This window comes from Suncus etruscus, chromosome X (genome assembly GCF_024139225.1).
Source record: "Suncus etruscus isolate mSunEtr1 chromosome X, mSunEtr1.pri.cur, whole genome shotgun sequence".
NCBI classification, from domain to species: Eukaryota; Metazoa; Chordata; class Mammalia; order Eulipotyphla; family Soricidae; genus Suncus; species Suncus etruscus.
The window spans coordinates 18,133,823-18,205,911 of NC_064868.1; the positions used below are offsets into that span (position 1 = coordinate 18,133,823).

General features: G+C 40.4%; 1 protein-coding gene, 1 non-coding gene and 1 pseudogene across 2 annotated transcripts; 2 read left to right on the forward strand and 1 right to left on the reverse strand.

Annotated features, from left to right (window-relative positions):
* The first annotated feature begins 4,611 nt into the window (after nt 1-4,611).
* On the forward strand, nt 4,612-33,768 carry LOC125998753 (anosmin-1-like; annotated as a pseudogene).
* A 4,515-nt stretch (nt 33,769-38,283) lies between these two features.
* LOC125998683 (la-related protein 4B-like) lies at nt 38,284-40,313 on the forward strand. The gene is given in 3 exon segments (XM_049766744.1): nt 38,284-38,965; nt 38,968-39,846; nt 39,849-40,313. Coding segments are annotated over 3 exon segments (1,866 nt in total). The 3' UTR covers nt 40,154-40,313.
* An 18,739-nt stretch (nt 40,314-59,052) lies between these two features.
* LOC126000377 (U1 spliceosomal RNA) lies at nt 59,053-59,216 on the reverse strand. The gene has a single exon (XR_007492716.1). It is a non-coding gene; the product is annotated as a U1 spliceosomal RNA (small nuclear RNA).
* Between the last annotated feature and the right edge of the window lie 12,873 nt (nt 59,217-72,089).

Sequence of the window (72,089 nt, forward strand, 5' to 3'; positions counted from 1 at the left end):
GTCTTCTCTGCTGTGTCTCTGTGGTCATCCCTACTGTGTCTCTGGGGCTGTCTCTGCTGGTGTCTCTGTGACCACCTCTTCTGTGTCTCTGCATCCATCTCTGCTGTGTCTCTGGGGCCATCTCTGTGACCATTTCTTGCTGTGTCTCTGCAACTGTCTCTGTGACCGTCTCTACGACCATCTGAGCTGAGTGTGTGTAGCCGTCTCTGCTGTGTTTCTGCTGTGCCTCTGTGGCCATCTCTGTGACTTGTCTCTGCAGTTGTCTGTGCTGTGTCTCTGCAGCTGTCTCTGTGTCTCTGCACCCATCGGTGCTGTGTCTTTGTTGTATCTCTGCACTGTCTTTTATGTCTCTGCTGTGTCTCTGCAGCCACCTCTGCGTCTTTCCATTTCCTTGCTCCTCCAACAGGCTTCTGGGGGTGTTCGCTTTGTGGCCACATACAGGGTCAGCTCGGGGAAGCTCAGACCGAGACGATCCTTTAATTTCAGGGTGTGAACCTCACTTTCTGGGGGAAGCTCTCCCAGGCAGTGCTCAGAAGCCGGATCTCAGGGAGACATGGGGTTCCCTGATGATTCTTGACCAATCGGGCCTTGGTGGATTCCTGGCATGAAAGAAAAGTGCTGTGGGATTGTGGGCTCCTTGTTTTCTCTGTCGGCCTGCAGAGACACCCCAAGAATGTCTTTCTGGGGTGTCTTTTCTGGAGGGAGAAGCCCCACATGGCACGTAGCTGAATCTGGAACGTTTCACAAACTGCAGGACTGGGAGGGTGTGAGTGCCGGCGGTGTGTCTGTCATTTGAGAGATGACCCCTGGTCTCTGTGTGTCTCTGTGAGTCGGAGAGAAAGTCTGGCCAAGGAGTGGGCATTCTGGACCATTTTTTGGGGACCAGAATATGCATCTTGGGGGTATGGGGACAAATTATGGAGCTGGCCAGGCGAGGTGAGGGCTGTGTTCAGCCTATGCCTATGCTTATTTATTATTAATTAATTGATCAGTAGTTATTTATTGATTATTAATAAATATACAATATCGGATGTCACATATATATTACATGATACTGTCATCTATTGTACAGTATATTATACATAATAAATATATAATGTATATGATATAGAATTATATAATACATAATTATAATATATTATCATATTTATATATAATATAACTTATATAATTAATGATATGTGATATATAATCATAAAACATATGTAAATGTAGTATAAAATATTGTATTATATAATAATATAATAGTTAATATTATGATTTGTTATTATTTTTATTATTACTACTATTATTATTAGGTTTTGGACCATACCTGCAGTTTCAGGGCTTAGTCCTGGTGGTGCTCAGTGACCAAACCTGGGTGGGTCTTTTGCAAGGCAAAACCCTACCCATTGTGCTATCTCTCTGGCCCCTAAGCCTTGAGGTTTTTCTTTTTCACTATTCAGGACACCCTCTCTCTCCAACTTCTCTCTCTGTTTCTGTCTTTTTCTGTGTCTCTGTGCACATTTTAGGAACTCTTCGCCTCTCTCTGTCTCTGTCTGTCTTTCTCTCCTGTCTCTGTCTCCCTCCCTCTTTCTGCATCTCTGTCTTTCTATGGATCTATGTAAATTTAGGAACTCTTCGTCTCTGTAGCTCTCCCTTTCTCTGCATCTTCTGTCTCTGTGTCTCTGTGTACATTTTAGGAGCTCTTTCTCTCTCTCTCTCTGTCTCTCTCTGTCTCTGACCACGTTTCCAAGGACACCCAAGGCTCTGAAAACATGTTATTCTTTATTACCCCGTCTTTATTAGCAGCCCAAAATCCAATTAATTAATTAATAAACAGCTTTTTAAAAAAATCTGGGTCAGCAGCATGCAAAGCTCTACAATTGCTCCTGCCTCAATTAGAGAACTTCTTAAAAAATGTTAAAAAAAATCAGTGATTTGGGTCATATTCAGCTATCTAGCTTTTTTTCTTTCTTTCTTTCTTTTTTTTGGGGGGGGCACACCCGTTTGATATTCAGGGGTTACTCCTGGCTCAGAAATTGCCCCTGGCTTGGGAAGACCATATAGGACGCCAGGGGATCAAACCACGGTCCTTCCTTGGCTAGCACTTGCAAGGCAGACACCTTACCTCTAGCGCCACCTCACCGGCGCCAGCTATCTAGCTTTTTAACAGAATATTTTAGGGGTTTTTGTGTGTGTGTGTGTGTTTTAGTTTTTTTTTTAAAACGTGTTTCTCTCCTTTGCTTTCTTTCTGCAGTCAAGGTTCTTTCTCTGGCCTGTCCGACTAGAATCTGGCCCCTTGATCAAATGCCTTCCTGGTTGGGGATCACAGGAGTGACCTTTGGGATCCCCGAGGCCCAGGCCCCGAGCTGCCCCAAACATGCCATGTATGACACTCACCCGCCATGTATGTCACTGCAGGTTTGAGAATTTCAAAGCTGCCTTTATTGCTTTCTGCAGCCTAAAGGACTGAACTTTGCCAAAAAGAGACACAGCCAGTCTCTGTCTCTCTCTGTGTGTGTTTCTCCTGCCCTCCCTCCTCTTTGTGCTCCCCCTGGAGCCCCAGTCTCCAACCTCTCCTCTTCCCATGATGACAAACAGCTACCTGCTGCCAGAATTCAGGCCTTAACCTGACCCTGAGCTCATCACAAAGCAGGGCTTTCAGATCCCCGGGGATCCAGGCCCTTCGTTTCATGCCACTGTGAAAATCCCCCTCAAAAGGCTCAGCCCGGGGCTGTTCAGCCATGCGGGAGACACTGTAAAAAAAAGAGGGGAGCCCTGGTATGGGAAGACAAAGTCCCAGAGGCATCCCCACTGCCCTGACTGTTAGGTGGTCTCCAGAAGTCTTCCCAAGACAAGAGCATTCTGTTGGGCCCCCTGAGGGCTGCACCTCCTTGCTGGGTGGTATGGGGAGGAGGTGGATGTTGGGTGAGGATGGAGTGGGAGTACAGGGCAAAGGGGGTAGAGGGATCTTTGGGGGGTCAGCACCCTCTGCTTGTTAGCATAGGAGGTAGCTGTCTCAGCTGCTTTTTGCCTGATAAACTGGAGAGGCAAGGAGGGAAGAGCTGAATCCTTCAGGAGCACTCCTGGCTCCATATTCAAGTCTTACTTCTGGAGCAGAAGTGTGGAGGGCAGTGATGTCCAATGATGGGTCAGGAATAAGCATGCAGGGCTCAGGCCTTGTTCTAGGGAGCCAGGAGATGGGGAACAGATGCGATCCTGGATCTGAACTGAGGAGTGATTTTTGGGGAGCAGCAGCGCATGAGGGAAGAACTATCCAGGGCCCAACTCATGTGTCGTTTCCTGGGCTGGGTCTTTCCCATGATCTAGAGACTCTTGCCCCCCAAAAGACAAGAAACTACAGAGGTGGTGGTCACAGAGACGTGTTCTAACACCTTCCTGCTGAAAAATGTCACACAAAGTCATACAGCTGACCTCCAGTCAATGCAGCCATTGGTCAGTCATTGGGAGCCATTCAGCCAAGTGGGAGATATTGGTCCTACATCTACATTGCTGTTAACCTGTTAAAAGCAAGGTCTTTTGGGAAGTGTGACTCTTGCCGCAAGGCCTTCTGGGAAGTGTGGCCCTTGATGCAAGGCCTGCTGGGAAGTGTGACTCTCTTCTCAAGGCCTTCTGGGAAGTGTGCTCCTTGGGCAAATTTTGGGAAAGATCTTCTGGGAAGTGTGGCTGAGTGATTTTGGGGGTAGAAGGAGGTCATGTGGAAAGAACTATATGGGCCCCAACTTGTGTGTTTTCTCCTTTCTGGACCAGTTATAGTCTAGAGATGTTTCCCCTGAACTCCAGAAAACCACAGAGAGGGAGGCCACAGAGACTTGTTCTGCTTTCGTCCTGCTGGGAAATGTTACACAAAGTCACTTCAGCCAAATGGGAGCCATTGGTCCTATATAACTTGTCAACCATTAAAAGCAAGGCCTACTTGGAATGCGGCACATCTTGTGGCAAAGCCTTGTGGGATGTGTGGCTCTTGTGGCAATGTACTGAAAAGGGAGTTCAAGATAAAGTCTCTGGGAAGTGTGGCTTTTGTGAATAAAATGAAGTCTTCTGAGAAGTGTGGCTACCGAGGTCAATTTTGTGAAAGGTCTTCTGGGAAGTGTGGCTTTCATGCAAGGTCTTCTCCCCAAAACCTGTGTCTGCAAAGGGCACCCCCAAGAGGGCACCCTAAGACACCTAGTCAGAATCATCAATTCAGCTTCATTTTCTCATGGAGCTGGGGTTTGGGAAGGAGCAAGTCAAATAATCTCATTGGCCCAAGAGTGTCTCTGTCCCTCTTTGTTTTTATTGGGGGGGGGTTGGGTCACACCCGGCAGTGCTCAGGGGTTACTCCTGGCTCTATGCTCAGAAATCACTCCTGGCAGGCTCGGGGGACCATATGGGGTGCTGGGATTCGAACCACTGACCTTCTGCATGAAAGGCAAAAGCCTTACCTCCATGCTATCTCTCAGGTCCCCCTGTCCCTCTTTGAAGGTGCCTGAAGACGTGACATCCCTGTCCTGGTGACCTGTGTTTGTGTCCAAAATGGAGTATCTGAGAACCGCCTTGCCTGGTCTCCAGGCCCAGAGGCCCTCTGGCTCCTGGAACATGGGGTCTGTCCTCACTGTCCTAGGAAACATGGTGGAACCATTTTTTGGGAGTGTGGCCATCTATGGCCATAAGACTTGGGACCCACTAGACTCTAGCATCATGGCTGTTGTCATGTCATGTGGCAGAAGCAGCATCCTGCGGGCCAGATTGGGGCAGCAGCCTGTATAGGTCTTTATACTATGAGGCCTGCAATCCACCGGCTCTGACATGCATAGGTTTCTGCTGGGAGAAAATGGCCCAGTCTCTCTCTGTCTCTCTCTGTATATGTGTGTCTCTGTGTTTCTGTCTGTCTCTGTCTTTCACACATGCACATACACACACATTTCCTGCCATCAATGTCCCCAGTTTCAACATTTTCAACAGTTTCATCTTGTCTGTCTCTCTGTCTCTGTCTCTGTTTCTCTCTCTCTCACTCTCTCACACTCCTTTTAGATGACACTGTGGTTTGCACTCTTGTTCCTGAAGGGGCTTCCTGCCTCTTTCTTTTCCTCCTTCCATCACCCAGTTCTTGTCCAGAGGGATTTCTCCCAATGTTCCTCGTCACAGTGCTCCCTCCTCTGCCCTCCCTGCCCTCCCCGCTGCCCTACCCTTAACCTGCCCTCCTGACCCTCATCTCTATTAATATTTCTGGATACTATTATCATACTTTAAAAAAACATAGTTAGGGGAGGGGGCAGAGAGATAGCATGGAGGTAAGGTGTTTGTCTTGCATGCAGAAAGACGGTGGTTCAAATCCTTGCATCCCATATGGTCCCCTGAGCCTGCCAGGAGCGATTTCTGAGCATAGATTTCTGAGTAACTCCTGAGTGCTGCCAGGTGTGACCCAAAAACATAAATAAATAAATAAATAAATAAATAAATAATAAAACCATAGTCCAGCCCTCCAATGGTCTGACAAATGGTGACTTGTACCCTTCCCCCCGTTTAAAAAGTTTGAGGACCCCTCAGCTAGGAGGTAGATAAGACTTGGCATTTCAACATTTCTTTGGTCCAGCACCGCTGAAATTTTGGGAGTCAAATCTGCCTAAATATCATCAGAGTGGGGCCAGAGCGGTGGTGCAAGTGGTAGAGCATTTGCCTTGCACACAGCTGACCCTGGATGGACTGCCGTTCGATCTCTCGGTGTCCCATAGGGTCCCCAAGTCAGGATCGATTTTGAGTGCAGAGCCAGGAGGAACCTCTGAGAGTCACCGAGTGTGGCCCCAAAATAAAAACAAACAAATTAAATCATCAGAGTGGAGGAGTGGGATGACATTCCACACAGCCTGGAGGACACAGCTCTCACATCTGTTTCTGCCATTGGGAACTGCTGGCCACTTAAACATAATTAAAAGTGGATAAGAGAGAGGGAGAGAGAGAGGTGAGAGAGAGAAAGAGAGAGAAGGAACGCTGCAGTCACCCCTGTGCCCTAATGCAAAACAGGCCCTTTGCCAACCCTGCAAGTTGCAGGATTCGTGTCTTCATCCTTCAGCGACTCCTAAATCCAGAGCCCGGGGCTGTTCTGGGGACCCTAGAGAGTGCCAGAGCTGGAATATTCTAGAAGAGCTCAAGCTGAGTGGCGGGGACCCAGATAACTTCTCCACCTGGCTCCCCCAAATCGCATTCTCCCTTGTGAGCTGTCATGGCTCATGCTGGGCTTGCAGAAATCTCTGAGGCATCAGAAATGCAGACTGGGGCAGAGACTGTCTCTGCCTCTACTGAGGACAGCCAGAGCCTGTCTGGATATTTTTTAGCAGTTTATTTATTTATTTATTGATTGATTGATTGATTTTCAGGTCACACCCAGTGGCATTCGGGGGTTACTCCTGGCTCTATGCTCAGAAATCGTTCCTGGCAAGTTCAGGGGACATATGGGATGCTGGGGATGGAAGCTGGGTCAGCCACTTGCAAGGTTGGGGGCTTCCTGATTTTTTATCTTCTGTCTGTCTTGTTTTCATTTTTTCTTTGTTTATTTTTTGGGGGTTTCCCACCCACAGTGCTCCAGGACCCCTTCAAGAGAGTTTTTCCTAAATGTGGGAAGAGTTGCAACCCTTAGTCATGAAGGGTCCATCATCATTTTGTCATTCCCTCTCCTCAGACAATCATGTGTCAAGCTAAGCTAAGCGAACTTATGATGTGGGCGTCCAGGTACTCAACACATCTGTGATACCACACACAGGACCCTGGTCAGGAATAAGTGGACTTTCTTGGTGGTCTTTTCTTTTCTCTTTTTTGGTTTTTGGGTCACACCCGGCGGCACTCAGGGGCTACTCCTGGCTCAGCGCTCAGAAATCACTCCTGATAGGCTCAGAGGACCATATGGAATGTTGGGGTTCGAACCACCAACCTTCTGCATGAAAGACAAACACACTACCTCCATGCTATCTCTCTGGCCCCTCTTGGTGGTCTTTTTAAGTGGTCCTTCTGGGCTGGGGACACCTGAGGATGTGACAGGACATTTAGCCTGACGACTGGCACTGGTGGCGGCAGCAAAATCCCCACCACGGAGCCCCGTGGCACAGCTCTTCTCTTCTGTGACTTGCTTAATGCACAGAACGGCTCTGTGGAAGGGTAACAATTGGCGAGAGGCTTAAGGCTGTGTGAGCTCTAACCCTGACCTGTCCACATGGTGTGTGTGAATTCTGTCTGCACAGCAGTCAGACCAGTTGTGTCCCGTGGTTCTGTGGCTCCTGGTGCCAGCCTTAGATCTTTCCATCACCCAGTAAACACAGACAAGCAGGTCCGTCCATCTGTCCACCCTTGGCCTGAAGGAAGGCTACTTGTGGGTTTGATTACTGACCATCTGGATATTGGGGGCACCAAGGGATGGTGACTAGGGGTTACTGGTGCCTCCCAGCTCTCTGTCACCCCCTTGCTCGCTCACTGGTCCTCTTGCCCTCTAGGAAAACTATCTCATTCTTCAAGACCTGGCCTTTTCCTGCAAGTATAAAGTGACTGTACATCCCGCATGGCCCACAGGCTGCTGGAAGGCCAAGACTGTGTTCTTCACCACCCCGGCCTGCTCTGCACCCAAGACTAAGAGCCACAAACTGAGCCACTTCCCCAGAGAAGCAGGTAGGTGGACCAGGCTTGGTGGCATTTGAGGGGGACCAAGACACCCCAGTGGGCAGTGGGGGGCCAGCACCTGCCCTGAGAATTCTGCCCTGGCTCTGCTGTCTGTGGCTTCCACGTGGTGGCACGGAGATGGTGCTGTGAGCAGGAGTCACAGTTACAAGGCCACTGATCCACGCGGTTCACAGCTACACACACCACTAAGCCACATGACCACAGCCACACACACTATTTGGCCACACAGCCACTAATTCGCACTGTTGAAACCCCATATGCACGGATACACACACGTACACATACACAGTATGTCCCAGTGACCCTGCACCCCCAAAACCCCCAACTCTCTCCTTGCATTGTGACACCACTTATTGCTGCCCCATTTTCAGGGTAACCTGAAAACTGCACCCTTATCTCCTGGGGACATCCTGGAGGAAGTGAGGGTCAGGAACTGGAAAACTTATTACAAGGGACACTCAGCCCTGAGTCTGAACCCCATTTTCCGCCTGTTCCCACCCCCCCCGCATACAACCCATGAGGCCCAGTGATCACCAAGGTGCTCGCCAAGCCTGAGAACTTGTCCGCATCCTTCATGCTCCATGATGCCAACGTCATGGGCCACTTCTCCTGGCAGGTGGCCCAGCCCAGCCCAGCCACTCACGGGGTTCCAGGTGACGTGGGCAGAGGCCACTCTGGAAAGCTGTCACTCCAGCCTCCCCAACAGCCCCATCTCGCAGTCACACATCCTGCCCGTGGTGTGTGGCATCCTCGGTAATCTGGAACATGCCTCCTTTAGTGGGACACCCTCTTTGAGACCTGGGACATCCCCAATGCCACCAGGACACCCATCTGTCTCCTGGGACATTCCCTCCATGAGTTAGGACAACACTTCTGTCACCTGGGACACCCTCCTCATTATATAAATTGTCCCTCTGTCACTCAGGGCACCCCTTCATGACCTGGGGCACCCCCATTATCCAGTACACCCCCTCTATGTTCTGGGACATCCCCTCCATAACCAGTGGCATCCCCTCTGTGACCCAGAACACCCACTCTGTCACCTGGAATACTCCCCATTATCCAGGTCACCTACTCAGTGACCTGGATCACTTCCTCCATGACTTGGGACACCCCCTCTGTCTCCTGGGTTGCCCTGTTTTCCTGGACACCCTTTCCACAATCTGGGGTGCTTTCTCTGTAACCTGGGACAACACCCTCTTTATCTAGAATACCCTTCGGTGACTCAGGACATCCCCTCCATGACCTGGGACACCCCTTTGTCCCCTGGAACACTACCTTCATGACCAATGACAGCCCCTCAGTGACCCAGGACACCATTCTGTCACTTGGGACACCTTAATTATTCAGGAAACTCCCTCTGTTACCTGGGAGACCCTCTTCATGACCTGGGTCAATCCTTCAGTGACCCTGGACCCCCCTCTGTCACCTGGGTTACCCCCTATGTCACCTGGGACACCCCCTTTATGTTCTTGGACACCCCCATCATGACCTGGGACAACCCCTCTGTAACCCAGGAAGCCCACTTTGTCACCCCCCATTATCCAGGATACTCCTTCATGACCTGAACACCTTTCTGTGACCTGGGTCACTCTCTGTGACCTGGGACACCCCTTCTGTTACCTGAGACAACCCCTGTTATCTGGGACACCCTCTTCATGACCTGGGTTAATCCTATGCACCAGGGTCACCCACTCTGTCACCTGGGTCATCCCCCTGTTATCAGGGACACTCTCTTATTAACCTAGATCAATCCTTCTGTGACCTGTGACTCCCCACCAACTGGGACACCCCCCATGATCTGGAACAACACTTCTGGGACCCAAAAACCCACTCTGTCACCTAGGACAACCCTCATTATTCAGGATATCCCCTCTGTGACCTGGGTTGTCCCCTTCATTACCTGGGACACTCCCCCTGTTATCTGGGGACAGCCAGTCAAGGGTACTGCCCATGGCAAGCTGAGAAAGGTGGTGACTTTTTCCTTAACTAGGACATTGGGGGGTGCTTACCTTGCATGTGGGCAATAGGGGTTCCATCCCTGGCACAGCACACAGTGTCCTGAGCCCACCAAGTATGATCCTTGAGCACAGAAAGAGGAGCCAGCCTTGAGAACTGCCTGGCATGTCTGAGAAATTATCAAACTAAAATAATTCACCTTTTATGGAACACCCCAGTCCCATGGCTGGGGCAGTAGTCAGTGGCAGGTAATACAGGGGTGATGCCTAGGGGGACCTCTTCCCTGGATGGCCCTCCAAGAAGTGGCTACTTGTCACAAGATGTTACTCCTCCTTTCCCGGCCTCCCCAGGATCACTCGGTACTCACTGTGTCCAATCTGAGGCTGGCCACCCTCATCGCCTGTAGGTACAGACTCTGTCCACGGGGGCTGAGGGCCCAGCCACCGTGCATACCTTCTGGACACCAGAGCCTCACAGTGAGTGACGCCTGCTACAGGGAGCCTGGAAGGCTTGCCAGGGAGCTAGGCCTGGCCCAATTCTGTTCATGGAAAGGGTTGGTTCCTTCTTCACCTGCGTGTTTGTTGGTGTAAGAGAAGGGAGAGGAGAAAGGACAGACAGACGGAGGATGGAGGCTAGTCAGTGGAACACGGTGCAAATGGTTGTGGGAGAATGGATGGGTGGGCGGGTGGAGGAGAGAATGAAGTTGAGTGAATGGATGGATGGAGGAGAGAATTGATATGAATGGATGGATGGAGGAGAGAATGTTATTGGAAGCATAAGACAATGAATGAATGGGTGGATGAGGGAATGAATGAATGGATGAATGAGAGAATGGATGGATGGATGAGAAAATGGATGGGTGGATGGATGAAAAGAATAAGTGGATGGATGGATGAGAGTGAATGAAAGGATGGATGAGAGAATGGATGGGTGAAAGAATAAATGGATGGATAGATGACAGTGAATGAAAGGATGGATGAAAGAATGGATGTATGGATGGACGAGAATGAATGGATGGATGAGAGAGTAGTGAATGGATAGCGAAGAGAATAAATGAATGAATAAGAAAGTGAATGAATGGATGAGACAATGGATGGATGGATGAGAGAGTAAATGGATGGATGAGAGAATGAATGAATGGGTGGATGAGAGTGAATGGATGGATGGATGAGAGAATGAGTGAATAGATAGATGAGAGAATGAATGGATGAATGAGAAACAAATGAATGGAGAAGAGCCGAATAGATGGATAAGAGAATGAATGGATGAATGAAAGAATGAATCAATAGATGGATGAGAAAATGTATGGGTGGATGAGAGAATGGATAGATGAATGAGAATGGATGAATAGATGAGAGAATGAATGTGATTTAATAGCTAAGATGATGAATATGAACGAATGGATGATGGGAGAATGAATAAAAATAGATGGATAAAAATAGGAATGGATAGATGGGTGAGAGAATGAATGAATGAAAAAAATGAATGGAGGTGAGTGAATGAATGGAAAGTTGAACAAGATATGAATGGAGGAGAGAATGGATGGATAGATGGTTGAGATGAATAACTGGATGGAAGAAAGAATAAATGTGATTAAATGAAAGACTAAGAGAATGAATATGAATGAATGAATGATAGGTGAATGAATAAAATGAATGAATGAATGAGTGATAATGGATGGGTGAAAGAATGAATGGATGGATGGACAAGTGAGAAGGAATGGATGAAACAATGAAGGTCAGTGAATTACTGGACAGTTGCATGAGAGAATGAATGTATGGAGGAGAGAATGAAGATGAGTGAAAGGATGGAGAAGAGATTTGATGTGAATGCATGGAGGAGATGATGGATGGATGGATTGAGTGAATGAATGGATGAGAGGATGAAGGTGAATGGACGGGAGAAAGAATGAATGAGAATGAGAGTGTGAGGCTGGGAAAATCCACAAAACTACACCTGCCCAGAGGGGCCCGACTGTGAAAAACTGTGAGTGCTGCCTGTGTGTGTCTGTCTACTGTCCTCTTGCGTGAACCTCTTGGGAGTGGGCCGAAAACAGGCTCCAGAAAACTCGCTCTTCCAGAGGCCAATTCCAGGGCGGGACTCCATAACATGAAAACTGGCTAGGCTTTGCAGAAGCAGGGTCCCGTGTTTGTGACCTCAGGCTGAGAAAATCCATGAAACTACGCCTGCTGAGTGGGACCCATCTGTGGAAAACTGTGAGTGCTGCCTGTGTGTGTCTGTCTACTGTCCTCTTGTGTAAACTTCTTGGGAGTGGCCCAAAAATAGGCTCCAGCAGAGCATTTTGGCTCCGCTTAGCTACGCGGCCATGTGCTCTTTCTAAGAATAGAACACCATCTCAACAAGAAGAAAAAATCACACTAAGAACTGTGCTGGATCACAGAAGCAAGCATTTCTCTCTGGATTGTCTTCTCTGCTGCGTGCTCGGGCCTAAGATTTGATCCTGTATGATCCACGGAGGACTCCCCTCCCTTGGAGGCCATTCGGCCCATCCAAAAAGGGTGGAGCCAGAGGAGTGTGGCTGCCTGCATCATATAGCCAATGAATACCACCACAACACGTAGAAAAACCCACAATACAAGTGTGACAATGGGGAAACAACGCAGGCCAGCATCAGACATAGAGAATGAAGATGACAATTCTGATGAACAGATAATGAACAACCAACTAATCAAACTCTCAGATAAGGACTTTAGACTAGCAATATGGAAGATACTCAACAAAATCAAAGAAACCATGGATCGAGTTGAATAGAACACTAATAAGAACCAATAAAATATGAAAACAGAAATCAAAAAACTCCAAACTGAAATAACATGTCAACTAACAGGCCTGAAAAACTCAGTAAACGAAGTGAATGACAAAATGGATAAGCTCTGGGACAGGGTATCAGAAGTTAAGAATAGACTTGGTGCTGTGTAATATGAGATACATAACAATTCCATACAGCAGGAGAGATTGGAAAAAAACTTAAAGCAAGTGAACAGACAATGGAAAAATTAGTCAAAGAATGGGAACAGATGAAAATACAAGTCTATGATAAGCTCAACAGAAATAACTTAAGAATCATTGGAGTCCCAGAGACCAGGAGGAAAATTTCCAGGAAGAATCAACGGTCAAGAACATCATTAAAGAGAAACTTCCAGAGCTAAAGAATATATGTGATCAAATCCTGCATGCTCGAAGAGTACCAACCAAAAGAGACCCCAGAAAAACCACCCCAAGAAACATCCTAGTCACAATTACAAATCCCACAGATAGAGACAGAATGCTGAAAACAGCAAGAACAAAAGGGGAAATTACATTCAAGCAAGCAATCTTGAGATTTACAGCAGACCTGTCACCAGAAACACCCAAGGCCAGAAAGCAGTGGTGGTATATTGTGACAAGACTGAATGAAATGTACAGTACCCAGCAAAACTCACTTTCCGGTTTGACGGAAGAATACATAGTTTCACAGACAAAAAACAGCTCAGAAACTTTACAGACTCAAAGCCAGTCTTAAGAGAAAAACTGAAAGACCTAATTTAAGACAAGACTAACCGAAAGACACACCAAATTTCTATATAAAGATGGCATTAAATCCCAGGACAATTCTTTCTCTCAAAGTCAATGGAATAAATGCACCAGTTAAGAGACACAGAGTGGCTAAATGGATCAAAAAACTCAATCCAACCTTCTGCTGCCTAAAAGAAATGCACCTGAATAGTCAGAACAAACATAGACTCAAAGTAAAAGGCTGGAGAAAAATTATCCAAGCAAACAACATCCATAAAAATGCTGGAGTGGCCATACTAATCTCAGATAATGCAAACTTTATACTCAGGAAGGTTGTAAGGGACAAAGATGGATATTTTATATTAATCAAGGGGTATGTAGAGCAGGAAGAAATAACTCTCCTAAACATATATGCACCGAATGACGGGCCAGCAAAATATTTAATACAACTGTTGACAAATCTGAAAAATAATATCAATAACAACACAGTAATTGTGGGAGACCTCAACACGGCTTTGTCAACACTGGATAGGTCAACCAGACTGAAACCCAACAAGAATATAATAGACCTGAGGAGAGAAATGGAAGAAAGAGGCCTAGTGGATATATATGGGACACTCCATCCCCAGAAACCTGGATACATATTCTTCTCCAATGTACATGGGACATTCTCCAGGATAGACTACATGCTGGCACATAAAACATACCTGCATAATATCAAGAGAATAGAAATTTTGCAGACTACCTTCGCTGACCACAAGTCTCTGAAATTATTTGTGAATTCCAAAGGGACTCAGAGAAAAACTTGAACACCTGGAAGTTAAAAGCCTCATACTGAATAACCAGTGGGTCCAAGATGAAATCAAGGAGGAAATCAGAAGGTTCCTGGAAACAAATGACAATAAAGACAAAAAACTATCAGTACTTATGGGACACAGCAAAAGCAGTACTGAGAGGAAAATTTATAGCTTTGCAAGCACACAGCAGGAAGGAAGAAGGAGCTTACCTGAGTAGCTTAATGACACAGCTATTAGAACTAGAAAGTGCTCAACAAAAGGATCCAAAAATAGGGAGACAGAAGAAAATAACAAGGCTGAAAGCAGAAATCAATGAAGTGAAAACCCAAAAAACAATCCGAAAGACCAACGAAAGCAGAAGTTGATTCTTTGAAAAAATAAACAAGATTGATAGACCACTGGCAATCCTAACAAAGAAAGAGAGAAACTTGATAACTCATATTAGGAATGAAAAAGGAGAGATCACTACTGATATGAAAGAGATTCAAAGGGCAATCAGAAACTACTTAGAGAAACTCTATGCCACTAAAAAAGAGAACCTGGAAGAAATGGATAAATTCTTGGACTCTTATAATCTTCCACGGTTGAAGAAAGAGGATGTAGCATATCTAAACACCCCCATGACTATTGATGAAATTAAAATGGTAATTAAATGTCTGCCCAAAAACAAAAGCCCAGGCCCAGATAGATTCACTAATGAATTCTTTCAAACTTTCCAAGAGGAACTATTATCAATCCTGGCAAGACTTGTTCATAAAATTGAACAAACGGAAACACTTCTAAATAGATTTTATGCAGCCAACATCGCCCTGATACCTAAACCAGACAGAGATGCTACGAAAAAAGAAAATTACAAACCAATATCGCTGATGAATACAGATGCAAAGATCCTCAACAAAATCCTGGCATATAGGAGTCAATGACTCATTAAAAGATCATCCACTATGATCAAGTAGGTTTCATTCCAGGAATGCAAGGATGGTTTAACATCCGTAAATCTGTCAACATCATACACAACATCAACAAGAAAAATAAAAACCACATGATCATATCAATAGATGCAGAGAAAGCATTTGATAAGGTCCAACACCCATTCTTGATCAAAACTCTCAGAAGATGGGAATGGAAGGAACCTTTCTCAGTATAGTTAAGGCCATCTGCCACAAGCCAGTGGCAAATATTATCCTCAATGGAGAAAAACTAAAAGCCTTCCCTCTAAATTCTGGCACAAGACAAGGCTGTCCTCTCTCACCACTCCTATTCAACATAGCACGGGATGTACTTGCTATAGCGATTAGGCAAGAAAAAGATATCAAGGGAATCCAGATAGGAAAGGAAGAAGTCAAGCTCTCACTGTTTGCAGATGACATGATACTCTACTTAGAAAACCCTAAAGACTCGACCAAAAAGCTTCTAGAAACAATAGACTCATATAGCAAGGTGGCAGGCTACAAAATTAACACACAAAAATAAATGGCCTTTCTATACACCAATAGTAATAAGGAAGAAATGGACATTAAGAAAACAACCTCATTCACAATCGTGCCACACAAACTCAAGTATCTTGGAATCAACTTGACTAAAAATGTGAAGGACCTATACAAAGAAAACTATAAAACTCTGCTCCAAGAAATAAGAGAGGACACGTGGAAATGGAAGCACATACCCTGCTCATGGATTGGCAGGATTAACATCATCATCAAATGGCAATACTCCCCAAGGCATTGTACAGACATAATGCAATCCCTCTAAAGATACCCATGACATTCTTCAAAGAAGTGGATCAGGCACTTTTTAAATTCGTTTGGAACAATAAACACCCTAGAAAAGCTAAAGCAATCATTGGGGAAAAGAATATGGGAGGAATTACTTTCCCTAACTTTAAAATGTACTACAAAGCAATAGTTATCAAAACAGCATGGTATTGGAATAAAGACAGGCCCTCAGATCAGTAGAATAGGCTTGAATACTCAGAAAATATTCCCCAGGCATACAATCACCTAATGTTTGGTAAAGGAGCAAAAAATCCTAAATGGAGAAAAGAAAGCCTCTTCAACAAGTGTTGTTTTCACAACTGGCTAGCCACCTGAAAAAAATTGAAATTTGACCCCTAGCTAACATCATGTACGAAGGTAAAATCCAAATGTATTAAAGACCTCGATATCAGACCCCAAACCATAAGATATATATAACAGCACATAGGCAAAACACTCCAGGGCATTGAGACTACAGGCATCTTCAAGGAGGAAACTGCACTCTCCAAGCAAGTGAAACCAGAGATTAACAGATAGGAATATATTAAGCTGAGAAGCTTCTGCCCCTCAAAGGAAATAGTGCCCAGGATACAAGAGTCACCCACAAATAATCTTGGAATCAATTTGACTAAAAATGTGAAGGACCTATTCAAAGAAAACTATAAAACACTGCTCAAAGAAATAAGAGAGGACACGCATAAATGGAAACACATATCCTGCTCATGGATTGGTAGGGTCAACATCGTTTAAATGGCAATACTCCGCAAAGCATTATAGAGATTTAATGCGATCCCTCTAAAGTTACCCATGACATTCTTCAAAAAAGTGGATCAAACACTTCTGAAATTCATTTGGAGCAATAAACAACCTTGAATAGCTAAAGCACTCCTTGGAAAAAGGAAAATGAGAGTCATTTCTTTTCCCAATTTTAAGCTATTATAAAGCAATATTTATAAAAACAGCATGGTATTGGAATAAAGAGAGACCCTCAGATCAGTGGAATAGGCTTGAGTTCTCACAGAATGTTCCTCAGACATATAACCACCTGGTTTTTGATAAAGGAGCAAGAAATCCTAAATGGAGCAAGGAAAGCATATTCAACAAGTGGTGTTGGTACAACTGGTTAGCAACTTGCAAAACAGCGAACTCAGACCCCTAGCTAACACCTTGTACAAAGGTAAAATCCAAATGGATTAAAGACCTTGATATCAGATCTGAAACTATAAGGTATATAGAACAATATGTAGGTGAAACACTCCAGGACATTGAGACTAAAGGCATCTTTAAGGAGGAGACAGCACTCTCCAAACAAGTGGAAGCAGAGATATACCGATGGGACTATATTAAGCTGAGAAGCTTCTGCATCTCAAAGGAGATAGTGCGCAGAATACAAAGGCCACCCACTGAATGGGAGAAATTATTCACCCAGTACTCATCAGATAAAGGACTAATATCCAAAATTTACAAGGTACTGACAGAACTATACAAGAAAAAGAAAAAAACAACTAACCCCATCAAAAATGGGGAGAAGAAACGAACAGACACTTCGAAAAAGAAGAAAGGCAAATGGCCAAAAGGCACATGAAATGATGCTCAACATCACTAATCGTCAGGGAGATGCAAATCGAAACTACTATGAGGTACCACCTCACACCACTGAGATTGGCACACATCACAAAAAAAGAAAACAAGCAGTGCTGGCGGGGATGTGGAGAGAAAGGAACTCTTTTTCACTGCTGGTGGGAATGCCGTCTACTACAACCTTTATGGAAATCGATATGGAGATTTCTTCACAAACTTGAAATTGAGCTTCCATACGATCCAGCTATACCATTCCTAGGAATATACCCTAGAAACACAAAAATAAAATACAAAATCCCTTCCTTACACCTATATTCATTGCAGTGCTATTTACAATAGCCAGACTCTGGAAACAATCAAGATGCCCTTCAACAGATGAGTGGCTAAAGAAACTGTGGTACATATACACAATGGCATACTATGCAGCCATCAGGAGAGATGAAGTCATGAAATGTTCCTATACATGGATATACATGGAATCTATTATGCTGAGTGAAGTAAGTCAGAGGGAGAGAGAAAGACGCAGAATGCTTTCACTCATCTATGGGTTTTAAGAAAAATGAGAGACATTTTTAACAGTATCTCAGAGACAAGAGAGAAGAGGGCTGGTAGGTGCAGCTCATGACATGAAGCTCATCACATAGAGTGATGAGTGCAGTTGGATGATGACTACACTGAAAACTATCATAACAATGTGAATGAATGAGGGAAGTAGAAAGCCTGTCTTGAGTACAGGTGTGGAGGAGTGGGGAGGAGGGAGATCTGAGAAATTGGTGGTGGGAATGTTGCACTGGTAAAGGGGGGTGTTCTTTACATGAATGTAATAATATTTGTAGTCACGGTGTTTAACTAAAGATAATTATAAAAAAAGAAGACAATTCCATTTACATTAGTGTAACACAAACTCAAATATCTTGGAGTTAATTTGACCAAATATGTGAAGAACATATACAAAGAGAACTTCTCCAGGAAGTAAGAGAGGAAACACGGAAATGCAAACATATACCATGCTCATGGATTGGCAGGATTCACATCATTAAAATGGCAACAATCCCCAAAGCATTGTACAGATTTAATGTGATCCCTTTAAAGATACCCATGACATTCTTCAAAAAAGTGGATCAAACACTTTCAAAATTCATTTGGAACAATAAATATCCTCGAATAGCTATAGCACTCCTAAGGAAAATGAATATGGGAACCATTACTTTCCCCAGCTTTAAACTATATTACAAAGCAATATTTATCAAAGCAGCATGGTTTTAGAATAAAGACAGACCCTCATATCAGTGGAATAGGTTTGAGTTCTCAGAGAATGTTCCCCAGACATACAATCACCTAATTTTTGACAAAGGACCAAGAAATCCTAAGTGGAGCAGAGAAAGCCTCTTTAACAAGTGGTTTGGGCAGAACTGGTTAGCCACTTGCAGAAAAGCAGGTATCAGACCTGATACCATTAGGTATATGGAACAACACGTAGGTAAAAATCCTCCATGACATCGAACTAAAGGCATCTTCAAGGAGGAACTGCACCTTTCCAAACAAGTGGAAGCAGAGGTAATCAGATGGTAATACATTAAGCTGAGAAGCTTCTACACCTCAAAGGAAATAGTGCCCAGGATACAAGAGCCACCCACTGAGTGGGTGAAACTATTCACCCAATACCCATCAGATAAGTGGCTAACATCGAAAATATACAGGGCACTGATAGAACATTACAAGACAAAGCATCTAATCCCATCAAAAATTGGGGAGAAGAAATGAACAGACACTTTGATAAAAAAAAGAAATACAAATGGCCAAAAGGCACATGAAAAAAATGCTCCTCATCACTAATCATCAGGGAGATGCAAATCAAAACAAATATGAGATACCATCTCACACCACCTAGATTGGTACACATCACAAATAATGAGAACAGGCAATGTTGGTGGGGATGTGGAGAGAAAGGAACTCTTATCCACTGCTGGTGGGAATGCCGTCTAGTCCAACCTTTATGGAAAGCGATTTGGAGATTCTCCAGAAACTGAAAATTGAGCTGCACCACTCCTAACCCTAGGAACACAAGAATACAATACAAAAATCCCTTCCTCACACCTATATTTATTGCAGCACTATTTACCATAGCAAGACTCTGGAAACAACCAAGATTACCTTCAACTGATGCATGGCTAAAGAAACTGTGGTACATATACACAATGGACTATTATGCAGCCGTGAGGAGAGATGAAATCATGAAATTCTCCTATACATGGATGTACATGGTATTTATCATGCTGAATGAAATAAGTCAGAGGGAGAGAGATAGATGCAGAATAGTCTCACTCATCTATAGGTTTTAAGAAAAATGGAAGACATTTTTTGCAACAATCCTCAGAGACAAAGAGAGTAGGGCTGACACTTCTAGCTCACTTCATGAAGCTCACCACAAATAGTGGTAAGTGCAGTTAGAGAAATAACTACAATTAGAACTATCATATCATATCTTAACTATCATGTGAATATATGAGGGAAGTAGAAATCCTGTCTCGAGTGCAGGTGGGGTGGAGTGATGAAAAGGTAGATTTGGGACATCGGTGATGGGAATGCTGCACTGGTGAAGAGTGAGTGTTCTTTACATGACTGAAAACTAACTACAGTAAAATTTGTGATTGTATTTGTATTCTAATCATATTTATAATCAAGGTGTTTAAATAAAAATATTACTAAAGATAAGCAAGAAATTTTTGCTAAATATTTGAGCACATTAATCAATTTTCATGTCAGAATCTATGATTCATGGTCACACAAGTTCAGAAAAAATGTTCATTCTGAATTCATGATGTCACAGTCGTGGGCTAAGATTGACATTTCTGACATTAGTATTATGAAATATGGCCTAAGAAGCAAGAAATTAATTATTAAGATTTTTACCACATTAAGACAATTGTGATGTCAAAATCATGACTCATGGTCACACAGGATATGAAAAAATGTCCATTCTGAATTCAGCATCATGAATTATGATGTCATAGTCATGGCATCAAATTGATATTTCTGACTTCAGCACATCAAATTATGACCTAAGAAGCATGAAATTTGTTGTCTTAAATTTTGACCAAATTAAAACAATTGTGATGTCTGAATAATGACTCAGTTTCACACAATTTCCAAAAATTGTTCATTCTGAATTCAACATCATAAATTATGATGTCACAGTCATGGCATAGAATTGACATTTCTGACTCAGAACATATAAATATGACCTAACAACAAAAAAGTTGTTGTCTAAATTTTTGACCACATAAGGACAATTTTGGTGTCAGAATAATGACTCATAGTCACACAGGTTCAAACAAATATGTGCATTCTGAATTCAGCATCAAGAATTATATCACATTGACATTTCTAACTTCAGAAACATGAAATATGACTTAAGAAGCAAGAAATTCTTATAAATATTTTCACTACATCAAGACAATTATGATGTCAGAATCATAACTCATGGTCCCACAGTTTCGGGAAAAACTGTCCATTTTGAATTCAGAATCGTGAATTATGATATCACAGTCATGGCCTCGATTTGACATTTCTGACTTCAGAACATTGGATTATGACCTAAAAAGCAAGAAGTCTGTTGTCTAAATATTTGACTACATTAAGTCAATTAGATGTCAGAATCATGACTCAAGGTCACACAGGTTCGGGGAAAAATGTCCATTGTGAATTAAGCATAATGAATTATGATGTCACAATCTTGGGCTAACATTGACATATTTGACATTAGAACCAAGAAACATGACCTAAGATGCAAGAAATCACCTATCAAAATTTCTGACCACATTAAGACAATTGTGTAGTCAGATTCATGACTCATGGTCACACAGAATCGGAAAATATGTTCATTCTGTATTCAGCATAATGAATTATGATGTCAAAGTCATAGCCTAGAATTCTCATTTTTGAATTCAGAACATTTAATTATGAGCTAAGAAGCAAAATTTTGACCACATAAAGACAATTGTAATGTCGGTATCATGACTCATGGTCACATTGTTTCGGAAAAAATGTCCATACTGAACTCAGCATCATGAATTATGATGTTAAAGTCATGGTCTAGGATTGACATTTCTGACATTAAAACCACGAAATCTGACCTAAGAAGCAATAAATTTGTCTAAATTTTCAACCACATTAAGACAATTGGGCTGTCAGAATCATGATTTATGGTCACACAGGATCAAGAAATAAATATCCATTTTGAATTCAGAATCATGAATTGTCACAGTCATGGCCTAAATTTGACCTATTTGACTTCAGATCATCGAATTATGACCTAAGAAGCAAGATATTTGCTGTCTTAATTTTTAACCACATTAAGAATGAAATATGACCTAAGAAGCTAGAAATTACTTATCAAAAAGTTTCACCATATTAACACAATTGTGCTGTCAGAATCATGACTCAAGGTCACACAGGATCAGAAAAATGTCCATTCTCAGTTCTGCATCATAAATTATGATGTTACAGTCGTGGGCTAACATTGAAATTGTAGACATTAGAACCATGAAATATGACATAAAAGCAAGAAATACTTATCAAAAAATTTTTTTGGTTTTTGGGCCACACTCAGCGTTGCTCAGGGGTTACTCCTGGCTGTCTGCTCAGAAATAGCTCCTGGCAGGCACAGGGGACCATATGGGACACCGGGATTCGAACCAACCACCTTTGGTCCTGGATCGGCTGCTTGCAAGGCAAACGCCACTGTGCTATCTCTCCGGGCCCACTTATCAAAATTTTTGACCACTTAAAGACAATAGTGATGTCAGAATCATGACTTATGGTCACACAGGTTAGGGAAAAATATTTCCGAATTCAGCATCATAAATTATGATGTAAGAGTTATGGCCTAGAATTGAGATTTCTGATTTGAGAACATCTAATTATGAAGTAAAGAACAAAAAATTTGTTTTCTAAATTTTTTTTGTTTTTTTGGGCCACACCCGTTTGATGCTCAGGGGTTACTCCTGGCTAAGCACTCAGAAATTGCCCCTGGCTTGAGGGGACCATATGGGATGCTGGGGGATTGAACTGCTGTCCTTTCTTGGCTAGCACTTGCAAGGCAGACACCTTACCTCTACCCCCACCTCACCGGCCCCTGTTTTCTAAATTTTTCTTTTTTTTTTTGTATTTTTTTTCGGGGTCACACCCGGCGGTGCTCAGGAGTTATTCCTGGCTGTCTGCTCAGAAATAGCTCCTGGCAGGCACGGGGGACTATATGGGACACCGGGATTTGAACCAACCACCTTTGGTCCTGGATTGGCTGCTTGCAAGGCAAACACCGCTGTGCTATCTCTCCGGGCCCTGTTTTCTAAATTTTTTTTTTTTTTTTTTTTGTGGTTTTTGGGTCACACCCGGCAGTGCTCAGGGGTTATTCCTGGCTCCATGCTCAGAAATTGCTCCTGGCAGGCACGGGAGACCATATGGGACGCCGGGATTCGAACCGATGACCTTCTGCATGAAAGGCAAATGCCTTACCTCCATGCTATCTCTCCGGCCCCTGTTTTCTAAATTTTTAACCACATTAATACAATATGAAATATGACCTAAGAAGCAAGAATTACTAAAGAAAAATTTTCACCACATTAAGACAATTGTGATGTCAGAAACATGACTCATGGTCACAGGTGATCGAAAATAATATCTGTTCTGAATTCAGCAGAATGAATCATGATGCCATAGTCATGGGCTAACATTGTCATTTAAGACATTAGAACAGGGGCCGGAGAGGTGGCGCTAGAGGTATGGTGTCTGCCTTGCAAGCACTAGCCAAGGATCAGGACCACGGTTCAATCCCCCAGCATCCCATATGGTCCCCCCAAGCCAGGGGCAATTTCTGAGTGCTTAGCCAGGAGTAACCCCTGAGCATCAAATGGGTGTGGCCCGAAAAATTAAAAAAAAAAAGACATTAGAACAAAGAAATATATACTTACCTGGCAGGGGAGATACCATGATCACGAAGGTGGTTTTCCCAGAGTGAGGCTTGAAAAAGAAAAAAAAAAGAACAATGAAATATGACCTAAGAAGCAAGAAATTACTTATTAAAATTTTTCACCATATTAGCACAATTGTGATGTCAGAATCATGACTCATGATGATACAGTTTTGGAAAAAATGTCCATTCTGAATTCAGCATCATGATTTATGGTGTCAAAGTCATGACCTAGAATTGATCTTTCTGACTTCAGAACATCGAATTATAACCTAAAGAGCACAAAATTTATTTTCTTATTGTGGTAAAAAAATTTAGGCAATTGTGATGTCAGAAACATGACTCATGGTCACACAGGTTTGGAAAAAAATGTCCGTTCTGAATAGTGAATTCTAATTTTTTTTATCACATTAATGATATTGTAACAGGTTCGAAGTAAAATGTCCATTCTAAATTCAGCATCCTGAATTATGATGTCACAGTCGTGGGCTAACATTGACTTTTCTGACATTACAACCATGAAATATGACCTAAGAATCAAGAAATTATTTGTCAACATTTTTGACCACGTTAAGACAATTGTGATGTCAGAATCATGACTCATGGTTACACAGGTTCAGAAAAAATGTACATTCTGAATTCAGAATCATGAATTATGATGTCACAATCATGAGCTAGAATTGACATTTCTGATTTCAGAACAACGAATTATGACCTAAGAAGCAAGGAATTTGTCTAAATTTTTGACCATATTAAGTCAATTGTGATGTCAGAATCATAACTCATGGTCACAAAAGTTTGAAAAAAATCTATTCTGAATTCAGCATCATGTATTATGACCTAGAATTGACATTAGTAACTTCAGAATATCTTATTTTGACCTAAGAGGCAAGAAATTTGTTGTCTAAATTTTGGTCCATATTAAGGCAATTGTGATGTCCTAATCATGGATTATGGTCACACAGTTTTGGATAAAAAAATCCATTCTGAACTCCACATCATGAGTTAATGATGTCACAGTCATAGCCTAGAATAGACATTTCTGACTTCAGAACATCAAAATATGACCTAAAGAACAAGAAATTTCCAGTAAAAAAATTCACAGTCATCGCCTAGAATAGACATTTCTGACTTAAGAACATCTAATCATGACCTAAGAAGCAAGAAATGGGTTGTTTAAATTATTTACCAGATTAAGACAATTGTGATGTCAGAATCATGACTCATGGTCTAACACATCAGAAAAAAGTCCATTCTGAATTCAACATCATGAAATATAATATCACAGTAGAGGGATAAAATTGACATGTCTGACATTAGAACTAAGAAATATGACCTAAAAACAAGGAAATTTGTGGACTAAATTTTTGACCACATTAAGACAATTGTGATGTCAGAATCATGACTCATATTCACAGGTTCCAAAAAAAATTCCATTCTGAATTCAGCATCATGAATTGTGATTTCACTGTCATGGCCTAGAATCAACATTTCTGATGACAGAAGAACTAATTTTTTTTGTTTTTTTGGGCCACACCCGTTTGATGCTCAGGGGTTACTCCTGGATATGCCCTCAGAAATCACCCCTGGCTTGGGGGGACCATATGGGACACCGGGGGATCAAACCGCAGTCTGTCCTATGCTAGCGCTTGCAAGGCAGACACCTTGCCTCTAATGCCACCTTCCCGGCCCCAGAACAACTAAGTTTGATGTAAGAAGCAAGAAATTTGTTTTCTAAATTTTTGTCCCCATTAGGGCAATTGTGATGTCAGAATCATGACTCATGGTCAAACATGTATTCTGCATCATAAATTATGTCACAGTTGCAGCCTAAAATTGAAATTTCTGACATGAGAACCATAAAATATGACCTAAGAACCAGAAGTTTGTTGTCTAAATTGTTTAATACATTATGGCATTTGGGATGTCAGTATAATGGCATTAGATCTAACAGGTACGGAAAAAATGTCCATTCTGAATTCAATATCATGAAATATGATGTCACAACCATGTGCTTCAAATAAAAAATTCTGACATTATAATTATAAAATATAGGGCCAGTGAGGTGGCACTAGAGGTAAGGTGTCTGCCTTGCAGGCGCTAGCCAAGGAAGGACCGTGGTTTAATCCCCTGGCATCCCATATGGTCCCCCCAAGCCAGGGGCAATTTCTGAGTGCTTAGCCAGGAGTAACCCCTGAGCATCAAGCAGGTGTGGCTCAAAAAACCAAAAAAAAATTTACGAAATATGACCTAAGAAGAAAAAAAATTTGTGGTCAAAATTTTTGACCACATTAAGACAATTGTGATGTCAGAATCATGACTGTTAGTGACACAGGTTCTCAAAAAATTGTCCTTTCTGAATTCAGCATCATGAACTATGATGTCACAGTCATGGACTAGAATTGAAATTTCTGACTTCAGAACATCGAATTATGATCTAAGAAGCAAGAAATTTGTTGTCTAAAATTTTTATCACATTAAGGATATTGTAATGTCAGCATCATGACTCATTAACACACAGGTTTGAAGTAAAATGTCCATTCTAAATTCAGCATCCTGAATTATGATGTCACAGTCATGGGCTAACATTGACTTTTCTGACAGTAGAACAATTAAATATAACCTAAGTAGCAAGAAATTTCTTGTCAAAATATTTGAACATATTAAACAATTGTGATGTCAGAAATATGACTCTTGGTCACACAAAATCAGAAAAAATGTCCATTCTAAAATTCAGCATCATGAATTATGATGTCACGGTCATGGCCTCAAATAGACATTTCTGACCTCAGGACATCGAATTATGACCTAGAGAAGCAAGAAATTTGTTATCTAATTTTAGACCACAATAAACGATTGTGATGTTAAAGTCAAGATTCATGGTCATACAGGTTTAGAAATAAAATATCCGTTTTGAATTTAGCATCATGAATTATGATGTCACAGTCATGGCCTCAAATAGACATTTTTGACCTCAGGACATCGAATTATGACCTGGAGAAGCAAGAAATTTGTTATCTAATTTTAGACCACAATAAACAATTGTGATGTTAAAGTCAAGACTCACGGTCATACAGGTTTAGAAATAAAATATCCATTTTGAATTCAGCATCATGAATTATGATGTCACAGTCAGGGAGTAGAATGGACATTTATAACTTCAGAATATCAAATTATATCCTAAGAAGCAAAATATTTGTAGTCTAAATTTTGGACCACATTAAACAATTGTGATTCTGAGTCATGACTCTTGGTCACACATGGTCGGAAAAAATGTGATTTCTGAATTCAACATAATGAATTATTATGTAACAGTCATGTCCTAGAATTAACATACCTGACCTTTGAACATCGAATTATGACCTAAGCAAGACTTTTTTTTTTTGGTTTTGGGGCCACACCCAGTGACTCTCAGGGGTTATTCCTGGCTATGCGCTCAGAAGTTGCTCCTGGCTTGGAGGATCATATGAGATGCCGGGGAATTGAACCACAGTCCACCCTAGGCTAGTGCTGGCAAGGCAGACACCTTACCTCTAGTGCAACCACGCCGGGCCCAGAAGCAAGAAATTTTGGGTCCAAAGTTTGGACAACATTAAACAATTCTGATGTCAGACTCATGACTCATGGTCACAAAGGTTGTCAAAATGTTGTCCATTCTGAATTCAGCATCATAAATTATGATGACACAGTCATGGACTAGTATTAACATTTATAACCACAGAACATTAAATTATGAACTAATAAGCAAAAAATTTGTGGTCAAATTTTTGGACCACATTAAACAATTGTGATGTCAGAATCATGACACATGGTCACATGACAATATTATGACACGTGGTCACACTGGTGGAAAAATGTACTTTCAGAATTCAGCATTATGAATGATGATGTCAGAGTCATGGCCTAGTATAAATATATATTGTTAAATCAGAACATCAAATAATGACCTAACAATCAAGAAATTTGTTGTCTAAATTATGGACCACATTAAATAATTTTGATATCAGAAACATGACTCAAGGTCACACAGGTTTAGAACAAATTGTCCATTCTAAATTTAGCATCATGAATTATGATGTCACAGTCAAGGACTAGAATTGACATTTCTGACCTCATAACATCAAATTATGAGCTAGAGAAGCAAGAAATTTTTTGTCTAATTTTGGACGACAATAAACAGTTGTGATGTTAAAGTCATGACTCATCGTCACACAGGTTTGGAAATAAAATGTCCATTCTGAATTCAGCATGATGAATTATGATGTTATAGTCATATCCTACAATTGACATTTCTCTCCACAGGACATTAAACAACTAATTAAACATTGACCACATTAAACAATTGTGATTTAAGAATCATGACTCGTGGTCACAAATAGTCAGAAATAAATGTTCATTCTGTATTCAGCTTCCTGAATTATGATGTCACAGTCATGGCAAATAATAGACATTTCTGATATCAGAACATCGAATTATGACCTATTAAGAAAGAAATTAGTAGTCTAAAGTTTGGACCATATTAAACAATTGTGATGTCAGAATCATTACATGAATTAGTGAGCTGGAAGATGTGATACATAACAACTCCATAGAGCAGAAGAGACTGGAAAAAAGCCTTAAAGAAAATGATGAGAAAATGGAAAAATTAGTCAAAGAATGTGAACAGATAAAAATAGAAGTCTATGATAAGCTCCACAGAAAAAACTTAAGAATCATTGGAGTCCCAGAGACCCAGGAAGAAAATCTCCAGGAAGAATCAATGGTCAAGAACATCATTAAAGAGAGACTACCAGAGCTAAATAATGCATGTGATCAAGGCCAGGAGAGATAGCACAGCGGCGTTTGCCTTGCAAGCAGCCGATCCAGGACCAAAGGTAGTTGGTTCGAATCCCAGTGTCCCATATGGTCCCTCGTGCCTGCCAGGAGCTATTTCTGAGCAGACATCCAGGAGTATCCCCTGAGCACCACCGGGTGTGGCCCAAAAACCAAAAAAAAAAAAAAAAAAAAAAAAAGAATGCATGTGATCAAATCCTGCATGCCTGAAGAGTAACAACAAATTGAGACCCCAGAAAACACCACAAGACACATCCTAGTCAAAATGACAAATCCCACAGAAAGAGACAGAATCCTGAAAGCAGCAAGATAAAAAGGGGGAATTACATTCAAGGGAGTATCTTTGAGATTTACAGCAGACCTGTCACAAGAAACACTCAAGGCCAGAAGGCAGTGGTGGAAAAAACACAATGAAATAAATGCTTTGCCTAGAATACTGCACCCAGCAAAAATCACTTTCAGGTTCGAAGGAACAATACATGGCTTCACAGATAAACAACAGCTTAGAAACTATACAGACTCAAGGCCAGCCTTAAAAGAAAAACTGAAAGATCTACTTTAAGACAAGACAGACCAACAGACGCAGCAAACCTCGACATAAAGATGGCACTAAATCCCATGACAATTATTTCTCTCAATTTCAATGGACTAAATGCACTAGTTAAGAGACACAGAGTGGCTAAATGGATCAAAAAACTCAATCCAACCTTCTGCTGCCTACAAGAAGTGCACCTGAATAGTCACAACAAATATAGACTCAAAATAAAAGGCTGAAGGAAAATTATCCAAGCAAAGAACACCCATAAAAAAGCTGGAATGGCCATACTAAAAATCAGATGATGCAAACATTATACTCAGAAAAGTTGTAAAGGAAAAGATGGACATTTTGCATTAATCAAGGGATATGTACAACAGGAAGTAATCAATCTCCTAAACATATATACACCAAATGAGGGGCCAGCAAAATATTTAATACAATTGTAGGCAAATATGAAAAAGAATATCAATAACAACACAATAATTGTGGGACACCTCAATAAGGCCCTGTCAACACTTGATAGGTCAGAAACTCCCACTCCCAGAAACCCGGATACACATTTTTCTCCAATATACATGGGGCATTCTCCAGGATAGACTACATGCTGGCACAAAAAACATACCTCCATAATATGAAGAGGATAGAAATTATGCAGGCTACCTTCACTTACCACAATTATATATGAACCCCAAAGGGACACAGAAGGAAAACCTTAACACGTGGAAGCCACATATTAAGTAACCAGTGAGTCCAAGATGAAATAAAAGAGAAAAATCAAAACTTTCCTGGAAACAAATGAGAATAAAGACACAAACTATCAGAACCCATGGGACACAGCAAAAGCAGTACTGAGAGAAAAATTTATAGCTTTGCAAGCACACACAGGAAGAAAGAGGGCCTGCCTGAATATCTTAGTGACCAGCTCCTAGAATTAGAAAGTGCTCAACAAAGGAACCAAAAATAGGGAGACAGAGAAAAATAACAAAGCTGAGAGCAGAAATCAACGAAGTGGAAATCCCCCCCCCAAAAAAAACAATCCTAAAGATCAACAAAAGCAGAAGTTAGTTCTTCAAAAAAATAAAGATTGATAGACCATTATCAAAACTAACAAAGAAAGAGAGAAACTTGATAACTCGTATTATAAATGAAAAAGGTGTATTTGCTCCTTCCCTCCCTCTCCCCTCCTCCTTCTATTCAATTTTCCTTTCCTTTCCTCTTTCCACTTTCCCCTTGCTTCATTTCCCATAACCTTCCTTCCTTTTCTTTTCTTTCTTTTCCTTTCCCCTTTCCCCCTTTTTCATTTCATTCCCTTGTCCCTTTTCCCCCTTCCCCTCCCCTGCAATGCTAAGGGGTTACTCCTGGAAGAAAATAAAAAGAAAAAAAGAAATGAAAAAGGGGAGATCACTATCGATACTGCAGAGATCAGAGGGTAATCAGAAACTACTTTGTGAAACTCTATGCCACTAAAAATGAGAACCTGGAAGAGATGGATAAACTTTTGGACTCCTACAACCTTAAACAGTTGAATAAAGAGAATGTAGCATATATAAACACCCCCATCACTATTGATAAATTGAAACAGTAATCAAATGTCTGCCGAAAAACAAAAGCCCAGGCCCAGATGGATTCACTAATGAATTCTTACAACATTTCAAGAGGAACTACTACCAATCCTGTCAAGACTCTTTCATAAAATTGAAAAAACAGGAACACTTCCAAATAGCTTTTATGAATCTAAAAATCACCTTGATACCTAAACCAGACAGAGATGCTACCAAAAAAACAAAATTACAGACCAATATCCCTGATGAACACAGATGCAAAGATTCTCAACAAAATACTGGCAAATAGAATTCAATGCCTCATTAAGAAGATCATTCACTACGATCAAGTAGGTTTCATCCCAGGAATGCAAGGATGGTTTAACATCCATAAAGCTATCAACATAATACACAACTTCAACAACAAGAAAAATAAAAATCACATGATCATATCAATAGATGCAGAGTAAGCATTTGATAAGGTCCAACACCCATTCTTGATCAAAACACTCAGCAAGATACAAATGAAAGGAACCTTTCTCAATATAGTTAAGGCCATCTACCACAAGCTAGTGGCAAATATTATCCTCAATGCAGAAAAACTAAAAGTTTCCTTCTAAAATCTGGCAGAAGGAAAGGCTGCCCTCTCCCACCACTCCTATTCAATATATCACTGGAATTACTTGCTATAGAGATTAGGCAAGAAAAAGATATCAAGGGAATCCATATAGGAAAGGAAGAAATCAAGCTCTCCCTGTTTGCAGATGACAAAATACTCTACTTAGAAAACCCTAAAGACTCTACCAAATTGCTTCTAGGAACAATAGACTCAAATATCTTGGAGTCAACTTGACTAAATATTTGAAGGACCAATACAAAGAAAACTATAAAACTCTGCTCTAAGAAATAAGAGAGGACATGTGGAAATGGAAACACATTCCCAGCTCATGGATTGGCAGGACTAACATAATTAAAATGGCAATACTCCCCAAAGCATTGTACAGATTTCATGTGATCCCTCTACATATACCCATGCCATTCTTCAAAGAAGTGGATCAAACACTTTAGAAATTCATTTGGAACAATAAATACCCTCGAATAGCTAAAGCAATCATTTGGAAATATATGAGAGATAATACCTTTCTCAACTTTAAACTGTATTACAAAGCAATAGTTATCAAAACAACATGGTGTTGTATAAAGACAGGCCCTCAGATCAGTGGAATAGGCTTGAGTACTCAGAGAATGTTCCCTAGACATACAATCACGTAATCTTTGATAAAGGAGCAAGGAATTCTTAATGGAGCAAGGAAAGCCTCTTCAACTAGTAGTGTTGGCACAACTGGCTAGCCACTTTCAAAAAAGCGAATTTAGGCCCCCAGCTAACATCATGTCCAAAGTTAAAATCCAAATGGATGAAAGACCTCAATATCAGACTTGATACCATAAGGTATATAGAACAACATGTAGGTAAAACACTCCATGACATTGAGACTAAAGTCATCTTCAAGGAGGAAACTGCACTCTCTGAGCAAGTGAAAGCAGAGATTAACAGATGAGACTATATTAAGCTGAGAAGCTTCTGCACCTCATAGTTCCCAGGATATAAGAGCCCCCCCACTGAGTGGGAGAAACTATTTACCCAATACCCATCAGATAAGGGGCTAATATCCAAAATATGCAAGGCACTGACAGAACTTTACAAGAAAAAATATAATCCCATCATAAAATGGGAAGAAGAAATGGACAGACACTTTGATAAAGAAGAAATACAAATGGCCAAAAGGCACATGAAAAATGCTCCACTTCACTAATCATCAGGGAGATACAAAATCAAACAAATATGACATACCACCTCAAACCACAGAGAATGGTACACATCACAAAGAATGAGAACAGGGGCCGGCGTGGTGGCGCTACCTTGCCAGTGCTAGCCTAGGACGTACTGCGGTTTGATCCCCTGGCATCCCATATGGTCCCCCAAGCCAGGAGCGACTTCTGAGTGCATAGCCAGGAGTAACCCCTGAGCGTCACTGGATGTGGCCCCAAAACAAAAAATCAAAAACAAAAATAAAAACAAAACCCAAAGAATGAGAACAAGCAGTGTTAGTGGGGGTGTGGAGAGAAAGAAACTCTTCTCCACTGCTGGTGGGAATGCCATCTAGTTCTACCTTTCTGGAAAGTGATATGGAGATTCCTCCAAAAACTGGAAATTGAGCTTCCATTCGATCCAGGAATACCACTCCTAGGAATATACCCTAGGAACACAAAAAATACAAAACAAAAATCCCTTACACCTATATTTATTTCAGCACTATTCACCATAGCAAGACTGTGGAAATAACCAAGATGCCCTTTCAACATATGAATAGGTAAAGAAACTGTGGTACGTATACTCTATGAAGTATTATGCAGCCATTAGGATAGATGAAGTCATGAAACTTTTCTATACATGAATGCACATGGAATCTATTATTCTGAGTAAAATAAGTCAGAGAGAGAGGAAGGTGCAGAATTATCTCACTCATCTCTGGGTTTTAAGAAAAATGAAAGACATTTTTGCAATAATTTTCAGAGACAAAAGAGAGGACGGCTGGAATTTACAGCACACTTCATGAACCTCACCACAAAGAGTGATGAGTTTTGTTAGAGAAATAACTACATTATTGTCAAATTTTTTGACCACATTAAACAATTGTGATATCAGAATCATGACAATTGGTCACATAAAATTGGAAAAAATTGTCCATTCGGAAATTGGAAAAAAGTCATCCATTCTGAATTCAGCATCATGAACTATGATGTAACAGTCATGGCCTCGAATAGAAATTTCTGACTTCAGGACATCGAATTATGACCTAAGAAACAAGAAATGTGATGTCTACATTTTGAACAGGTTCAGAAAAAATTGTCCATTCTGAATTCAGGATCATGAATTATGATGTCACAATCATGGCCTAGAATTAACATTTCTGACCTCAGAACAACTAATTATGACCTAGAGAAGCAAGAATTTTGTTGTCTAAATATTTCGTGGTCTAAGTTTTGAATTATATTAAACAATTGTGATGTCAGAATTATGACTCATAGTTACACGTGGTCAGAAAAAAATGTGCTTTTAGAATTCAGCATTATGAATTGTTGGGGGCCGGTTGCCTCCTTTGGAACCTTGACATTAGCACAGCCATTTTAGATCTTTCGGCCATCTTGCTTCAAGCCTGCCTCCTGGTTAAACTGTAACTTGAGTATGTACCAGTTGGGTCTAAAATGACGCAGACCACTAGACCACATTCTTCTGATACAGGAAGCTAAGATCGATAGATAGACCATGGTATGTGGTAACAGAATGTTCTGCTAGAAGATTGTAACAGTTTTATGAGCACACACAAAACCTCCCTGTCTGGAATGTATGCTAAGCTAATGGTTTGTGCTGTAACCTCCCCCCATTGTGTAAAGCCTATATAAGCTTTGGCTACCTGAAAATGAATGCCTTTATCAGAAACCTTGTCTTGGCATTTCTCTTATCTCCCTCCCATTCTTTTTGCAGGTGAAGACCCTTTCCACAGCCACGAATAAACTGAGGCCGCAGGCTGGCACAATGAATTATGATGTCAGAGTCATGGCCTAGAATTTATATTTGTTAATTCAGGACGTCGAATTATGACCTAAGAATCAAGAAATGTGTTGTCTAACTTTTGGACGACATTAAATAATTTTGATATCAGAATCACGACTCAAGGTCACACAGGTTCAGTAAAAATTATCCATTCTGAATTCAGCATCATGAATTATGATGTCAGAGTCATGACCTAGAATTGACATTTATGACCACAGAACTTCGAATTATGACTTAAGAAGCAAGAAAGTTGTCAAAATATTTGAACACATTAAGACAATTTTGATGTCAAAATCATGACTCATGGTCACACAAAATTGGGAAAATATTTCCATTCTGAATTCAGCATCATGAATTATGATGTCACACTAATGGCCTTGAATTTATATTTCTGACCTCAGAACATCGAATTATGACCTATTAAGCAAGAAATTAGTAGTCTCAATTTTGGACCACATTAAAAAATTGTGATGTCAGAATCATGGGTCATTGTCACAAAACCTAGGAAAAATCTGTCCATTCTGAATTCAGCATCATAAATTATGATGTCACAGTCATGGCCTAAAATTGACATTTCTAACCTCAGAACATCGAATTATGACCTAAGAAGCAAAAAATGTGTTGTATAAATTTTGAACCAGATCAAACAATTGTGATGTCAGAATCATGATGCATGGTCACACAGGTTCAGAAAAAATATCCATTGTAAATTCAGCATAATGAATTATGGTGTCATAATCATGGCCTAGAATTAAGAATTCTGACCTCAGAATACCGAATAATCACCTAAGAAGCAATAAATTTGTGGTCTAATTCTTGGACCACATTAAGCAATTGTGATGTCAGAATCATGACTCATGGTCACACAGGTTTGGAAAAATATATCCATTCTGAATTGTGTATGATGAATTATGGAGTCACAGTCATGGCCCAGAATTAACATTTTTGACCACAGAACTACAAAATATCACCTAAGAAGAAAGAAATATTTGTATAAATTTTGAACAACATTAAACAATTCTAATGTCAGAAGCATGACTCATGGTCACACAGGTTGTCAAAAAGTTGTTCATTCTGAATTCAGCATCATGAATTATGATGTCACAGTCATGGACTAGAATGAAAATTTATAACCTCAGAACTTCGATTTATGACCTATTAAGCAAGAAATTAGTAGTCTAAATTTTGGACCACATTAAAAAATTGTGATGTCTGAATCATGACTCCAACCAAGCTCAGGGTCACAGAAGCTGCAACAGTGTGTTCAGATCCTGAACCCTCTTCTCTATCTTCAATGTTATAACTCACAAAACACAAAACAATGAATGTCCCAGGACATTAGCTACTAAGACACAAGGAGACACACGTCTAAAGGTATCCTCAGCTCATAAAAAACCCTGACACCATTCAAAAAGAAACTCAAAACAAGTCTTCTAGATGGTAGTGTAAATGATGGAACTCTTGAGAAATTCAATAAACTTAAAGAAAAAATTATGCAAAATGCTAAAGAATGCATTGGAAAAAGAAAAATAAAAGAAGAAAAAAGGAAAGAATTATTGAATGAATTTAAAAAATATAAAGAATACTGTAGTAAGTCAAAAAAAAAAGAATTTGGAATGTTAAACACCATATCAGCAGTTTTGAAAACAAAACATATAAACTAGCATTAAAGAAGAAGCAATATACAGCCTTCTGCGACCTTCCTTGGTTAGTTCTTTCATCCAGTCCACTGCCAGTCGCCAGCCATTCACCCTGTATGCTCCAAGATGCAACTAGTAGCAAGCAACTCTGAAGAGACTTGAGACGTGTGACTCAGCAGAGAAGTTCGGCTTATAATAATTACCTGGGTGCCTTTCATCTGAAAGTTATGGCACACAGGTCATGGGTCTTGCTGCAGCATTATTGTAAGCAATGACTGTCATCTAGAAGAAATTGGTGATTGTTGGTGATGGGGCCTGTGTTAAGCCTTGCTTGCAAATTGTCTTTAGCAAGACCAGTTCCCAGACATGTGTGACATGTTCTCACATGTTCTCACACTGTCTGTTCTCACACTGTGTGTTCTCACACTGTGTGAGAACTATGTGGCAGATATTAGAAAAGTCCCTATAAATATGGACTCCAGAAGTTAAGTAATTCTGTTTCAACATACCCATAATCCTAGTTAGGAACAAGAAGGATCTTTAGATGATGAGCATACAAGGTGGGAAGGAGAAACTGGTCAAATCAAAAGAGGGCAGAAATATGGCAAACACGGTCAGAGATTTGGGGTACCAGGAATGTTTAACAAAGGCCAAATATGGGTGAGGATTGTTTTGAGCATGACTAGCAGAGTTGCTGGGCAAGTCAAAGCTGGGAAGAAATCTAGGCATCTTGCCTTGTTAAACCCTGCCTATAAGCACTGCCTTCATAGCTTTCATAATTTTGAAGTGCTTTTTATTAATCTAAGTGTATGATTTCTGGTCTTTTAAGTTTGTCTATAATTTGCCGAAGATTACAATTCAAAAGTCATCTTGGTCCAGTATTTATCAGCCAACTATGATTATTCATAATATCCAACCTGACTTACCCACAAGGGTCCTTTGGACACTTCTTTAAGAGCCCTTCTTTGCACTCCCACCTGACACAACAGGAGTTATTTAGAAGAATTTAACTATTTGCTTTGTTCTAGAAAGGTAAACAGCTTTTGTGAATTAAAAACTATACTATAGCTATCATGTCCCATCTGTCATCTTTTAGCTGCAAGGTATATTCTGGCAAGACACAACTTCAGAGATTTACTCCTAAATGCACTGCACTGGCATAACTCTGGGTTAGGCATGATGTTTATGGGGAGAGTGGATGGGGGAATGTGTTTGGCCAGAAAGATACAAGTCCAAGAAGCTACAGCAAAGTTAAATTTCAGTGGTTTCATGTAAGTTACCTTATAGATGGTGTGTAAATAGTGCCACATAGTGCATATAAATAAATAAATAAATATGTACTCCTGCAAAAACTAAATGTCTATTCTAGTCTATATTTTTCTAAAAAAAACATACTTTTTCTAAGATTTATATTTGTCAATTTCAGAAAGTGTAATATTTTCAAGACAGCGTATTTTGAAATCAAGTCAGGCATAAAATTAAAAAATAGAAAAGCAATTTTAAAAGTAAAATAATATCCCCACACTTGAAAACTGCTATAGCATGAGTTCCAGCTCCACAACTCCTCAATTTTTGCATGTTGTCACACACTTCCAGTAGGATAACATCAAACGGATGGGGAAGAAGTGTAGAAACCAATAAAGTACAATGAGCAAAAACAAGACTACAGAAGGCTCAAATAGCACCAACCAGCTCAGAAAATTCTCAATGGATAATGACACCAGTGTAAGAATGTTTAATGAGATCAAAGAAACAATAAACAGATAGGTATCAAAGTCACCAGTGCAGAAGAAATACCGTATTTGCCAGCATATAAGATGACTGGGTGTATAACACGACCCTGTAATTTTGCAGTTAAAACATAGGTTTAGGCCTATATTCACTGTATCAGACAGAATGTTCCTGTACAGCAACTGTATGTACCACAGTGAGCCAATCACAACAAGCAAAGGTTCAAAGGTTATACTGTAATAGACTTCCTCTCTGACTCTGGCCAACCTGAGCAGGCTTTTTACAGTGTAGATTCGGGTCCAGAACATTGTCTAATTTGCATGCATAAAAAGCCTGCTTGAATTGGCTGAGTTAGAGAGGTGGTCCGAGCAGCCTTGCAGTGATTGTTGCAGGATCGAGTTGGAAAATTCGTTTTGTGGCAATATTCAGACAATTTTCATTTAGCAGCATATTGAAACATTTTTCGGTATATACTCTGTGTATAAGACGGCCCCCGATTTTCAGTTGACTTTTTTGTTTCAAAAAAGTCGTCTTATATGCCAGAAAATACGGTAATGAATGTTGAAATGACAAGACAACAAGCAGAAATGAAGAGTATGGTAAGTGATTTTAAAAACTCAATAGAAGCTATGAAGAGTAGATTAATATCAAGGAACTCCAAGAAAACACATAAGAAGCTATTAGAAAACAACAGGAGGAGGAAAGTGGTATGAAAAAATATAAACAGCATTGTGACTGAAGTGCAGTGGGTAAGGAACTTGCTTTACACATGGCACCAACTAATGTTCAATACCTGGCATCCCATATGGCCTCCTAATAACTTCCAGCAGTTGTAATTCCTCAATGTAGAACTAGGAGTAATCCCCAAACACCAATGTGTGGCTCCAAAACAGAAAATAAATGACAGCACATCAGAAAACTACCAGATGAGCTTAAGATGAACAATATGGGGATGGGGTGGGGCACTGCGCTGGGTGGGCGCCTGTGGGGAAGGACTTTCACAGGGCCCCGGAAGTGGGAGCTATGTGTTCTCATGCCAACGGGAAGGAGCGTTGGAGCACCGGAGGCTCGAGGCTGAGGCATTTTTGGGCCGAAGGGGGAAGGAAGTGCTGCTACCACCCCCGTCGGCCCAGTGGAGTCACAGAGTAAGCAGCCCATGACTTCTGATCAGGACGCTAAACTGCAGGGCCAACACGTCCAGGAAGGGAAAGGCGGGGTTCATCTGATGAATGGTCCTACATCTCAAACCACTCCTCAGACAAGTCCCATCCCAGCTTTGGGTCAGGTACCAACTGCCAAGGTTTCAGAGCTAAACCCAAATGCAAAAGTATGGGGAACACACATGTTCCATTTGGAGGCGAGTAGTGCAGCGGATGGTGGTGTGAATGCAGTGTGGGAGGACTCAGCCCACCATGCAGACCCTGGCCAGGATGGCTTGGATGCCAATGGTAATGGGGGCAAGAGCTGTGAGTATGCAGCATTACCAGATTTACAGGATGCGGACCAAGCGGTGATGAGCACTGTGGCCGTGGATCACTGAGAGCATGGATCTGCAATTGAAGACAGTGAGACAGGAGGAAATGAATCACAAACAGAAAACCAGGAAGACCCCTGAGAAGTATTTAAGAAGACATTGGAATTCTGCTTATTTAGGGAGAACCTGGCTAGTGACATGTACCTCATATCACAGATGGACATTGACCAGTACGTGCCAATCACAACAGTGGCTAACCTGGACCACATCAAGAAGCTCAGTACTGATCTGGACTTAATTGTCGAGGTGCTGAGATCTTTACCTTTAGTTCAAGTAGACGAGAAAGGAGAAAAAGTCAGGCCAAATCAAATCATTGCATAGTGATATTACATGAAATATCTGAATCCACCCCAGTAGAAGTAGAAGCATTATTTAAAGAAGATAATTTACCAAAATTTATAAACTGTGAATTTGCCTATAATGATAATTGGTTCATCACATTTGAAACGGAAGATGATGCACAGCAGTCTTACAAATATCTTCAAGAAGAAGTCAAGACTTTTCAAGGAAAACCAATTAAGGCTCAGATAAAGGCAAAGGCAATAGCTATAAACACATTTTTGCCAAAGAATGGATTCAGACCGCTAGACATGAGCCTTTATGCACATCAGTGCTACATGGCCTCCTTCTACTTACCTCCAGTGTACAGCCCCCAGCAGCATTTTCCTCTCTACAGCCTAATTGCCTCTCTCACCTGGTCTGCCACACACAGTTATCTCGACCCCCTACTGGTGACTCCATTTCCAAGTACTGGGTTTATAAAGGGGTTTACGTCTCCAACCTTCAAACCTGCAGCATCTCCTCTGACTTCACTCAGACAGTACCCTCCAAGAAGCATAAAAAGGGAGGAGAAGTTTACAAGGGGTCAGGCTCAGTCTCCAACGCCACCAAAGCCTCCATCCCCGAGCTTCAAATTAGGACTGTCCAACTCCCCCGCCCTGCCAGGGGCAGCAGGTCATTTGAAGATGGAGGACTTGTTTGAAAACAGGCTGTCTGGCTTGCTAATAGGATCGTCAAAAGAAAGGAGCTTGAGTGCAGAGGCAGGCGCAAGCACGATTTCCACAGCGACACCTGGAGAGCCCCTGGTGCCAACTTCCTGTGCCATGTCTGCAACCTACGAGCATGCCCCTTCTCCAGCATGTTCCCCCGAGGACCCCAACGTGCTGGAGAAGCCGAGAAAGCCCCAAGTGTGGATAGACTTTCCTCTGCACTCATGACCACCGTGAGCAAGTCAGTGCAGGTGAATGGCACTGCCACGGAACTGCAGAAGCCCAGCTGCACTGAGATCTGCCAGAGGACAAGCAGAGAGCCTTCGTCTCCATTGCCAGACCCTAAAGAGCAGAAGCCCCCCTCTGCTGGCTGTGGGAAGGAGGAGAAGCTCACCGAAACAGAGCTCCCTGCCTCCAAATCTCACCCAGGACCCCTTAGAGACCAGAGGAGGCCACTGGGGCGCCAGCCCTCTCCCCTTGCTGCAGGGAAGCATTCGCACTGAGAACAGAGCCCCCCCCCCTAAATCTCCCCAGTGAATGCGTGGTCTGGAGGGAGGTGAGCATGGGGGCGGCCTTGAGGCTGTGTGGTGCTGAGTGAGCCACTGGTTAGGAGCTTGCGGTCCCTGGGCCCACGAGAGGCCTGCAGTTATTTTCCTCTGAGCCAGATTTCCACCCCCTCTTGGAAAAAAATCTATTTTCAGGATTTAATTACTATAAACCTTATTTTAGTTGGTGCTTAACTGGAGGTGATGCATAAGTCTGACATTTTTCAGGATAGAAAAAGCATTTATCCTAACAAATTGATATTTTTTATTACTCCTCCATTTGGCAGTGAATGCAAGCTATGTATAGTGAGTTTTTCTAAATGAAGTGGAACTGTGCTCCTTCCCTTTTTAAGTGGCTGGTTAGCAAGTCCGCATCTCTATGTCCAGATGGCCCAGGAGGAGCGAGTGCTGCTGGTGGGGTGGGAGTGCAGCCCGGGAAGGAGCAAAGCAGGCGTCGCCATCCTCCCTCCTAGGCAGGACACCATCCAGAACCCGTATCATCTGGAGAAGCAGCCTGATTTTCACCTAGTGGGCACAGTGAGCCTGCAGGAGCTACAAGCGAGCCCTGAATACTCCAGTTTGATGGAATGCAAGCAAGTTAACCAGCTTCTCACTCTACTCAAAGCACATTGTGAATAGACCCTAAATGAAAACCTTGACTTCATCACCCACTGACTCATTGCTTGTGCACAGTGGAGCTCTGAGGCTGTTTTGTTCCTGTGGGTGATTGCTGGCACGGCAACTGCACTCGTGAATTCTCCACCGATGGAAGCGTGTTGAACCATGGGGAGTGGAGTCTGTGGTGGGGGCTAAGATTTTGCTCTCTTCCCTCTGAGACAAGGGTTTTGCCAATCCCTGCAGGGCTGCATCCTGAAAAAGACGTGTGCACTACAGCTAGCAGTTATGATAAAGTTAGACTTCAATTATTTTGTTTTAAAGTGTCTAAATTTTTTCTTTAAATATTCTAAGCAGCAGACATTAAGATAAAATATTTCCTGCTAAATGTAACCATGCAGTTTATTCCTGAAAATGTTATTTAACAAGACTGAGGGTTTTTTTTTTTAAAAAAAAACAACAATTCTTTCCATTCAATATTTAAAGACTTGAATTTTATTTAAACTTGAAAATGACTTTGCCTTAACTTTTATATAAGACAGCTTTGAGTTCCTGGAGCCCCGCCCCTGGGTTGATGTGAGCAGTCACAGAGTCACTCAGTGTGGGATCTGCTGTCGCTTGTTTTACTGAGTGAGCATACTGTAGCACCTACCAGAATGAGCAGTCGTGTTTGCAATCTGTCCTGAAGATCTTAAACAGTTGCTCTTTTTTTCAGATTGCTGAAAATCCTGTAAATGCAAATAGTCGATACTGTATTGAATCAATGCACTTGGGAGTGTGCTTTGCTTGTACAGTTGTAAATAATCAGAACATACTAAAAAGGTACCCTAAAGAGAAAATCTGATAAAATTATTGATATATTATAAATGTTGCTATTGAGCTGGATGTAGATAAACTAAATGTTGTGGTTTGCATATTCTTTTGATTTCTTGATTTTTTTTCTTTTTACTGGTGTGTTGATCTGGTTCTGCCTCTTTGCTGCTGCAGAAGGGAAATGTGGAAGGTTTTAATCAAGACTCCGATGTTTCCATGCTCTTGACATGTGTAAATATGTACTAATTGTATCTGATGTGAAGGGTTTTGAAGTATAATAGAGCACATGGGAAGTGATAAGATCTTCATGTGAGAGTTAAGCATGATCCACTATTTAAAATCATCAGTAGCTAAGCATGTTCAATCTGTCAGAAGGAGGTTTGAATATTTGACATTTCCTCCAGCTCAGTTCTCTTTAGTCCAGTAACTGGAAGTACCCACAGTGCTGTTTTCCCCAGGCCTGTAAGGAGGAATCTGGGACCGTATTTCCTTGTAGTTGTCAGACAGCTGAGTGAAAACGAGAACTGGCCTCTTCAGTTCAAACAAAGGCATATTTGGGAATGAGCTGGCAAGGCTAGCGCCATCCTGAGGGCACCCACTCAGGAGGGAGCATATGTTGCCCCAGAGCTTGCGGAGCTGGTGTCAGACCCTCTCTAGAGGTGGGCAGTAGCATCTGTCAGTGATCCAGGGTAGAAAGGTGGTTGCCTGCTGCAGTTGCTCTATGGCAGCCAGTCTGGCCAAGTCCCTGCTTTTCGCCCTTGTGCCCTGAAGCCAGTGGACTGTATGTAGAACTGAGCCTGTTCTGATGACTTCTCTGGCCTTGTGTGACTTCTGTGACTTCCAGAATCACCAGGGAGGGAAGGCACCAGGCAGCAGGCAGCTGTGGTAGTGATGCAGGCAGGCAAGTCCAATCTCATGTCACTTTCCTGTCCCCTGCCGCTCCTCAGGGTGTGGAATCGGACTGTGTGCACAATGGTGTTTGAGGCTCACCACTTGGCAGTAGGAGGAGGATCGGCCCCATTCCATCAGACATGAATTTCAATTAGAGTAGTTGTTCATTTTTTGCTCCCCGAGTTAGTGTCTTGGCCTTTCTGAGCAGCCTACTGCCATCCGGTCACCCATCCCTCTTGTTACCAGCAGGGGCCAGAGCGTGTGCAGTGTTGCCGTCCAGTCACGACAAGGGCACCAGCTCTCTCCACCCTGCGGGTCCACTCAGGGCCTCAGGAAGCAGCCGACAATCACCACAGGGCAGCACTGCCGGTCACAGTCTTGAGTGTGCTGTGGGACCTGAGGGCCCACATATCTGTTCTTTTCATTAAGACTGGAATCAAACTTATGTGTAAACTATTGGTAATTTAAGTTTCCTTCTGTCTCAGTGTAAAATCTCAGTGTAAAATTGTCTAATTTGAAAAAAAACGGTAGGTTATGAAAAATAAAGATTTAGACACTGTTGAAAAAAAGATGAACAATATATATGAACCCTTGTAGCACAAGATGGCAAGTTTGTTTAACAATATTTTTTTTATATTTTTGGGCCCCTCCAAGTGGCTAACAAATTACTCCTGACTATGAGCTCAGAAATAGCTCCTGGCTTGGAGTTTCCTAGGGGATGCTGTGGATCTAACCAGGTTCATCCTGTATCTGCCTCAAGCAAGGCAAACACTCTACTGATGTGCTGACGCTTGGCCCCTTAACAATATTTAAGATATCATAGGAATCTCCTAGACTTGAGGATTATGTGCACCAAGATCAAAGAGATTTAAAGCACCCCAGCAAAAATACACCCAACTAGTAAAACTCCAAGCCACATTGCATTCAAAATGAAAAAAAATCCAAATATCAATACAGAATACTAAAATAAAAGATCAGTAAAGCAGCTTACATATAAAGGAGATACCATAGATACTATAGCCAGACTAGAATAGAGGAATATAGTGCAAACATTTAAACCTTACTAGTTTTGCTCCTTAAACGTTCCCAAAAAATACAAAACAGCAATTCTTCCTAACATTTCCTTGACGATAACATTGCAGCAAAATGCACGGAAGATAATAGATACTATAAAAACTAAAATCTCAGTCCAATTTTCTTGATAATATCGACAATAAAATTTCTCAAAAAAACTTAGCTAATTGAATCAAACAGTATATCAAAATTATGACACTGTGATCAAGTGGGGGTTTTCCATGGATGCAAGTATACTTATGATAATATAAATGAACGTAACACACAACATCAATTTTAAAAACTTAAATAATCAGGGCTGGAGAGGCAGGGCATATGCCTTTCATACTGCTGATCTGGGACAGACCTGGGTTTCATCCCCAGCATCCCATATGGTTCCCCTAGCCATGAGAGATTTCTGAGCATAGAGCCAGGAATAATCCCTCAGCAACACCGGGTGTGGCCCAAAAAGCCAAAAAAGTCATATGATCATACCAATTAATGTAGATATAGATTTGACAAGACAAAATATCCATGTGTGATAGAAAACTCTCAAGAAACTAGGGTTATGAAAAAATGTTCTCAAAACAGTAAATGGTCATCTATAACAATCCCACAAATAAAATAAATTTTTTTTGGTTTTTGGGTCACACCCGGCAGTGCTCAGGTGTTACTCCTGACTCTACGTTCAGAAATCACTCCTGGCAGGCTCGAGGGGCCATATGGGATGCCAGGATTCGAACCACCGTCCTTCTGCATGCAAGGAAAATGCCTTACCTCCATGCTATCTCTCTGGTCACAATAATTCTTAATGGTGAAAACTCTAAAGCATTCCTAGGAGATCAAGCACTAGGAAAGCATGTCCCATGTCTCCACGTTTACACAATGTAGTCTTAGAAGTCTGAGTAATAATGGCAATGAGGCAAAATAAATAAATTATAAAAATACAAATTGGGGAGAGTGGACCGGTTGAGTGCCCCACTCCCCACATGGGCGCTCAAGAACTGTGCCCGCCGCCACTATGCGTGCCCCTCTCCAGAGTCCCCAAGCCCAAGCGGAGAGCAGACCGGATGAGTGCCCCTCTCCCCACATGGGCGCCCGAGACCCCCATCCCGCTGCCACCCTGCACTTCCTCTCCAGAGTCCCCAAGACCAAGCAGATTGTAGAAGGGGTGAAGAGAACCCTGCACCTGACTCACTCTGTGCTGCAGCGACAGGCTAGGACCATTAGACTGGGTGAGATTGGGCCTGCCACCTGGACCTTTGGGTAACCTAGAGCAGCCTACCCCCTTGAGCCCCGGAGTGGACCTGGGACTCTCCAAGGGCTGAGGGCAGCCACTGGGTGGGTTTGGCTAAGGGAATTTCTCCCACTGAGGCCTGGAGGGGGCGGAACTCCATTGACTTCCAGATAGGGGAGTGAGGACAGAGGGCTAGGCCCAACAGCACCCTCAACCATTGTGACCAGGAGCAGAACTGCACCGGCTGGCAAGAAATAGGGAGAGGGAATAGACCAGACACACTGAAGGAAGTGGCAAAGCTGACTCCCAGGTGGGGGGAGGGGGGAAAGGAGCTAGGCCCAACAGCACCCTCAACCATTGTGGCCAGGAGCGGAACTGCACTATCTGGCAAAAAAATGAAAAGCAACTGATCAGGCCACATAGAGAGCACAGGAGAAGCAGAACCTCAGTGAGCTCACCCAACAGACCCCTCTAGAACCACGCTCAGGGAAGGAACCCATCCCCACGCCACAGGGGCCAAAGCAGGCTGAATTCGAAAGGCACTGCACTACAAGCCACACCAATAAATGCAAAGAAATATAGGTAAATCAAGGAGAACCCTAACATCTGTAGACACGGAGACAAACCCTAGCAAGTTTCCAAGTCCACCAAAACGCAAAGATCCATTGGAAGAAGACCTAAAAGCAGCCACGAGAAAGGAAATGCAAGAATTGATAAAAGAGATGAAGGAAACGCTAGCCACCAAATACAAGAAATCCATGAAGGAACAAATCAGTCAAATTAAAAAAGAAATGTCAAAGAATATGAGAGATTCCATACAAAGGGAAATAAAGGAGTTAAAAGACACCATAACAAGCCAAATGAGCATGATCACACAGATGGAGAAGCACATTGAAGAACTCGAAGAAAAACTGTAAACAAAAAATGACCAAGAAAGAAGCAAGGAAATAAAAGCAAAGCACTAGAAGGAAAAGTCCAGTATCTAATGAACAAGGACAAAAGAAATAACCTAGGAATTGTGGGTATACCAGAAGGGGAGGAAATAGGAAAAAAGGAAGAACAAGTAGTCAGATAAATAATATCATAAAACTTTCCCACCCTCTGGAAAGAAAATTCAGTGCAAATCCAGTAAGTGAAGAGAGTCCCTAATAAAATAGACCCTAATAAACCAACACCAAGACATATAGTAATCCAAATGTCAAAAAAACAAAGAGAAAGATGATCTCCTTAAAGCAATAAGGGGGGAAAAAAACCTCAAATACAAAGGAAGGGACATAAGAATCAAACCAGATCTTCCATTTAAAATAATTCAAGCAAGAACATGGAACGACATATTTAAATGCCTGAATGAAAGAAATTTTCAACCTCGGGTCCAATATCCAGCAAAACTCTCATTCATATGGGAGGGCAGACTAAAAACATTCTCAAACAAAAATGATCTTGCATTATTTGTGAAAACAAAGCCAATCATTTTTTCATCGGGCCACACCAGTTTGATGCTCAGGGGTTACTCCTGATTATGCGCTCAGAAATAGCTCCTGGCTTGGGGGGACCATATGGGACACCGGGGGATTGAACCACGGTCCGTCCTATGGTAGTGCTTGCAAGGCAGACACCTTACCTCTAGCTCCACCTCTCTGACCCCACAAAACCGATCTTAAATGACCTACTCAGGGACGAATTACACAATCCAAGCCCACGATTGTAACAACAACCACCCTACACAACAGTCCTTAGTGCCATCTTTATATCAAAATTTGGTGTTTCTTTTGGTCAGTCTTGTCTTAAAGTAGGTCTTTCAGTTTCTCTCTTAAGACTCGTTTTGAGTCTGTAAAGTTTCTGAGCTGTTTTTTGTCTGTGAAACCATGTCTTCTTCCTCAAACGTGAAAGTGAGTTTTGCTGGGTGCAGTATTCCAGGTAAAGCATTTATTTCATTGAGTTTTGTCACTATGTCCCACCACTGCTTTCTGGCCTTGAGTGTTTTTGGTGACAAGTCTGCTGTGAATCTCAAGGATGTTCCCTTGAATATAATTTCCCTTTTTGATCTTGCTGCTTTCAGAATTCTGTCTCTATCTGTGGGATTAGTCATTGTGACTAGGATGTGTCTTGAGGTGTTTTTCTGGGGTCTCTTTTAGTTGATATTCTTCGGGAATGCAGGATTTGATAGCATATTTTCTTAAGCTCTGGAAGTTTCTCTTTAATGTTCTTGACCATTGATTCTTCCTGGAGATTTTCTTCCTGGGTCTCTGGGACTCCAACAATTCTTAATTTGTTTCTGTTGAGCTTATCATAGACTTCTATTTTCATCTGTTCCCATTCTTTGACTAATTTTTCCACTGTCTGTTCTTTTGGTTTAAGTTTTTTTTTCCAATCTCTCCCGCTGTATGAAGTTGTTTTGTATCTCATCTTCCAGAGCAATACTTCTTTCCTCAGCTTCTGTTACCCTGTTAGAGAGCTTATCCATTTTGTCATTCAATTCATTTACTGAGTTTTTCAGACCTGTTATTTGACCTGTTATTTCAGTTTGGAGTTTTCTGATTTCTATCTTCTTATTTTCTTGCTTCTTATTAGTGTTCTGTTCAACTCGATTCATGGTTTCTTTGAGTTCTGTGAGCATCTTCCATATTTCTTCTCTAAACTCCTTATCTGAGAGACTGACTAGTTGGTTGGCCATTTTCTGGTCATCAGAGTTGCCATCTTCATTCTCTATGTCTAATGCTGGCCTGCATTGTTTCCCCATTGTCACACTTGTACTGTGGGTTTTTCCTCGTGTTGTGGTGCTATTCATTGGCTAAATGATGTGCATGGCCACACTCCTCTGGCTCCACATTTTCTGGGTGGGTCGACTTGCCTCCAAGGAAGGGGATCCCTCCGTGGATGAAGCCTCACACAGGATCAAATCTTAGGCCCAAGCATGCACTAGAGAAGATAGTCCGGAGAGAAATGTTGGGCTTCAGAGATTCAGCACAGTTCCTAGTGTGATTTTTTCTTCTTGTTGCAGTGATGTTATTTTATTAGAAAGAGTACACAGCCACAATGTGAAGAGAAGCTGTCATGCTCTTCTGGAGTCTCTGGGCAAGTGATTATTCTGGGCCATTTTAGGCCCACTCCTGAGAGGTTCAAGAGACAGGACAGAAAAAAAAAAAACACGGACAGGCAACACTCATAGTTTCTCACAGTTGGGAACCACTGGGCAGATGTAGATTTCAGCCTGTCATCAAAAACAGTGGACCTTCCTTTCTGCAAAATACTGCTGATAGCCGGTTTTCATAATTGGACCCAGTTTCTTGGCGTTCCGTCCCAGGCTGAATCAGCCTCTGGGAGAGCTATTATTCTGGGCCCTTTTTTGCCCACTCCTGAGAGGTTCAGGAGACAAGACAGTTGAAAAACATGCACAGGCAATACTCCCAGTTTCTCACAGTCAGTAACCACTGGGCAGCTGAGCTGATTTTTTTAATCAGAGGTGATGTCTGGATTAATGGCTAAAATGAGCACGCTTTTCAATGCATGACTTTTGAAGTGGGTTTTAAAGCAGGACACCGCAACTCTCAGCTCCAGAGACACACAGAGACATAAACACAAGGCTTAGCTTGTTATGACAGAGTTTGCCAAGGTTGAATGCACCACTCTTTATGGAGCCTTTCGCCACCCCTGGGTGGCATTCCTACTGTTTGAGAACCAACGATGTAAAAGAAGAAAGGAAAAAAAGAAGAGAAAGATAACAAACAAGACAACTACAATAAACAACAAACAGTAGCAACAAAAATACTAAAACAAACAAAAGAACAAACAAATAACCAAACCCAGGAACTACAAAAAAGAAACCAAAAAGAAAAACAAAACAAAAACAAGAAAGCAAGAAAAACTGTCAAAAAACTCAAATAAAAAACCCATAGCAGCAACTACTTACAAATATGTTGTTTCTTCTTTTTTATTTTATTTATTTATTTTTTGTATATTTATATATATATATATATATATATATATATATATATATATATATATATATATATATATATATATATATATATATATATATTGCAAAGGCACAGTAAGTATTGGGGAAATTAGAAAGGAAATTCCCGTAGCTCCCTGTGTGTGACACCAGGCGGGGAAAATCCGCGAAAGTACACCGGCCCAGTGGGGCTCAGCTGTGAAAGACTGTGAGTGTGACCTGTCTATGTCTGTCTACTGTCCTCTTGCGTGAAACTCTTGCGAGTGGGGCAAAAAGAGGCTCAGAGGAGCACGGCCGCGTAGCGAAGCGGAGCGGCCGTGCACTCTTTCTAAGGAAAGAACTCCATTGCAACAAGAAGGAAAAATCACACTAAGAACGGCGCTATATCACAGAAGCAAACATTTCTCTCTGGACTGTCTTCTCTGTTGCATGCTCGGGCTTAAGATTTGACCCAGTGTGAGGCCTCATCCACGGAGGACTCCCCTCCCTTAGAGGCAAGTCAGCCCATCCAGAAAGGGAGGAGCCAGAGGAGTGTGCTGCCTACATCATATAGACAATGAATACCACCACAACACGTAGAAAAACCCACAATACAAGTGTGACAATGGGGAAACAATGCAGGCCAGCATCAGACATAGAGAATGAAGATGACAATTCTGAGGACCAGATAATGACTGAACAACTAATCAACCTCTCAGATAAGGACTTTAGACTAGCAATATGGAAGGTGCTCAACAGACTCCAAGAAACCATGGATCGAGTTGAACAGAACACTAATAAGAACCAAGAAAATATGAAGGCAGAAATGACAAAACTCCAAACTGAAATAACATGTCAACTAACAGGACTGAAAAAGTCAGTAAACGAAGTGAATGACAAAATGGATAAGCTCTGGGACAGGGTATCAGAAGCTGAGAATAGACTTGGTGCTGTGGAAGATGAGATACATAACAATTCCATACAGCAGGAGAGATTGGACAAAAAACTTAAAGCAAATGAGCAGACAATGGAAAAATTAGTCAAAGAATGGGAACAGACGAAAATAGAAGTCTATGATAAGATCAACAGAAACAACTTAAGAATCATTGGAGTCCCAGAGACCCAGGAAGAAAATTTCCAGGAAGAATCAATGGTCAAGAACATCATTAAAGAGAAACTTCCAGAGCTAAAGAATATATGTGATCAAATCCTGCATGCCCGAAGAGTACCAACCAAAAGAGACCCCAGAAAAACCACCCCAAGACACATCCTAGTCACAATGACAAATCCCACAGATAGAGACAGAATTCTGAAAACAGCAAGATCAAAAGGGGAAATCATGTTCAAGCAAGCTTCCCTGAGATTTACAGCAGACCTGTCACAAGAAACGCTCAATGCCAGAAAGCAGTGGTGGGATATTGTGACAAGACTGAATGAAATGAATGCTTCACCCAGAATACTATACCCAGCAAAACTCACTTTCCTGTTTGATGGAAGAATACATGGTTTCACAGACAAAAAACAGCTCAGAAACTTCACAGACACAAAACCAGTCTTAAGAGAAAAACTGAAAGACCTAATCTAAGACAAGACTACCCAAAAGACACACCAAATTTTGAAATAAAGATGGCGTTAAATCCCAGGACAATTCTTTCTCTCAACGTCAATGGACTAAATGCACCAGTTAAGAGACACAGAGTGGCTAAATGGATCAAAAAACTCAATCCAACCTTCTACTGCCTACAAGAAACGCACCTGAATAGTCAGAACAAACATAGACTCAAAATAAAAGGCTGGAGAAAAGTTATCCAAGCAAACAACACCCATAAAAAAGCTGGAGTGGCCATACTAATATCAGATAATGCAAACTTTATACTCAGGAAGGTTGTAAGGGACAAAGACGGACATTTTATATTAATCAAGGGGTATGTAGAGCAGGAAGAATTCACTCTCCTAAACATATATGCACCGAATGAGGGGCCAGCAAAATATTTAATACAACTGTTGACAAATCTGAAAAATAATATCAACAACAACACAATAATTGTGGGGGACCTTAACACGGCTTTGTCAACACTGGACAGGTCAACCAGACTGAAACCCAACAAGAATATACTAGACCTGAGGAGAGAAATGGAAGAAAGAGGCCTAGTGGATATATATAGGACACTCCATCCCCAGAAACCTGGATACACATTCTTCTCCAATGTACATGGGACATTCTCCAGGATAGACTACATGCTGGCACATAAAACATACCTCCATAAGATCAAGAGGATAGAAATTTTGCAGACTACCTTCGCTGACCACAAGGCTCTGAAATTATTTGTGAACTCCAAAGGGACTCAGAAGAAACACTTTAACACCTGGAAGTTAAACAGCCTCATGCTCAATAACCAGTGGGTCCGAGATGAAATCAAGGAGGAAATAAAAAGGTTCCTGGAAACAAATGACAATAAAGACACAAACTCTCAGAACTTATGGGACACAGCAAAAGCAGTACTGAGAGGAAAATTTATAGCTTTGCAAGCACACATCAGGAAGGAAGAAGGAGCTTACCTGAGTAGCTTAATGACACAGCTAATAGAACTAGAAAATGCTCAACAAAAGGACCCAAGAATAGGAAGACAGAAGGAAATAACAAAGCTGAGAGCAGAAATCAACGAAGTGGAAACTCAAAAAACAATCCGAAAGATCAACGAAAGCAGAAGTTGGTTCTTTGAAAAAATAAACAAGATAGACCACTGGCAAACCTAACAAAGAAAGAGAGAGAGAAACTTGATAACTCGTATCAGGAATGAAAAAGGAGAGATCACTACTGATATGACAGATATTCAAAGGGTAATCAGAAACTACTTTGAAAAACTCTACGCCACTAAAAATGAGAACCTGGAAGAAATGGATAAATTCTTGGACTCTTATAATCTTCCACGGTTGAAGGAAGAGGATGTAGCATATCTAAACACCCCCATCACCATTGATGAAATTAAAACAGTAATCAAATGTCTGCCGAAAAACAAAAGCCCAGGTCCAGATGGATTCACTAATGAATTCTATCAAACTTTCCAAGAGGAACTACTGCCAATCTTGGCAAGACTCTTTCATGAAATTGAACAAACAGAAACACTTCCAAATAGCTTTTATGAAGCCAACATCACCTTGATACCTAAACCAGACAGAGACGCTACCAAAAAAGAAAATTACAGACCAATATCACTGATGAATGCAGATGCAAAGATCCTCAACAAAATCCTGGCAAATAGGATTCAATGCCTCGTTAAGAAGATCATCCACTACGATCAAGTAGGTTTCATCCCAGGAATGCAAGGCTGGTTTAACATCCGTAAATCTATCAACATAATACACAACATCAATAACAAGAAAAATAAAAACCACATGATCATATCAATAGATGCAGAGAAAGCATTTGATAAGGTCCAACACCCATTCTTGATCAAAACTCTCAGCAAGATGGGAATGGAGGGAACCTTTCTCAATATAGTGAAGGCCATCTACCACAAGCCAGTGGCAAATATTATCCTCAATGGAGAAAAACTGAAAGCCTTCCCTCTAAATTCTGGCACAAGACAAGGCTGTCCTCTCTCACCACTCCTATTCAACATAGCACTGGAAGTACTTGCTATAGCGATTAGGCAAGAAAAGGATATCAAGGGAATCCAGATAGGAAAGGAAGAAGTCAAGCTCTCACTGTTTGCAGATGACATGATACTCTACTTAGAAAACCCTGAAGACTCTATCAAAAAGCTTCTAGAAACAATAGACTCATATAGCAAGGTGGCAGGCTACAAAATTAACACACAAAAATCAATGGCCTTTCTATACACCAATAGTAATAAGGATGAAATGGACATTAAGAAAACAACCCCATTCACAATAGTACCACACAAACTCAAATATCTTGGAATCAACTTGACTAAATATGTGAAGGACCTATACAAAGAAAACTATAAAACTCTGCTCCAAGAAATAAGAGAGGACACACGGAAATGGAAACACATACCCTGCTCATGGATTGGCAGGATTAACATCATCAAAATGTCAATACTCCCCAAGGCATTATACAGATTTAATGCCATCCCTCTAAAGATACCCATGACATTCTTCAAAGAAGTGGATCAGACACTTTTGAAATTCATTTGGAACAATAAACACCCTCGAATAGGTAAAGCAATCATTGGGAAAAAGAATATGGGAGGAATTACTTTTCCCAACTTTAAACTGTACTACAAAGCAACAGTTATCAAAACAGCATGGTATTGGAATAAGGATAGGTCCTCAGATCAGTGGAATAGGCTTGAATACTCAGAAAATGTTCCCCAGAGATACAACCATCTAATTTTTGATAAAGGAGCAGGAAATCCTAAATGGAGCAGGGAAAGCCTCTTCAACAAGTGGTGTTGGCACAATTGGATAGCCACTTGCAAAAAATTAAACTTAGACCCCCAGCTAACATCATGTACAAAGGTAAAATCCAAATGGATTATAGACCTCGATATCAGCCCCAAAACCATAAGATATATAGAACAGAACATAGGCAAAACACTACAGGACATTACAGGCATCTTCAAGGAGGAAACTGCACTCTCCAAGCAAGTGAAAGCAGAGATTAACAGATGGGAATATATTAAGCTGAGAAGCTTCTGCACCTCAAAGGAAATAGTGCCCAGGATACAAGAGCCACCCACTGAGTGGGAGAAACTATTCACCCAATACCCATCAGATAAGGGGCTAATCTCCAAAATATACAAGGCACTGACAGAACTTTACAAGAAAAAAAACATCAAACCCCATCAAAAAATGGGGAGAAGAAATGAACAGACACTTTGACAAAGAAGAAATACGCATGGCCAAAAGACACATGAAAAAATGTTCCACATCACTAATCATCAGGGAGATGCAAATCAAAACAACGATGAGATACCACCTCACACCCCAGAGAATGGCACACATCACAAAGAATGAGAATAAACAGTGTTGGCGGGGATGTGGAGAGAAAGGAACTCTTATCCACTGCTGGTGGGAATGCTGTCTAGTTCAACCTTTATGGAAAGCGATATGGAGATTCCTCCAAAAACTGGAAATCGAACTCCCATACGATCCAGCTATACCACTCCTAGGAATATACCCTAGGAACACAAAAATACAATATAAAAACCCCTTCCTTACACCTATATTCATTGCAGCTCTATTTACCATAGCAAGACTCTGGAAACAACCAAGATGCCCTTCAACAGACGAATGGCTAAAGAAACTGTGGTACATATACACAATGGAATATTATGCAGCTGTCAGGAGAGATGAAGTCATGAAATTTTCCTATACATGGATGTACATGGAATCTATTATGCTGAGTGAAATAAGTCAGAGAGAGAGAGAAAAACGCAGAATGGTCTCACTCATCTATGGGTTTTAAGAAAAATGAAAGACACCCTTGTAATAATAATTTTCAGACACAAAAGAGAAAAGAGCTGGAAGTTCCAGCTCACCTCAGGAAGCTCACCACAAAGAGTGATGAGTTTAGTTAGAGAAATAACTACATTTTGAACTGTCCGAATATTGAGAATGTATGAGGGAAATGTAGAGCCTGTTTAGGGTACAGGCGGGGGTTGGGTGGGGAGGAGGGAGATTTGGGACTTGGGTGATGGGAATGTTGCACTGGTGATGGGTGGTGTTCCTTTTATGACTGAAACCCAAACACAATCATGTATGTAATCAAGGTGTTTAAATAAAAAAATTATGCAAAAAAAAAAAGAAAAAAAAAAAGAAAGGAAATTCCCTAGGCCTAAGAGATACAGGGTTTCTCCGCCCTTGAAGCATACTGTAATGGGAACATCTGCAGGATTCATAAATGCTCATTTTCACAGCCCAAACTCTTTTTGTGGTGCCAGAAACTTTCTGCTCAGTTGTAGATAGAGATTTTGGTATTTGTGTAGGCCATAGGACAAAGGCTAGGAGAGATTTTTTCTTTATGGTTCTAGAAGTTCTGTTCCATCACTATTGTTGTAATCAGTCTCCTGTAATTAGTGACCTTGATTTTTGCTCAGATCCTAGGACAAAGCCTGGGATAGAGTCTTTTAGTACGGTTCCAGAAGTTCTTCTCAGTTATGGTTGTCAAAGTCAGGCCACTGGAATTAGAGATCTTGGTTTATATACCAATCTAGGCCAAGGTCTAAGCTAGAATCTTTATCATTTGTCCCTCAATAAATTCTGCCCACTCCATGTTTATCAAAGTCAGTCTTTTGTAGTTAGCGATTTTAGTTTTTGAATAGAGCAATGGATGACATATCTTTTGATTTTCATTTGCATTTCTTTTTTTTCTGTTAATTATCTCTCCCAAGTTTTTTAATTTTTTAAAATCTGTTTATAATTTTTTATAATTTTTATTTTGAACATATTGGCTTACATTTCTTTCACAGTACTATTTTAGGTACATATTAACATAGAATCAGGGGAATTTCCATCAACAAATTTGCCCTCCCTCCACCCCCATTCCCATCCTGCATCCCATCTCCCCCACACTCACCTCCCAGGCTGCTAGAATAATTGGTCCCCTCTGTGTCTAGCTTACTACTTAGTATTTGGTTGGTCTTGGTACCCTCCCTTATTTCCCCCTCTGTTTGAGAGGTGGAAATAGATAGTTATGTGGTTTTGTTTGAAGAAATAAAAAGCAATAAAGTGGGGTAAAAATCAAATAAGCCAAAAATGAGTATAGTCCTTCTAAAGGCTATCAACCTCAGTTAGAGAGAGGACAGGAATAAAAGAATTGAAATACCTCAGCAATACAAAAAGAAATAGCAAATAAAATATCCAGTGAGCATCAAAGCACTAAAGGCAAGCACCACTTAATAGTCTCGGTCCTGAAATAAAATCATGCCAGAGAGCAAAAAGAAAGAGATAAAATAAAATAACATAATATAACAGGATAAAATAACATAAAATAAGATCTCTCCCAATTTTTAATGAGGATTTTAGGTTTTGTAGATTAGCCTTTGCGAGTATTTTGTATATCCTGGATATCAAACTTTTATTTGCAAATGAAATTGCATTTAAATGAAAATTTTTTTCTTTTTTATATTTTATTTAAACACCTTGATTACATACAAGATTGTTTTGGGTTTCAGTCATGTAAAGAACACAACCCATCACCAGTGCAACATTCCCATCACCAATGTCCCAAATCTCCCTCCTCCCCACCCGACCCCTGCCTGTACTCTAACAGGCTTTCCATTTCCCTCAGACATTCTCATTATTAGGACAGTTCAAAATGTAGTTCTTTCTCTAACTAAGCTCTCAATCTTTTTGGTGAGCTTCCTGAGGTGAGCTGGAACTTCCAGCTCTTTTCTCTTTTGTGTCTGAAAATTACTATTACAAGAATGTCTTTCATTTTTCTTAAAACCCATAGATAAGTGAGGCCATTCTGCGTTTTTCTCTCTCTCTCTCTGACATATTTCACTCAGCATAATAGATTCCGTGTACATCCATGTATAGGAAAATTTCATGACTTCATCTCTCCTGACAGCTGCATAATATTCCATTGTGTATATATACCACAGATTTTTTAGCCATTCGTCTGTTGAAGGGCATATTGGCTGTTTCCATAGTCTTGCTATGATAAATAGTGCTGCAATGCATATAGGTGTAAGGAAGGGTTTTTTGTATTGTATTTTTGTGTTCCTAGGGTATATTCCTAGGAGTGGTATAGATGGATCGAATGGGAGCTCGATTTCCAGTTTTTGGAGGAATCTCCATATCACTTTCCATAAAGGTTGAACTACACAGCATTCCCACCAGCAGTGGATAAGAGTTCCTTTCTCTCCACATCCCCGCCAACACTGTTTATTCTCATTCTTTGTGATGTGTGCCATTCTCTGGGGTGTGAGGTGGTATCTCATCGTTGTTTTGATTGGCATCTTCCTGATGTTTAGTGATATGGAGCATTTTTTCATGTGTCTTTTGGCCATTTGTATTTCTTCTTTGTCAAAGTGTCTGTTTATTTCTTCTCCACATTTTTTGATGGGATTTGATGTTTTTTTCTTGTAAAGTTCTGTCAGTGCCTTGTATTTTTTGGAGATTAGCCCCTTATCGGATGGGTATTGGGTGAAAATTTCTCCGACTCAATGGGTGGTTCTTGTATCCTGGGCACTATTTCCTTTGAGGTGCAGAAGCTTCTAAGCTTAATATATTCCCATCTGTTAATCTCTGCTTTCACTTGCTTGGAGAGTACAGTTTCCTTCTTGAAGATGCCTGTAGTCTCAATGTCCTGGAGTGTTTTGCCTATGTGTTGTTCTATATATCTTATGGTTTGGGGTCAGATAACGAGGTTTTTAATTCATTTGGATTTTACCTTCGTACATGATGTTAGCTGGGGGTCTAATTTCAATTTTTTGCAAGTGGCTATCCAGTTGTGCCAAGACCACTTGTTGAAGAGGCTTTCCCTGCTCCATTTAGAATTTCCTGCTCCTTTATCAAATATTAGGTGTTTGTATATCTGGAGAACATTTTCTGTGTATTCAAGCCTATTCCACTGATCTGAGGGACAGTCTTTATTCCAATACCATGCTGTTTTGATAACTATTGCTTTGTAGTACAGTTTAAAGTTGGGGAAAGTAATTCCTCCCATATTTTATATCCCAATAATTGCTTTAGCTATTCGAGGGCGTTATTTGTTCCAAATGAACTTCAAAAGTGCCTGATCCACTTTTTGAAGAATGTCATGGGTATCTTTAGAGGGATCGCATTAAATCTGTATAATGCCTTGGGGAATATTGCCATTTTGATGATGTTAATCCTGCCAATCCATGACAGGGTATGTGTTTCCATTTCCGCGTGTCCTCTCTTATTTCTTGGAGTAGAGTTTTATAGTTTTCTTTGTATAGGTCCTTCACATTTTTAGTCAACTTGATTCTAAGATATTTGAGTTTGTGTGGCACTATTGTGAATGGTTTTTTTTCTTAATGTCCATTTCTTCCTTATTACTATTGGTGTATAGAAAGGCCATTGATTTTTGTGTGTTAATTTTGTAGCCTGCCAACTTACTATATGAGTCTATTGTTTCTAGAAGCTTTTGGGTAGAGTCTTTAGGGTTTTCTAAGTAGAGTCTCATGTCATCTGCAAACAGTGAGAGCTTGACTTCTTCCTTTTCTATCTGGATGTCCTTGATATCTTTTTCTTGCCTAATCGCTATAGCAAGTACTTCCCGTGCTATGTTGAATAGGAGTGGTGAGAGAGGACAGCCTTGTCTTGTGCCAGAATTTAGAGGGAAGGCTTTTAGTTTTTCTCCATTGAGGATAATATTTGCCACTGGCTTGTGGTAGATGGCCTTAAGTATATTGAGAAAGGTTATTTCCATTTTCATCTTGCTGAGAGTTTTGATCAAGTGTGGGTGTTGGGCCTTATCAAATGCTTTCCCTGCATCTATTGATATGATCATGTAGTTGTAATTTTTCTTGTTGTTGATGTTGTGTATTATATTCATAGATTTACGGATGTTAAACCATCCTTGCATTCCTGGGATAAAACCTACTTGATCGTAGTGGATGATCTTCTTAATGAGGCATTGAATCCTATTTGCAAGGATTTTGATGAGGATCTTTGAATTTGTATTCATCAGAGATATTGCTCTGTAATTTTTTTCGTAGCATCTCTGTTTGGTTTAGGTACAAGGTGATGTTGGCTTCATAAAAGCTATTTGAAGTGTTTCCATTTATTCAATTTCATGAAAGAGTCTTTCCAGGATTGGTAGTAGTTCCTCTTGGAAAGTTTGAAAGAATTCATTAGTGAATCCATCTGGGCCTGGGCTTTTGTGTTTGGGCAGAAATTATTTACCGTTTGAATTTCATCGATGGTGATGGGGGTGTTTAGATATGCTACATCCTCTTTGTTCAACCGTGGAAGATTATAAGAGTCCAAGAATTTATCCATTTCTTCCAGGTTCTCGTTTTTAGTGGCGTAGAGTTTCTCAAAGTAGTTTCTGATTACCCTTTGAATCTCTGTCATATCAGTAATGATCTCTCCTTTTTCATTCCTAATACGAGTTATCAAGTTTCTCTCTCTCTCTCTTTTTGTTAGGTGTGCCAGTGGTCTATCAATCTTGTTTATTTTTTCAAAGAACCAACTTCTGCTTTCGTTGATCTTTCGGATTGTTTTTTCGGTTTACACTTCTTTGATTTCTGCTCTCCGCTTTGCTATTTCCTTCTGTCTCCCTATTTTTGGGTCCTTTTGTTGAGCACTTTCTAGTTCTATTAGCTGTGTCTTTAAGCTACTCAGGTAAGCTCCTTCTTTCTTTTTTTTTATCAGGGGAGAGCGCGAACGCAGTCCCCCACTACCACAAATTATGTAGTCGAGTTTCCCACATTTGGGGAAATCGCAGGGGTCAGCACATCCGGAGTGCAATGAATAAGCCTCACCCTGGGACAACCACCTTCGTGATCATGGTATCTCCCCTGCCAGGTAAGTATTTCTTCTTCTTTCTTGATGTGTGCTTTCAAAGCTATAAATTTTCCTCTCCGTACTGCTTTTGCTGTGTCCCATAAGTACTGATAGTTTGTGTCTTTATTGTCATTTGTTTCCAGGAACCTTCTGATTTCCTCCTTGATTTCATCTTGGACCCACTGGTTATTCAGTATGACGCTGTTTAACTTCCAGGTGTTCAAGTTTTTCTTCTGAGTCCCTTTGGAATTCACAAATAATTTCAGAGACTTGTGGTCAGCGAAGGTAGTCTGCAAAATTTCTATTCTCTTGATATTATGCAGGTATGTTTTATGTGCCAGCATGTAGTCTATCCTAGAGAATGTCCCATGTACATTGGAGAAGAATATGTGTCCAGGTTTCTGGGGATGGAGTGTCCTATATATATCCACTAGACCTCTTTCTTCCATTTCTCTCCTCAGGTCTAGTATATTCTTGTTGGGTTTCAGACTGGTTGACCTATTCAGTGTTGACAAAGCCATGTTGAGGTCTCCCACAATTATTATGTTGTTATTGATATTATTTTTCAGATTTGTCCACAGTTGTATTAAATATTTTGCTGGCCCCTCATTCGGTGCATATATGTTTAGGAGAGTTATTTCTTTCTGCTCTACATACCCCTTGATTAATATAAAATGTCCATCTTTGTCCCTTACAACTTTCCTGAGTAATAAATTTGCATTATCTGATATTAGTATGGCCACTCCAGCTTTTTTATGGGTGTTGTTTGCTTGGATAATTTTTCTCCAGCCTTTTATTTTGAGTTTATGTTTGTTCTGACTACTCAGTGCATTTCTTGTAGGCAGCAGAAGGTTGGATTGAGTTTTTTGATCCATTTCGCCACTCTGTGTCTCTTAATTGTGCATTTAGTCCATTGAATTTGAGAGAAAGAATTTTCCTGATATTTAATGCCATCTTTATATCGAAATTTGGTGTATCTTTTGGTTAGTCTTGTCTTAAATAAGGTCTTTCACTTTTTCTCTTAAGACTGGTTTTGAATTTGTAAAGTTTCTGAGCTATTGTTTGTCTTTGAATCCATGTATTCTTCCGTCAAACCGGAAAGTGAGTTTTGCTGGGTACAGTATTCTCTGTGAAACATTCATTTCATTGAGTCTTGTCACAAAATCCCACCACTGCTTTCTGGCATTGAGTGTTTCTGGTGACAGGTCTGCTGTAAATCTCACGGATGCTTGCTTGAACGTAATTTCCCCTTTTGATCTTGTTGTTTTCAGAATTCTGTCTTTATCTGTGGGATTCGTCATTGTGACTAGTATGTGTCTTGGGGTGGTTTTTCTGGGGTCTCTTTTGGTTGGTACTCTTTGAGCATGCAGGATTTGATCTCATATATTCTTTAGCTCTGGAAGTTTCTCTTTAATGATGTTCTTGACCGTTGATTCTTCCTGGAAATTTTCCAATGATTCTTAAGTTGTTTCTGTTGAGCTTATCATAGACTTCTATTTTCATCTGTTCTCATTCTTTGACTAAGTTTTCCATTGTCTGTTCATTTCCTTTAAGTTTTTTTCTCCAATCTCTCCTGCTGTATGGAATTGTTATGTATCTCATCTTCCCCAGCACGAAGTCTATTCTCTGCTTCTGATACCCTGCCCCAGAGCTTATCCATTTTGTCATTCACTTAGTTTACTGAGTTTTTCAGGCCTGTTAGTTGACATGTTATTTCAGTTTGGAGTTTTGTGATTTCTGTCTTCATATTTTCTTGGTTCTTATTAGTGTTCTGTTCAACTCGATCCATGGTTTCTTTGAGTTCGTTGAGCATCTTCCATATTGCTAGTCTAAAATCCTTATCTGAGAGTTTGATTAGTTGATTGGTCATTATCTGGTCATCAGAATTGTCATCTTCATTCTCTATGTCTGATACTGGCCTGCATTGTTTCCCCATTGCCATACTTGTATTGTGGGTTTTTCTACGTGTTGCGTTGGCATTCATTGGCTAAATGATGCAGGCAGCACACTCCTCTGGCTCTGCCCTTTCTGGATGGGCCGACTTGCCTCTAAGGGAGGGAGTCCTCTGTGGATAAAGGAGGCCCGAGCACGCAGCAGAGAAGACAGTCCGGATATAAATGCTGGGCTTCAGTTATCTAGCGCAGTTCTTAGTGTGATTTTTTCTTCTTGTTGAGATGGTGTTCTTTTCTTAGAAAGAGCACACAGCCACGTAGAGAAGCGGAGCAGCCGTGCTCTGCTGGAGCCTCTTTTTGGGCCACTCCCAAGAGGTTCACGCAACAGGATAGTAGACAGACACACACAGGCAGCCCTCACAGTTTTTCACAGTCATTCATTTGCATTTCTATACCATTAGGTGATGAGATATTGCAACCCTCTCTTCGATCAAGTTGTTGCCATTTCCTCATTTCAGGATGTCATATCAAAACTGGTGCTAGTTGGTGCCAGAGCAGTATTAGGAATTTCCTAATGTTTCCTGGTGCTGTTGCTCGGACTTCTGTCTGTTCAACGCCTGGAACCTGGTGTTATTGGTTGGACAGTCACTATCCAATCACATGAAGTCTAAGTTGGGTCCACATGACATATGCTCAGGGTCGAAGGTGACCCTGTGTTATAAAATGTATAGGTTCTTATCCCTAATAGATAAGAACTTTTTTCTATACATAAAATTTCCCTTTTTAGTATGCTTTGCAAAAAAATGGTGCCAAGTTGCTGGTGCATTTGGGGATAAGAATGTCAGACTACACAATCTCGGTGTCCTTTTATCTTAGGCAGGACTTTTTCTTGTAGGTTTTCATACCAAGGAAAACCAAGACAGGTGAATTTAAAGATGAGAAAAATATACATAATGAAGAAATAACTAAAATTAAATTTAAAAAAGGAATTAAAGAAAATAAGTTATTTAAGGGGCTCTTATATTTAGGAATAAACAGACTAGGACTCAGTGGTCCTCAAACTATGGCCCGTGGGCCACATATTTTATTTGTATTTGTTTTGTTTCTTCATTGCAAAATAAGATATATACAGAGTGCATAAGAATTTGTTCATAAGTTTTGTTTTTACTATAGTCAGACCCTCCAATGGTCTGAGGGACAGTGAACTGGCCCCCTGTTTAAAAAGTTTGAGGACCCCTGGACTAGGTGATATTATAGAGATATTAAGCGCATAAAGGACATATAAGCCTCCCCATTAAGTTTTTTGATAAATTCTTTTGGGGTGAAATCTGGGGCACAATTTTATAACACCATAGTCTTGTTGACTTTGAGAAATGATTTGCAACCATAAAGAATCAGGTAGTGTCCTTGGGCTGGGGGTTCTTCTGGGGATGAATCAATAGCATGTAACAGTCTACATTTGGGAGGGTGATAAAAAGGGCCACAAAGCATGAGTTATCGGGAAAGTTGGTTGTAGTTTCTTGCTGGTACATGAGATGTAGGATTGAGAGGGTTTTATTTTCACTTTGGAAGCTGAGTAGTGGTTTATTGGGGCAGGAGGTCAGTCTCGGTACCTAATAAATTAAAAATTAAGGGTAAAGGGGAGATATAAAATCAGGGTTGGGGATGAAAGAATATTAGGATTTCTGAAAGGGGAGGGGAATAATATGTAGTCTATACACACTTTAGGCATGGATTATTTACATTTTAGGTTTGACAATCAGAGGGGAGTCCACTGTCTACAAACTCATGCCCACATAAAGACAGATATTATTGATCTATTCTTAAGTTGTTGTTCAGGTCCTGACACTCATAGGCTGTGTCTGAACTCTTAAGAGCTAATTGAGTTAAGAAAAGATAAATAATTGGCTAAGATTCAGATTAGGAGAGAAAGAGGGGGAAAAAAAAACAAAAGATAAGAGGGGGGAGAACAAGGAATAAGTAATTACAGTAGAAGTAAGTTAAAAAGATTAAATTGCTAAAGAAGAATCAAGAAGAGATGGAAAGAAGAAAAATGGGGAAAAGAGGAAGAGAGGGAGAGAGAAAAGATAAAAAGGAAGTAGTCGTTTGCAAAAAACGTGTTCGATGAATGGGACCTTTAACATAAGTCTGTGGTGCACCATCAACTGCTCCAGTGGTCTAAATTATCATGGGTCTTGGTACTAATAGAAGACATAAACAAAAGAAAATGAGTAAATTAGAGTATTTTATCGAGACATTGTCATAATGAGCTCTGTATATGGAATCCAGTATGATTGAATGCCTAGGTTTAAAATTAGGGTGTCCATTTGTTTCCAAGAACCACTGTGGACAAAGAAGCTGAAGGGTTACTTTACACCTGGTAAAAATAAGGCATTAAATCATATTGTTAGTAACCATTACAGCAGGAGTCCCACGAATCCAATCATCTTCTACCCCTGGTTCTGTGAATAAATCAATTAGGACCTTATTGTACGCCTTTGTAGTTAGAGGTTGATTGCATACCTGTTCATTTTAAACTGCTGTTTCCATCGTTGCTGTTTTCTTCCAGTAATAATGGATAGTCGCACCTTTCTGTTGCTCCCCTTCCACTTCGTTTGACCACTTCTCTTTGTTATATGCTGGTACCTAAGGTGTTTGGAGTTTCTACCCTTTCGACCCTTTTATTTGTTCATGGAGTACTATATGTAAATGTGGTATCTATTCTATATACATCAAAGAAGTGCTATTGTTCTGTATTTGTCTTTCTTCTGGCTTACTTTGTTAAACATAATATTTTCTATATCCATGCATGTTGCTGAAAAATCCATGATTGTATCATTTATAACTGCTATGTATTATTCCATTTTGTATAAATACCACATCTTCATGATCCACTTATCTGTTGTTAGACAACGGGGTTGGATTCAAATTTTGGCTATTATGCTGAGTGCTGCAATAAATAGTGAAGTGCATACATACTTTGGGATTAATATCCTTCCTCCTGGGATAGATACCCAGGAGTGCGATTTCAAGATCATATGGCAGCTCAATTCTGAATTTACTTAGCACCCTCCATACTGTTTTCCATAGAGGTGAAGCAAGCAGCATTCCTACCAGCAGTGGATGAGAGTTCCTTTCTTATGACATCTGTGCCAACAGAGATTGGTCCATTATTTTTGATGTGTGCATGCTCACTGGTGTAAGATGATACCTCATTGTTATCTTGATTTGAATTTCCCTAATGATAAGTGAGCGTGAGCATATTTTAATGTATTTATTGGCCAACTGAAACTATCTTGAGGACCAATTGTGCCGGGTGTTTTCAGCAAGAATGCATGTTGAATTTTGTCAAATGTCTTCTCTGCATTGATATGATCATGTGGATTTTGCCTTTCTTCTTGTTAATGTGATGTATGATGTTGATTGATTTGCATATGTTGAACCATCTTTGCATCCCTAGGATGAAACCCACTTGGCCATAGTGTATAATCTTTTAAATGTATTGTTGGATTCGGCTTGCTAAGATTTTGTTGAGGATTTTTGCATCTATGTTCATTAGTGAGATTGGTCTGTAGTTTTCTTTCTTGTGTGGTGTCTTTGCCGTCTTTGGGAATGAGTGTGCTACTTGTCTCATAAAAGAAGTTAGGAAGGATTTCTGTCTTTTCAATATTTTGGAAGAGCCTGAGAATCAGTGGTTGTAATTCTCAGAATGTTCAATAGAATTCACCTGTAAAACCATCTGGGCCTGGACTTTTGTTCTTGGGGAGTTTCTTAATTACTGATTCAATTTCCTCAGATGTCATTGGACTGTTTACCCTTTCCACATCCTCCTTATCAAGTCTTGGAAGATGATATTTTTCAGAAAGTATGTCGGTTTCTTCAGGGTTCTCTTGAGTACAGTTGTTCATAGTATGTTCTCATGATGTCTTGGATTGGGTTCTGATGTAATTGCTCCCCTCTCATTTGTGATCCTATTTATTTGGAAGATGATATTTTTCAGGAAATCTGTCAGTGTCTTCAGGGTTCTCTAGCTTGAGTAAAGTTGTTCATAGTATGCCCTCATGATGTCTTGGATTTCTTGGGTTCTGATGTAATTGCTACCTTCTCATTTGTGATTCTATTTATTTGGGTGTTTTCCCTTCTTTTTTGGTGAGACTTGCCAGTAGTTTGTCTACTTTGTTTATTTTTTCAAAAAACCAACTCCTGGTGTCATTGATTTTTGTATTGTTTTATTTGTTTTATGTTGTTTATTTCCACTCTAGTTTCTGTTTGTTTTTTGTTTTTGTTTTTTTTTTTTTTTTGCTTTTGTTTTTGGGCCACACTCGGCGATGCTCAGGGGTTACTCCTGGCTGTCTGCTCAGAAATAGCTCCTGGCAGGCATAGGGGACCATATGGGACACCGGGATTCGAACCAACCACCTTTGGTCCTGGATCAGCTGCTTGCAAGGCAAACACCGCTGTGCTATCTCTCCAGGCCCAAGTTTTTATTATATATTTTCTTCTGGCTGTATTTGGGTTTTTTAGCTGCTGTTTTTTCAACTGCTTAAAGAGTTTTTTCAACTCCTTGTAAACTGTTAATTTTTTTTTTCATTTTTCTCTTTCCTAATGTAGGTCTTTATTGCTATGACTTTCTCCCTAATTATTGCTTTTGCCATATCCCACAGATTTTGACAATTTGTCTCTTCATTATCATTTGTGTCAAGGAATATTTTTATTTCTTCCTTGAGTTCCTGTTTGATCCATCTGTTGTTGAGTAGCATGTTGTTTAATCTCCAGATGTTGGATTTTCTCCACAGTTTTTTTTTAGTCAATCTCGATCTCTCTTGCATAATGATCTGATGGGGTGCTTCTAATAATCTTTCTGTTTGTGACTTTGTGCAAGTTATATTTATATCTTAAGGCATGGTCTATGCTAGAGAAGGTTCCAAGTGCATTTGAGAAGAATGTGTATTCTGCTTTCTTGGGGTGGAGAGCCCGATATAGGTCCATTAGTCCTATTTCCTCTAATTTCTCATTTAAGGCTCGTATGTCTTTGCTAGTTTTCTTCCTGGTGGATCTGTCTAGTGGTGATAGTGGAGTATTAAAATCTCCTACTACTATCATATTTCCTTCCATATGTTTATCTAGATTTCTGAGCAGATGCCTTACATATTTTCTGGCTCTACAGTCAGCACATAAATATTGGTCAGAGTTAGTACTTCTTGGCCTAATGTTACCCTGATCAGTAAGTAGTGACCCTCTTGGTCTCTGAGCACTTTCTTGAGTTTGAATGCAATTTGGTCTGATATAAGAATGGATGTCCCTACTTTTTTGTTTTTGGTTTTAAAATTGATTTCCATCCTTTTATTCTAAGCCTGTGCCTATCCTGTTCTTTTAGGTGTGTTTCTTGAAGGCAGCAGATCTCTGTTTTTTCTGTTACAATCCTCTATTCTGTGTCTTTAATGGGGGAATTTAGCCTGTTGACATTTAGGGAGATTATTGCCATCCTCATAGAGGGTTGTTGTGCTATTGTATTGAGAAGAGTGGTTTTTGTTACAATCAGGGGTTTGAATTGTGTAATACATCTTTGAGTAGTTCATTTAGAGATGGTTTGGTTAGTGCAAATAGTGTGAGTTCCTTTTTGTCTAAGAATGTTTTTAGTTCTCCCTCCCATATAAATGAGAGTTTTGCCGAGTAGTGGACTCTAGGTTGTAAGTTTCTTTCACTCAGTAGTTTAAATATATCAGTTCACTGTCTTCTTGTTTGAATTGTTTCAAATGGGAGGTCTGGTTTGATTCTTATTTCTCTTCCTTTGTACTTGAGGGTTTTATTCTCCCTTATCACTTTAAAGAATTCATCTTTCTTTTTGTTATTTTGCCAGTTGGATTACTATTTGTCTTGGTGTTGGTCCATTAGGATCTATTTTATTAGGGACTCTTTTTGCTTTTTGTATTGTACAGGTGTCTCTTTCCAGAGGGTGGGAAAATTCTCTGCTATTAATTCCCTCACTACTTGTTCTTCTCCTTTCCCCTTTTCCTCCCCTTCTGTTATTCCTACAATGTGTAGGTTATTTCTTTATCTTGTTCATTAGACACCTAACTTTTTCTTCCAATGTTTTGATTCTTGCTTTTCTATTGATTTCTTTGTATTGTTGTTTTGTAGTTTTTTTTTCAAGTTCCTCTAGGCATTCTTCTAACTGTGTAATTCTGCTATTATGGTTTGCTAACATATTTTTTATTTCCCTTAGTTCCAATTGTATGGATTCTTTCATCTTCTATCAAAGGTAGCTTTGAGTTTGTTGAATTGTTCATCTATAGATTTCTTAATCTGGCAGGCTAGTGATTCTTTGATTTCCATTGCTAGGAATTCATTGTCATTTTTAGGTTCTCATGTATTGGGCTCGTGCATTTTGGTGAACTTGAAAACTTAATAGTGTTTTTCTCCATTTCCCCAGCTGTTAGTTTCTTCCTTAGTTTACCCATATTTTTTGAATTTGGTGGTATTTAATGTTGAGTTTTCAGGTTGTTTAATAAAGTGCTCTGCTGGACTGAATATATTAGAGGTGCTTGAAGGTATATTCAATTTAGAAATTACTCTTCGTAGCCAGATGGTTTGTCTAAGTATGATAGGGATACTACAAGCTGCTTCAGTGTTTTTGCTATTCTGTTTTATGGGCTGTGGATCATCTGAGGAGATTGGGTGTTAAGTCTGAGCTGACTAAACCTATATGAAATGTTAGATCATCTTTGCACAAATGCATCTGTATGGTTCGCAGTCTGGTGGCATGGGGCGGGTGTTCCTATCCTGTCCCGAGATGCAGGTGGCCCGGGGGAGGTAACTAAATTTTACATAGGTCAGAAACATAACAATTATAACATATTGACTTTTACTGTTTTATTTTTTGATAATTCTATTTGTCACTTTTAAGCTCTGTTGGAGCAAGAAATATTAAATAAATTAGTATATGCCTGCTAAAGGATCAGGCTAGGTGTAGAAGTGAATGTGGGAACATTAGTGGAGGGAAGATCACACTGGTATTTGAACTGATGGAATACTGTATGCCTGAAACAAGTGATCAACAAGTATATTATGATCAAAAAGACTGCTATGTTAACAATCATGTTGCCTTAACAAAAATATTTTAAAAGTACATAAAAATGTATGATTAATAAGCTAAAGAAAAATAGCTTTTAACCTGCAGGTAACTTATGTTTCAGTGCTATGGAATCCAAAACTATTAATCAAATAATAAGTGAAAAAGGGAACCAAATATTGGGTACAGGAGAAATCAATTTAAAGAACTTTTTTTCAGCATTGCTCATTAGCTCTGTCCTTTTTTAAATAATTTTTATTGATACCAATGTGAATTACAAGTTTTTCACAGCTGTATTTAAGTAAATCGTGACAATGAATTAGGGCTATTCCCACCACCAGTGTTGACCTCCATCAGCCCCTGTTCCCATCATGCATTCCATACCTCCACCCTTAGCCCTCTGGTCTGCTAATGTAAAAGGTCCCTTTTGTTTTTAGCTTCTTGTAGTCTGAGTCTCTTGATTCTGTTTTTTATTAATATCTTTATTGAAACACCTTGATTACAAATATGATTGTAGTTGGGTTTCAGTCATGTAAACAACATTCAACAACAATATAAAGAATATCTAGACATATATAAATTAAATGTGTAAAGGATACCATTTTGTGTTTTAGTAAGTTCTTGAAATACAATGTATTTTTTCAAAATGTAATCAATACATATAAAACAGCCAACTGTGCTTTACTTTTCCTAATAAAAATTATTCAAATACGATGTTGCATTATAACAAAGAAACAGTATGAACCAAGTATTTATTAATTACTTTAACATTTTTGTCTTAAATTCAGTGTGTTGTTACAAAGTAGAAATAATAAGGAAAAACTATTGACTATTTTACTAATAACTAATGTTACATCCTTAGGTCTTATCTTCAAAAGTGTTTGATATCATTATATGATATACACAACAAAAATGATTCATTTGCCAAATCTTTTGAATGTCTATGTAATCGTTTTAACATAAGACAAAAACATGTCATTTTGACACTCTTCTTTCTAAGTCTTCAAAGTGCAGCCTTCTAACATTTAAAATATGCTGCAAGTGGATTCTGTCTTACAGCGCCAGTGCGATTTTGGTGAATCCGCTTCAGGGAGAGTGGGTTGCCCGGGCCAGGTACGGAGAAATATGAAACATGAAATAAATGAAACCACACAGAGTATGTGGGGTCAACACATCTTCTGAAAGAGAGCGACAAGTTTAATTTTTTGAGCAAGGAATTTATAGGGGTAAAATTAGCCAGAGGTAAAGAATAATTATAATCACAAAGCATAGTACAACAGTAACAATACCTAAGCTATGGGCATAACTGTAAAAATTCTAGGTTACAATAGAAAAGGTCACAACTCAAGGTAACTCTTTGCAAGCTCACTTTAAATGCAAAATTAGGATTAGGAGGGAGTAGAAAATATCTAGGAACTTGATCTTCCTGGGCTGGACTCTATTGTTTTACAGGTTAAGTAAAGGGAGGAGCCAAATCCCCAAAAATGAGTTTCCCTATTTCTAAAGGAGGGCTAATAGTCAATAGCCAGGATCTGCATTCTGGTTATGCCCTTGGTTACCAGAAAATGCAGCCGCAAGGACATATTTGAAAAAGAGAGAAAAAGTATTGTCTTTGCTTTTAGGGCTGGCTATTATCAAGAAAAGGGGTTTTCAAATAAAATTTGGTGCTGGAATTTCTGAGCCAAATTATTTGATAGAGGCCATTATTTTGCCTGATATATACAAGAAAGAGATAGTTAAATATTCGCTGAAAATGTAATGCCAGGCATCTCTTTGGAAATTCCTCAACCATCCACGCAGGGGAAAAAGGCGTCCACAGCGGGCTTTTTGAGGAACCCCATGGGGGTTAATTTAGTTCTACCCACCAGGAAAATCTGAGGATACATCTGGCGGGCTGAGCCCCCCTAAAAGCTTAGGTATGCCCTGGCAAAAATAATAAACACTATACTTGAAAAATTATTTACTATGCATTTACAATACAACATTTTTAACAAACTATATATTAACAAAATATTTTTTCTAGTTTTTCTATTTTTTGGGGGGAGTTTTGGGCCACACTCAGTGACACTCAGGGGTCACTCCTGGCTATGTGATCAGAAATTGCTCCTGGCTTTGGGGGACCATATGGGACCCCAGGATTCAAACCAACATCAGTGCTGGATCAGCTGTATGCAAGGCAAACTCCCTGCTGCTGTGCTATTGAATCGGCTCCCCAAATATTTTTTCTTTAATGGCTTTGACATGTAATTTGTTATCCTTTCAACATGCCATTATGATGAGCATATAGGTGTGCTCCATCCTTTGTTTCTCATTAAACGTTGGAGAAACATTATGCACTAAACTTTAGATCACATGACTTTTTAGAACAAGCAAATGTCTTCCTTAGCACCTGTGTCTCATGTGAACCTCACAAAGAAATACAACATTACTGAAAAAAATAGAAAGCAAAGACATCCAACATGCTATGTAACATGAAGAAAATGATCATGGTATGTTAAAAGAACATCAGTAGATTAAAACTTATAATATAGGTAATATAAAGAATATTTTAGGAGGTAATATTTAAACAATGAGGTTAGGTGAAACAACTATTCAAGAGCATAAACATGCTAGCTTGGATTATGCAAATCTGTCTTTTGTTTTTTTTCCTTCCTTCCTCCCTTTTGACTTCCTTCATCCCTTTTGCCTTTTCTCACTTTCTCCTTCCCCATCCCTCCCTCCATTCATCCCTTCCTTCCTCCCTCCCTCCTTCTGTCCCTTCCTTGCTTCCTCCTTTTCTCCCTTCCTTCCTTCCTTCCTTCCTTCCTTCCCTTCTTCCTTATGCAGTGGTGTTCAGGGCATATTTCTAGTTGTGCATTCAGAGGGAGATTCCTCAGATAACTGTATTTGGTCCCAGGAAGCAAACCTGTGTTAGCTGTGTGCAAGACAAATGCCCTACCACTGTATTATTGCTCCATTCCTGAGCAAAGTTCTTTAAGAGTAGGTTACTTATGTGCTTCTACAAAATATGACTTCAGGGAAAACAATAAGTTCTTTAAGATGTTGATCCTAAATTAAAGAGGCACAGCAAGGTAGCAATAAAAGTCCAAAGGCAACAATAATGGGAGATCTGATTCACAGAATTCAGTTGGAGTGTGTGTGAAAATGAGAGGTGTTGAGTTCCTTAACGTAGGAAGATGATACATTGGTGGTGGATGTGGCATGGTAATGATTATTAACAGTACCATAAGCCAAAAATTTTCAAGTTAAAAAGTGAAAAAGAGAAATGATAAAAAAAAATGTTGGGGCCGTCAAGGTGGATTATTTACCCTGGGGCTACAATTTGTGTTAATTAATTAAGCCACATATAACTGTGAGCCACTGGTGGTACAGACCAGCAACAACATGCTAATGGCCATATGTCAGTGGTGAAACAATTCTCTTTGTTGTGAAATTTACTGAGGATATGTGGCCCAGTGCATGTCTTCTCGCTTTGCTGCCTGTAGCATCAACTTCAACTGGGTCTGCACTTCCACAAGTTTCTGCTGGTTCAAAATACCATTAATATCCCAATGTTCATAGCAATCAATAGGGATAGGATAAATCACACACTTCAGATTTGTTAAGGCTGTTAAATATTGAAGAAGGTCCATTAGAGCAGGTATTGTGATAAGATTGCAATTAAAACTAAAAACTTGGAGGCATGAACAGTGAATAAGGGCTGGAAGAATAGCAAAGAGAGCAGAATTGGTTATGTGGCAGTTGTTCAACTCCAGATGTTGAATAGTGCCCGAGACCCTCTCCAGAAGAGTCTTCAAGGGCTCATAAACTTCCGTTAATATTTGGTTGTGATTCAGATTCAGGAACTTTAAATGGATGACCTTAGAGCTCTGTGATAGGAAAATGATATCTCTGGTAGAAAGCTCACAGCAAGACAGACTCAATGTCTCCATCTGAGG